A 72,089-nucleotide genomic window follows, 5' to 3' on the forward strand; every position below is an offset into this window, starting at 1 on the left:
TCGAATTTCTCAGTTTTGATTTCGAAAAAAAAATCTACAAATCGACTGTGGAAGTAGAAATCAAAACCTGAGAAACTTGAAAACACAAGAGAATGTTAAATGCAAAATCGAAATGAGCTAAGCAATTGACTGCGATTCTTATGACTGGTGCAGAAACTTGGATGTTGAAGGTGAAGGAAAAACGTGGGAGGAGACAATTCACATGATAAACATTTAGGAAATATATCTTGTGAGGGTAATTTTGGATAAAGAAAAAAAAAATTCTACCGCAGATAAAATCTAAATATTTTTGTTATATATACATATTTTTTATATATGTTTACCATATTTGTAATTTTTTAAAAAAGGATGATATGGATGCTAAGTATATGTTAAAAAAGTTACTTGATGCAATTTCCCTTCTTTTTGTGTTAAGAGGAGGAGTGTCACACGTGTGTGGAGATTTGGATTTTATATACCTTATAGTTTATATGTTATATTTTATATACCATATAGTTTAATATATATTATCTGATAAAGTAGTTTTCATATAAATATATATTAAATTGATTTATGAAAATAAATTAAATTAATTTAATTTATCTTAAAAATCATTTTGGGAGGGAGTTGTAATTCCTTACCCCTCTTTTCTCTCTAACACGTGATAGTGGGGCAAATGAGAAGGGTGGTTCTTCTTTTTTCTGGTGTGGTTTCACAAAAGTAGGGGATTTATTGAAACCATTAAATTCGAAATATGGTAAAGTGGCTCCTGGGTGGGGAATTACGCCTTTAATGGGTGTCGCGATGGGTCTATTTGCGATATTCCTATGTATTATTTTGGAGATTTATAATTCTTCCATTTTATTGGACGGAATCTCAAGCAATTATATTCTATTCATAAGAACCCCTAAATAACTTTTCAATAAAAATGAAAGTCTAAAGTTTGTAGGATTCTGCTTTTTAGCCCACTCTTTTTTGGTAGTTCGATCGTGGAATATATTTTTTTTTTCCTGTATTTTCGGATTATGAGTGTGTGACTTGTTAGAATTGATCCTATGAATACGACTGAGAAGAAGTTGGTCATCTTGATCAAGATGATTTTATCTCGTTGGATATTTAGTCTAGGCTTGTATCTAGAGCACAAAATACGTGAAATAGATTCCAAAATATTAGAACTATGATTCATAATTATCAGACCTCGTGGTAACGTTATGAGAAAATCTGAACCCCTTCATTTCCTCTCATCTCTCTCAAATCTCTCTCTTCCAAAATAGCTAAAGCCCATAAACTCCTCGATTCTAGCTTCGAGAATATTGAGGCAATAAGTGGTGGTGTCCATTGTGGGGTATTGAGTTTGTGATTTTTGGAGAAGAAGATGCACAAAGAAGATTATTCTTCAAGGGTTAGTACACTCACCCTAATTCTCTCATTTCTTTTCTGTTTGCATACTGTAAATTTATGATTATGCATACCATTTGTACTCTATAATTGTGATTCTGTGAAAATAAATTTTGGATCAATCTCCACGTTTCCGCTCAAGGACCTTTAAAGGTTCCTTCAATTGGTATCAGAACCAGTTTTGATCCCCAATTTTTATTGTTCTAGATTTTAATTTTATAGATTGGTGGGTAGCATTTTGTATATGTTCATGTGATGAATGTTTGTGAATGTGAATGGCTTACGATTTTGGATGTTTTTGGGATTGGACTGTTTAGATTTATCGCTTTCAATTTACAAATTGGTTTATAAGGGTCCATATTTTGGGCATTATTGTTTGCGATCGAGTCTGTAATTTAAAATTTTGAGTCGCTCGTGCTATTCCTGGTGTCTTTTGGAGAAAAGGAAGTTCAATTTGGAAGAAGAAGAAAGTTCATTTGTTCGTTGTTAGGTGATGCTTGCGATGTGATAACACTAGGCATGCTTTACTGTGTGATAGCAATATGCGATCATTGCTAGGCGATGCTTGCTGTGCGATGGCACTAGGCGTGAGTTGTTATGTGATAACACTATGCTATCGTTGCTATGCGATAGCACTGTGTGATCGTTGCTATGTGATAACATTATACGATCGTTGCTATGCATTGGTTGTGGGCGAATATTGTTAGGCGGTTTAGGTCGAGCGGTTCGTGACCTAGTTCACTTGTTCGAATCGACTGACTTTTTATTTTATATAGTTAGTTTTTTTATTAATTAAATTAATATTAGTGTTATATTAATTTAATTAATTGTTAAGTTGTCCAATCCCGATCCAATAATTATTATTTTTTAAGTATGTATTTGATGTATGATTTATATTTATTATTATATAGCATAATGTATGTCATATAGTAAAAATCCCACCATAGCTTATGCACTTAATTTCATGCATCATTTATATTATAAGTGTTATAATATATATAGTTGCATGCTTTAATTAATATAGCATGCTCATGCATCATATAATATAAGTGTTATACTATATGTTTACATGCATTAATAATATTGTTATGCATCATTTCTATTATAAATGTTATAATATATAGTTCTGAGTATGTATGGATGAATGTTATTAATTATTTCATTACATTATTATATAATTGTTATATATAGTTAGTAATGAAATGGAATTGCATGAAGCATGACATTACCTTAGGTAATTTATAATTGTTATAATTTACTAAGTATGTCATTCAATGCAATTGATTGGTTTAAACTTGTTTCATTTTTTTTTATAATTGTTATAATTAAATGAATTTAGAAATTAAAATCAACAATTCAAAATTATATGCAAACCTTAGATTAAAATCATCTTTTAAATTATTTTAAAATATGATTCATATAGACCTAAGATCACTTTTCCAATGAGATTAGAAATTTAATTTTAATCTTTTAATCGGTTTGATAGGATTAAATTGATTCATAATTAGAAGATTAACATTGTAATAAATGTATCTATAAGAGCCTTTTTGTTTAGGATTAGTTCTGTCTAGGCTGGAGTATTTAAATTGACGGAAATGTAACACCTCTACTTGGGAACTTACCTAGAAAAGTGAATTAGATAGGTTTGCTACAAGCATGCAATGTTTGATTAAAGTTTGTTAAAATGTTTGATAAACCTTAATCAAAATTGTTTAACTATCCAAAGCAAGTGTTATTTTTGGGCAAATTAAACAATCACTTAGTTAAAATCAATAGCCGTATTTTCCTAAGTTAATTAACTTTAGGTAAAACGCTCAGCGGGAGAAAATGGGGGTATATGATATTTCATTTTTCCTTTTCACGTTTCTCCCTAAAAATTCACACTATGAGATCTATACTCAGCCTTGGGGGATCTTGAGTGTTCCCCTACGAATGGTGTTTGTATAGATCAATATCAAGGTGAATGGAGCGAGTGTTTATACTAGGTGAGAGAGGGGGCGGGGGCATGTGATGGCATATCGCTCGGTCTCTCTCATTAGTTTGAAGTTTCATGACGACCTCGTGCCATCTTGAGTGTCCCCCTATGAATGACATTTTTGCATGACGCTTTATTCAAACTCCGGAAATGGATAGGATTACTTTAGTTTCATGCCCTAAACGGTTTTTCCCTACGGTTGGCTCATTCGGGCGAAACTTTAGAATAAAAAATGAGGGGTTACTGGTGACGTAAATTTGATAACACAATTATGTGATGCATATCTTAGGTTATGCGTTGGTTCTCATGCGTCGATGGTCATGCGTTGGAATGAAATGTATGCATTGATCTCATATGCAATGACCATGTGTTCCTGTCACAAGTTTTCTTGCGCTCTCGCCAAGTATAACGAGATCGCAAGTTTTTCGGGTGATCCAAGATCGAACTCAGGGATTTGTAGCTAAATGGTATGGGGCAATATGTATGCGACGAAGAAATAAAAGAATGATGAGGGTTATGGGCTAAGCACTACTCCTACTCCTAACTAACAGATTATGCGGTGGAAGTATGACTAAGAGGTAGAGACATGACAACTGTTAATGCATAGTAAAATGCATGGAAAAATAGATGAAAAGGCGAGGATGTCTTCACTGCAACACTAAGCTTGACCGCAAAAGCAACCCCAACCAACACAAGCTATGCGATCATGCTATACACACTTGACGTAGACGCATGCGATGTATATGCGATAGTATCGAGAAGCCTATTTCTAAGCCTCTACATGTCCGCTCACATGCTCTCATACATAAGTAAGATGACCGCATACCACCATATCCTACTTAAAGGGTGCATACACTATGTAGTAGCAAACGAAACTTATTCCTAAGTTCCCCATTCTTGCTTATGCGATCCAATCCGCTCTCCCAGTCTTAGATTTGGTTTTTAGACTACTCACTCAAGTATGCCTAAATGATGAATGATGCGCTCATAAGATAAGGTAATCGCATAAACCTAGCTGACGTAAGATTATTCCTATCTCTAGTGAACACTAGCTTACATTGCTTAATGCGACCAACTACTTACCCTCTCGGGCAGTTAGTTGCTGCTGATTCTACTCATAGACAAGCATTGCATCCGCTTATAGACAAGTGTTGCTACAGCTTCACAGTAAGCAAATAAGATTTTCTCATTACACTCGCGTAACGCATACCTTCCGGTAGTTTGCTACATGCTTCATATTCCTATGTCACATGATTGAGTATGCGATACTCTAACAGTCTTACTTAGTGATGCAATGAAAGTAAAGGATACTAAGTAAATGAAGATGGAGATGGAATCGAAGGAAATATAGAAATGCATTGATCACAAAATGTTTTAATCTCTTAAGTTAAAATGCAATACAATATAAGGATAGAAGAGATATGGAGGGGTAGATGGAAGCAATGTCTTGCTTCCATCAGATGTGTGTTAAAGCTGCCGATGGTGCCATGGATGGGCGGTGGAATAGACTCTCTCGAGCTTTAACTTCAGCGAAGGCTCCGGTCGTCACTCGGAATGGTTAAGGGGGTGAAGAAATCTCAAGCTATCTTCTCACGCTTTGGTCTGGATCATAGGGATCTGCCCTCGGGCAGAAAACCCCGGATCATTTGAAGTTCTGCTCAATGACTTCTATTTATAGAGCTTGATCATCGACAACATTTATGGACCTGCTTTGAATTTGACACTGGCGGTGCGATGGTCCTTTTCTGAATCTCTGCTGCTAACGGCGTGGTAGGTGAAATATCAACATCATCTTTCGATACTCTCGAGGTATGCGTTCATGCTTGGTTTTTGGAGTATCAACACATTCCACCACACTTGCAGTCATCTCTCTATTATGGTTATTCTTTTGTAGCCGTAATCTCTCTGCGATGACTGCATTTGCTTAACAGCCGCAACTTCTATGTGATGGACGCATGCGGTTAATTGCCGTAACATCCATGCGTTGAATGTATGCGTTCATCTTTGTGATAGAGAGATTCCCTGCATGCAGTCGTCTTTGTGATAGCCTGGCTTCCGCACATGCGATCGTTTTCTGCGGTTGCTACAAAAATAAAGAATTGAACGCATAATAACGCATAATAGTGGGTTAGCCGAGATTCTTAATTCCGATAGATGCAAACTCATTTTCTCATGAATTCTAAGTATAATCACCGCATCTTCTACTTAACAACTCTTATAATTCTAAATAAAAGGCTTATAATGACATGCATTTTTGCCCGTCATCACACCCCAAACTTAAAATCATGCTTATCCTCAAGCATGCTTTATACTCAAGAAATTCATAACTCACCCTCCGGCTTTCCTTTGCGATGACTAGCCTCTCAGAATATAATTTACTCATACCTCTAACCATGGCAGCAACACTCTCCTCCACTTCGGTTACTTCTTCAAAGAGTTCTTTTCTAAGCTTAAATCCGGCAAGCCTCTGCTAAAAAAACTTATTTCTCACAACTTTGCATTTAGCTTTTAACAATGCGTCTGCTGGGACAATTCAAAGCCTTGCGATTTATTATTAGAATGCGGAATTGAACCTGGTTATGCTCTTCGTTTTGACTTGCCCCTACGTGTGTCATGCGGATAGCCAACTTTGGTTGCATGCCATATTCAGCTCAACTCTTGTCTTGGCTTAATTTTACACTAGACAGAGGAGTTGTGCTTATGCGTTGATCTTGGCGACTTACTTTCACTTTGGCTTGCCCCCACGGGTATCATGCGAACATCCAACTACGGGTAAGTTCCCTTCACAACTTAACTTTTATCAGCATGGGTTTCCTCATTGCGCTGACAGTGGAGATTTTATTTTCGAACATTTTTTTTTGAATCACAATGTAGTGAATGCATTTTTTCGGGACCGCTGCCACCCCCAAACTTAGAGGTTAGCAGTGCTCTCGCCACAAAGCTAAAGACAAACTCAACAGGAATGTGGTAACAAATGTTTGAACCGAGGTTTGCACATAATAAAATGTAGACTGTCAAATTTCGAAGAAGCTATTAAAAGTAAGGTGAACCTTGCGATGCGTAGTGAGCGGACGTGGTGAATTATACGTACCATCATAGATGCATAAAAAAGGAAAGCAATCGGTCAAAGAGAATTTCAAAAGGATAATGCATACAAGATAACAAAAAAAAGAACCTTGAGTAGAATAACACTTGCAACCATGCTTTGGAATTCATGCGGTCAAAGCCATGCGTTAAATGATGAAGAGGATCCTTCCGTTGTAACTGCACAACGAGGAGAATTATTATCGCACCTACACGGAGCAAATGCACCACATCTAAGAAAGCAGCCGTATATCCAAAACAACAATAATTAAAATAAATTAACTAAGAAAGCAAGGTAAAGATAGAGTAGAAGACGTCCCTGGAGAAATTGAAGTGATGTCACCGCAAAAAGTCATCCATGCAGGAGATTGCTCTCAACTGCTTAGGTCAAGAAGCTCGCCCTGACAATTAGAAATTTCGACAATTTTTGGGCGCATGTTGGCCACCATGTGCTTAGAACTACTTTGAGCTCATGCGACTGATTTCCCTTCTATCTTGGGGTCAATACTGGCTTTCGGCGTATCGCCTACACTTCAATATTGTTTGCAACTTGGTCGCACAAGCTACAATACTCCTTAGGTAAAAGGGTTGCCTGCGAAAACACAAAACTCAACAAACAATTAGCTGCCAAATCCCTGACAACAGCACCAAAATCTTGGTGACGTAAATTTGGGAACGTAATTATGCGATGCTTGTCTTAGGTTATACGTTGGTTCTCATGCGTCGGTGGTCGTACGTTGGAATGGAATGTATGCATTGATCTCATATGCAATGACCATGCGTTCCTATCACAAGTTTTCTTGTACTCTCTCCAAGTATAACGAGATCGCAAGTTTCTTGGGTGATTCGAGGTCGAACTCAAGGACTTGTAGCTAAATGGTATGCAGTAATGTGTATGCGACGAAGAAATAAAAGAATGATGAGGGTTATGGGCTAACACTACTCCTACTCCTAACTAACAGATTAAGCGGTGGAAGTATGACTGAGAGGTAGAGACACGACAACTGTTAACGCGTAGTAAAATGCATGGAAAAATAGATGAAAAAGTGAGGATGTCTTCACTGTAACACTAAGATTGACCACAAGGGCAACCTTAGCCAACTCAAGCTATGCGACCATGCTATATACACTGATCATTGATGACCTCCGTTTTGTCCTAATGGAGAAGTGTCCTTCTATTCCTGCTCTAAATGGCACTTGAAATTCTCGAGAGGCATACGAGCATTGGAAATAGGCAAACGAGAAGGTCCGAGTGTATATCTTTGCAAGCCTTTCAGAAGTCTTGGCCAAGAAGCATGAGCCCATGGTCATTGCCCGTGAGATCATAGAGTCCCTGCAGGGGATGTTTGGACAACCTTCCACACAACTTAGGCACAATGCTCTTAAACACATCTTCAATGCCTTTATGCAAGAAGATGCATCTGTTAGAGAACGTGTTCTCAACATGATGGTCCGCTTCAACGTGGTGGAGATGAATGGGTCTGTCATTGATAAAGCCATTCATGTTAGCTTCATTCAAGAATCTTTACATGAAAGTTTCCTTCAATTTCATAGTAATGTTGTTATGAATAGGGTTGACTACGACCTGACCACCTTGCTCAATGAGCTATAGACCTTCCAGTCCTTGATGAAAAGCAAGGAAAAAAAGGGAGAGGCAAATGTTGCCTCATCCTCAATGAAGTTCTACAAAGGATCGTCCTCTAGAACTAAGTCTGTTCCTTCTTCTTCCGGCACTAAAGAGTGGAAGAAAAAGAAAAGTGGAAAGGGGAAAGCTAACCATCAGCTGCTGCCTAGAAAGACAAGAAGGCCAAGACTGCAAAGGGAATCTGTTTCCATTACAACCACGAGGGACATTAGAAGAGAAACTATCCCAAATACTTGACAGAAAAGAAGAAAGCCAAGCAAGGTAAATATGATTTACTTGTATTCGAGATCTGTTTAGTGGAGAATGATGATTCTGCCTAGACAATTGTTTCAGAAGCCACTAACCACGTTTGTTCTTCATTTCAGGGAATTAGTTCCTGACGCAACTGGAAGGTGGGGAGATGACAATGTGTGTTGGAACTGGGCACGTCATCTCAGCTTTGGCACTAGGAGAACTCCAGCTGACTTTACAAAATAAATATGTTTTACATGAAAATGTATATGTTGTTCTTGGTCTGAAAGGAAACTTACTTTTTGTAAAGTGTTTGTTAGAACAAAATTTTATTATATTCAATTCTCTGTAGATAAAGTGTTTATTTCAAAGAATGGTATTAATATTTGTCTGCTAAGTTGGAAAACAATCTTTATGTGCTAAGACTGTTAGCAACTAAAGCCCTTCTAACACTGAAATGTTTAAAACTGTGATAACTCAAAATAAAAGACAGAGAATTTCTCTTAAAGAAAATGCCTAACTTTGGCACCTGAGATTAGGACACATTAATCTCAATAGGATTGAGAGGTTGGTAAAGAATGGACTTCTAAGCGAGTTAGAAATTTTTTTATACTGGTATGTGAGTCATGCGTTGATGGCAAAATGACTAAAAGATCTTTTACTGCAAAAGTAAACAGGGCCAAAGAACCCTTAGGTCTAGTACATTCAGACCTCTGTGGTTCGATGAATGTAAAAGCAAGAGGAGAGTTTGAATATTTCATTTCCTTTACCAATGATTATTCGAGATATGAGTACATTTATTTAATGCAACATAAGTTTGAGTCATTTGAAAAGTTCAAAGAATTTAAGGCCGAAGTTAAAAATGTATTAAATAGAACAATTAAAACATTTCAATCTAATCGAAGTGGCGAGTTTTTGGATCTTACATTCCAGAACTATTTGATAGAGCAAGAATTCTATTCCAACTCTCTACACCTGATACATCTAAAAAAAATGGTGTATCAGAAAGGAGAAATTAAATCTTGTTGGACATGGTTCGATCCATGATGAGTTACGCTTCCTTACCTGATTCATTTTGGGTTTTGCAGTATAGACTGCAGTGTATATTTTGAATTTTGTTTTGTCCAAAAGTGTTATTAGAACACCTTTGGAGTTATGGAATGGCCATAAAGCTAGTTTACGTTATTTTAGAATCTGAGGTTTCCCAACACATGTGCTTGAGGTAAATCCTAAGAAACTAGAACCTCGTTCAAAATTGTGCCTATTTGTAGGCTACCCTAAAGGAACGAGAGGTGGTTACTGCTTCGACCCTAAGGAAAATAAAGTGTTTGTATTGATAAACACTACTTTTCTTGAAGGAGACCACACAAGGAAGCACATACCCTGCAGTAAAATTGTGTTGAATGAAATTGTCAAAGAAACTATTGAAACTTTGACAAGAGTTATTGAAGAACCTACCTGTCCGTTGTATGGGTTTAATAAAAATCCTAGCTATGGTAGCTGATAGAATTGAGGATCCATTGTCTTACAAAAAGGCAATGGAGGATGTTGACAAAGATGAGTGGGTCAAAGCTATGGATCTCAAAATGGAGTCAATGTACTTCAATTTGGTTTGGGAACTTGTAGATCAACCTGATAAGGTTAAACCTATAGGTTGTAAATGGTCTACAAGAGAAAACGAGGTGCTGATAGAAAGGTGCAAATCTTCAAAGCTAGACTAATGGCAAAGGTTTATACCCAAGTTGAAGGAGTCGGCTATGAGGAGACTCTCTCACCTGTTTCCATGTTAAAGTCTAGTCGGATCCTCCTGTCTATTGCGTCATATTATGACTATGAGATTTGGAAAATGGACATCAAGACTACCTTTCTGAATGGCAATTTTGAGGAGACCATTTATATGGTGCAGCCTGAGGGATTCATATCTCAAGGTCAAGAGCAAAAGGTTTAAAGTCTTAATTGATCCATTTATGGACTTAAGTAGGCTTCTCAATCTTGGAACATAAGGTTTGATACTACGATCAAATCTTATAGCTTTGATCAGAATGTTGGTGAGCCTTGTGTTTACAAGAAAATCATCAATAGTTTAGTAGCTTTCCTAGTGTTGTATATAGACGATATCTTACTTATTGGGAATGATGTAGGTCTACTGACTGAAGTTAAGAATGGGCTAGCGAACCAATTTCAAATGAAAGATTTTGGAGAGGCTTAGTTTGTTCTGGGAATTCAGATCTTTAGAGATCGAAAGAACAAAATGCTAACTCTGTCTCAAGCATCATACATTGACAAAATGCTTATCAAGTAATCGATGCAAAACTCCAAGAGAGGCTTATGACCTTTCAGGCATGGAGTTATATTGTCTAAGAAACAGTGTCTTAAGATACCTCAGAAGGTTGAGGAAATGGGATAGATCCCCTCTCCATCGGTTGTTGGCAGCCTAGTGCATGCAATGTTATGTACTAGACTTGACACCTACTATGTGGTGGGGATAATCAGTGTTCAGAAAACATAAATGTTTGTTTTAACTGTGGATCAATTGGACACTTCAAGAGAAAATGTCCTCAGTTAATGACCAATGCTGGGAAGACAACCTCTCACACAGTTAATCAAGATGTTAAGACCAATGAGAGAAGGTAAAGGACGACCAAAGGAATAGAAGGGAAGGGAAACAAGCGAATTAACCCAGCAATTGGGAAGAATGTACGCCTTTACTAAAAAAGAATCAGAGCCGGAGGACAAAGGGAAGAGTCCAGAAATATGAAATTATGTACATTTTTCAAATAGTTGGAATAAAACATCTTTTCTTTCCTTAATCTATAGATTGGTTGATTAACAATTTGGGGAAAAAATTTCGAGGATAAAAATTTCTCTAAGGATGTAGTAATTGTGAAACCCCGAATGTTTATCTATGTGATTAGGTTAAAGCTTGGTTATCTAAGAAGCTTGTAGGGGAATATAAGAAGAGGTGAATGTTTTAAGAATTGGAAAAAGAAATAAACCTAAAGGACTAAACATTAAAGTAAAGGTTGTGGGTAATAAAATTTGACAAGTATTGAAATATACAAACACCTAGTATTGATATGTTACAAAGGTCGATGAAAGTTTAAAATATGCTTCACAAGGCCCATGTTGGACGCATAAAGGCCCTATGTGTTGGTAAGAGGCGTGGCCATACTGAGAAAAATGTGATGATTTGCAATGTGTGAGCTCCAGGTAGCCATGCATTGACATGAGAGCACTAGCCAAGTGTTGACATGAGTGGGCTGCTTATGCAATGAAATGTCGTTGGCCGTTGACAAGGCATGCGGAAGTTAAAGGGCCTTATGAGGTTAGTGAGCATGTGGACAAGGTATGTTGGGCGTTGGCACAAGGCTATGCGTTGAGCTTAACTCATGCATGAAAGTGATGTTCTGAGGCTTGAGCACATGGTATAGGCATTGTGTGATCATGCAGCGAGGAAGTTTGACGCAACGAGTATAGGTAAGGCACTGGCGGACGCACACAAGTAGGAAGGTTGACACAAGGTGTGAGCACTCGACCGCACGCATTGAGTTGAGCGAGTGGGGGCGTAAGGCATTGAGTGTGGGGGTATTGGGGCATTGTGTGAAGAGTAAACATATGAGTGAGCACATAGCGATAAGCACAAGGTGTTGAGAAGGCATTGAAGCCATGTGATGGCTAGATTGTTTTAAGGTTGGGGGAAACCTCCTAAGCGTATACAACAAGATTGGCCTAAGTGTGAAGGTTTCCATTTGGATGTGTGATATGCGACAGCCTAGATGGAGGGGTTGAGTGCATGAGTATGCGATGAAGGCCATCATGCACCAAGTAGAATCCATCATGCATCGAGAAATGGCTATTGTGTAACGAGTAATGACCATCGTGCATCGAGTAATAACCAGACGTGAGCGAGGAAGCACTTGGTTACTTTAGAAATCTGGAGAAATCCAATGTTTGGGTTATTAAATTGTGATTTTAGGGACAAACGATGGGTGAATGCACCGACTTAAGTGTTGGACGGATTGAAACTAGAAGCTGTCAATTAGAAATTTCAGGGTGGAATGAAAAGAGTTGAGATGGACGCACGAAAAGGCATGCAAAGTGAAGCTTATGCATTAGCTAAATGAATTGAAGACATTTCAGCACATAGGTGGCAAAGGGTTGGTATGGGCAACACGAGGTGAGGTCACATTGACATGCAGTTAGGCTGGAGGTGGGAGAACTTGGGACGCCTAAAAATAGGACATGTTGAAACGATCAACTCTCACAACCCATTCGTGCCATTTGAGTGAAATTAGTGAGGAAGTCCTCAAAAGGAAGTATAGTGAGAGGTCTTGGGCTGCTATCTCAATTAAAGTGCTAAAGAAAGAAAAGCTTGCATTAGAAGTCTAGTGGCCCAGCTGACTGCATAGGCTGATCGCATAGGCTTATCGCCCAACCCTACCGCATGTCCTTGCCAACCCAAACGCTGGCGTATGCGCCTCGCCAAATGCATCCGGACAGATGCATGAATGCATCCCAACATGCATTGCACACATTTTACCACCCAGTGTTGCCCTGTGCAAGATCTGCCCTTAGTTACATGCATCCCAGCCCACCCTGTAGCCCAATGCCCACCAGTTTGCCAAAATAACCCCCAACGAGTTGTTTTCTAGAAGTTCAGTCTATTTTTAGGAGGTAAGCTGGTCTTTCTAACTTTTAAAGTTATCCGTGAATAAAATTGGGAGTATTAGAGGAATTATGGACTAATTTAAAATGAATTAAGAAGAAACAACGTAAGAAGCTGATTAAAGAATTTTTTGAGAAATCAATAAAAAGAAACTATGAGTCGTTTTTATTTTGAATGGTTGGATGTAGTATATATTTGTACTAGTTTGGTAAATTTGGCATGATTTGAAAATATATGTTTTCTTGGATTATAGTTATTATTCTTTGGTTTAGATGACTGTTTACTTTGTGAGTCTTGATTTGGATTTTTGGTCGTCTTGGTTTGATTGGAAACAGGAAATTGTACTAGGATATTATTAGCATATTTATGGATGTTAGTCTAAAATTGTCAGGATGTCTGCCTGGGATTATCCATGTAACTGAGTATGTCTAGCAGGAATAGTCGACATGTGCACATTCAACGAGTTGTTTGGGGTACTGGAAATTGTTTCCTCAAACCAGTTTATGGGATTTGTTATGAAATGTAAGGATTATGTGATTATGCCAACCTTGTCTCATTTATTAACTGTATGTATATATATGTTTGATGGTTATTTATGCAGTGATGTTGCTTTCCCAAAAATGTTTGAAAGCAAATAGTTTTTAGTTTAAACTTACCACTCATTGAGCACTTTCACTCATGTTTTTCAAATTTTTTTCTAAACCCCCCCCGGTATCAAAAAGAGTTTGATGGAATTGGATTAGGAATAGTTGATAACTTGTAGAAATACAAGTTATTTTTGCTCTTAATTTGGAACAACCAAGGTTTTTAATGATAAATTCTCCTCATTTTTAGAAGAAACACATGGATTTATTCAAACATTAGCAAACTCATACAAAAGATTTTTTATTACTAAATATCGCGACACTAATGCATTGTATTGTAGGATTTCAACGCAAAGATTAACGCTAACACATCAGACAAATGCCGTAGGAAAAGCTCTAACGTGTGGGCCATACGTCGGAGGGAGTTCAACGTAAAGAAGATTCATTGCTCCAGGCTGATTATGTCACATTACCAATTACAAGTATGGGTATCTGCAGCAGGTGGCGTCTTAAAAGCTTCCATGCAGCAAGCGGTGTCCGAAAAGCTTCCGAGAGTCAAGCGGCTAATCAGGGCATGGACTTTAATGGTGACCAGGACATGGACTTTAATGCTGCCCATCCACCAAGTGGACATGACCAATGCTTATAAATAGATGAAGTCCCTCTAGAGTTAAGAAATGTGGAATTTATCAAGATCCTTACTCTCTGTATATTGTAGTCATAATTCTAGTTCTGTAAAGGCTGTACTGTGGTGCTAGACGATCAGAAGGGTTGAGAACCACCACCACTGCCATTCAGGGAGCGGAGGAAGCTAATCTTAAGAAAGACACTTCATCTAATTCCTAGACAAGTGATTGTACACAACAAGATTGAGCCAAAGAAATACAAGAGATTGTATTCTTTGGCTTGACTCAGTTTCCTTCTTCTCATTTATCACTTTCATTCCATTTGATTAAATATTGCTTTTGTAAAGATTCTCCGTTTCTTTGTAAAATTCATATGTTTGATCTATCATACTTGCCATTATTTATTTCTTATTTATGTTGAATGCATTAATACTTTATGCACAACTTCATTCTAGAGCTTAAGCCAACCTGACAAATTGGTAAAAGCATCTTTAACTTAGATTGTTTGAAAGAATAACTAAGCTACATTAAGTAGGACACCTAGTACAGCTAGAGATAGACTTACTAGTGTCTATTGCATTTTGTGTTAGACGTATGCATCCCAGAGATAGGCTTTGTATGTTATTCGCGTTGAGAAATGTTGAATAAAGTCTGACACATAAATAAAAGATAAGCAAATCATCCCATCTCATTCACATCACATCCTAGTTGTGTACACTCTTCTTAGACCGATGCATCCACTTACCTTAAACTCCATTTTCGCATGATCCTTCATTCACCATTCAACTCTTTTGCATCTATTGCACAGGCACAACAATTTAGTGTAAATAACCCATTTCTCATATTTATTTAGAAAAACCCCTACAGTAGATACAATGCAAGGTCTGCGTTTGGTTAACTGAATCCCTGAGTTTGACCCTAGACTTACCAGGAACCTAAATTAGATTTATACTTGGGTCTATATTAGGAAAACTTGAACGTCATTAGAAGGAGTTATGTGCATTTTGCTGTAAATATCTGACGCCCCAACGCGTTACATTTACTTAAACGCACCAAAGCATAAACGTATCACGTATACTTGGAACTTATTCTTTCAATTTATTTTATACAAATTACTCCTAAAGAAAATCATGATAGCAACGAACACTTGGTGACGGAGTGATTGTGGAAGTCATTCTGTCTTGATAACTGTATCAGGAGTGTTCAGACACATGGTGGTATTGAAAGTGTACAATTGGATAAACATTAATGTATTGTTTAAAACATTTTTGACTGAAGTAGCACACTTATGTTTTGTGGTTTAAGAAAAAAATAAAATAAAATCGTAGATAGTAGAAGTTCTTAATATTTGTGGTCCTCAAACTTCCTTTCGGTTATAGGGATCAGCTCGGGAGGGGGTGTGACAAGTTGGTATCAGATAATAAGTTTATGGGAAACTGAAGATTTAGGGAAAAACTTGAGGGAGGTAGATTCCAAAGGTTTATGTAAAACCAGGAAAGAATAAGTGCACCTGGAATTATGAAAACTAGGGAAGTAAAATTGCCTTGAAACTTGGAAATCAGGGATCAAAACTCATAAAGTTTGTAAATTAATTAATTATATTTTCCTTTTTAGGAAAAAAAAAGCAGGAAGCTATAAAATAATCAAGGCAGAAGAAAAACGGCGATACTGTTGGGCTTTAATTCTGTACATGGCACTCGAGGAGTTGGAACGGATTAGACAGGCGGTTGTGCCAAAATGTTAGAAGTGTAAGGGAAAGCATTTTGGACCTTGGCTAACTACGACCAGAACTTGTTTTAATTACGGGGAAAGCGGATACGTGTGGAGACATTGTCCTTATACTAGGAAAAAAGGAAAGCAGATATAATTGGAAATAAAGTATATACCTCCACATTACCAAAATGATTAACTTCAATTAGACGAGGAATTTGAACTACAATTAAAGTAGTCAACCTACAAAAGATGGTATACTAATGACTGACAAAGATAATAACAACAAGGTTGACACAGGAAATCTTGAAGAAGCTGTTGATACTTATAAGCCGTTCTGTTTCTTTTATTTATAGTTAGGTCATACTTTAGAAAATTGCATGAGAAGCAAAATTTGAAATGTTAGGAAAAGGGAAGAAGAAGATAGGAGAAGAGTAAGATAGGGGATCTTAGAAAGAATAGTGGGGTATAATGTATTATGTAATATTATGAATAAAATAATGTGAATAGTTGAATGTAAGTCATGAGTTTAATTTGTTTTCCTAAATTTTGTATAGAGAACATGTTAAGGAATGAAAGTCAAAGAGTTCAACTCAGAGCCTATGAAACAGGTGGAAATGAGAATATAAAACCAGTTACTCTTAGGAACAAGTTATGTTGGAGGAACAGTATTTGGATGGGTTTGCACAACGATTGACATAAAATCTTGGGGCAATATAGTTAAACCCGGAAAAGAAATTTGGAATTGAACGACTTAAATCCCTAGGACTGATACTTTTGAAGGAATTACAAATCCCGCAGATGCTGAGGCGTGGATTACTCAACTTGAGAAATCTTTTAGAGTCATGGGTTATCCAGAAGACCGAAGTGTCACTCTAGCAACTTTCTTATTGCAAAGACAAGTAGAAAATTAGTGGACGGTGATTGAAAATCAAAGAAGAAGAAGAAGTAACAAACCTACATGGATAGGGTTTCGAGAAGCATTTTATGAAAAGTTCTACCTGCGCTCATTTCATGATATGAAACAAAATGAATTTCTATAACTTGTCCAAGGGAACACAATTGTAGCAAAATATGAGTAGAAATACACTGAATTGTCTCGTAATGCACTAAACATTATAGATGATGAAATATAACGCTGCAAGAGGTTTGAAGCAGAGCTACGACAGGAAATCCAGACTCCGGTAACAGCATGTGCTGCTTGGGAGGATTTTTCCAAACTTATAGAAGCAGCTAAGCGATAGAAAGAATTTACAAATGGGAAAGAGTAAGAAGTTTACAAAACGATGAGTGCAAGGCACTGAAGCCATGCGATGGCTAGGTTGTTTTAAGGGTGGGGGAAACCTCTTGAGCGCATACAACAAGAGTGGGCTAGGCATGAAGGTTGCCACTTGGATGTGTGATATGTGACAGACTAGATGGAGGGATTGAGTGCATGAGTATGCGATGAAGGCCATCGTGGACCAAGTAGAAGCTATAGTGTGTCAAGAAATGGCTATTGTGTAATGAGTAATGACCATTGCACATCGAGTAATTACCAGACGCGAGTGAGAAAGTACTTGATTTTTTTAGAAATCAGGAGAAATTCAAGGTTTGGGCTGTTAAATTGTGATTTGAGGGATAAGCGGTGGGTGAATGCACCGATTTAAGTGTTAGATGGATTGAAACTAGATGCTGCCGGCTAGAAATTTAAGGGTGGAATGAAAAGAGTTGAGGTGAGCACATGAGAGGGTATGTGAAGTGAAGCTCATGCATTGGCTAAGGGAAAGGAAGACACTTCAGGACCAAGATGACAAAGAGTTGGCGTGGGCAGCACGAGATAAGGGCACATTGACATGCAGTTAGGTTGGAGATGTCAAACTAGGGAGAACTTGGGATACCTATAAATAGGACAAGTTGGGGCGGTCAATTCTCACAACCCACTCATTCCATTTGAGTGAAATTAGTGTGGAAGTCCTAAGAAAGAAGTATAGTTAGAGGTCCCGGGCTGCCATCTTAATTGAACTATTGAAGAAAGAGGAGCTTGCCTTAGAAGTTCAGTGGCCCAGCTGACCGCATAGGCTTATCACCTACCTTTGCCGCGCGTCCTTGCCAGCCTAAGCGCTCGCATGCTTGTCTCGCCAGACACATCCGGACGGACGCATAGATGCATCCTAGCACGCATTACGTGCATCTTGCCGCTTAGTGTTGCCCTGTGCAAGGTCTGCTGCCCATCTACATACGTCTCAGTCCACTTGCGTTCCAAGACAAGCTCATCCCGCAGCCCAACGCCCATCAGCCCTCCAAAATAACCTCCAACGAGTTGGTTTGGAGAAGTTGAGCCTATTTTTAGGAGGTAAGATGGCGTTTCTAACTTTTAAAGTTAAATTGAGAGTATTGGAGGAATTATGGACTAATTAAGAATTTCTTTGAAAGAAAAGGAATCGAGAAGAAACAGGGCAAGAAGCTGATTAAAGAATTTTCTGAGAAACCAATAAGAAGAAACTGTGAGTGGTTTTTATTTTGAATTGTCGGATGTAGTATATATTTGTACTAGTTTGGTAAATTTGGCATGATCTGTAAATATATGTTTTCTTGGATTATAATTATTTTTCTTTTATTTGGATGGTTGTTTACTCTGTGAGTCTTGATTTAGATGTTTGGTCATCTTGGTTTGGTTGGAAATTGGAAATTGTACTCAGATATTATTAGCATATTTCGTAGACGTTGGATTGAAATTGTTAGGCTGTCTGAGTTGGACTATCCATGTACTCGAGTATGTCTAGCAGGAATAGTTAACATGTGCACATTTGGTGGGTTGTTTGGGTACTGGAAATTGTTTCCCCAAACTAGTTTATGGGTTTTGTTATGAAATGGAAGGATTATGTGATTATGGCAAGCTTGTCTCATTTATTAGCTGTATGTATATATATGTTTGATGGTTGTTTATGTGGTGATGTTGCTTTCCCAAACATGTTTGAAATCAAATAATTTTTAGTTTAAACTTATCACTCACTGAGCACTCTCGCTCATGTTTTCCAAATGTTTTTCTAAATTCCCCCTCCTCTCTTTCCCCCCTCCACCCCTGGTATCAAAAGGACGATGGAACTGGATGAGGACCAGTCGACGGAGTGATTACAGAAATTATTATATCTTGATAACTGTATCAGGAGTGTTCAGACACATGGTGGTATTGAAAAGTGTATAATTGGATAAACATTAATGTATTGTTTAAGACATTCTTGACTAAAGTAGCACGATTATGTTTTGTGGTTTTAGAAAAAAAATAAAATAAAATATTAGATAGTAGAAGTTCTTAATATCTGTTGTCCTCACACTCCTTTTCGGGTTTTAGGGATCGACTCGGGAGGAGGTGTGACAAAAGTGTTTGAAGGTCACCTGTAGAGTATGCGTCTACGGGACATGCCATTTTTAGATTGGGGCAAAAGAGAGAATTGTAATGGGCATGTTATGCCCTAGTTTATTGTTTGTATACTTTGTTATATTAGTTTGACTTTTATATTCTATCCCCTAGCTTTAAGTCAAGTGAGAGATTGTTGAGGTTGATGCCCTAAATCTCGTAGGGTCCTATAGTTTGTAATTGTAATGTACAAAGATCTTATTTATTTAATAAAATATATGATGTTTTATTTTAATTTTAGTTGCATTAACCACAAACCAATAAACTAAGATCCAAGGTTATCTTGTAGTTTAAAATATGTATGTAAAGACATACGGGTGGATCATGTTTAAGTGATAACCTAAATGGTCTGTAGTAGATGGATGAGGCTAAATACCTTATCTTGATGACATTACGAGTATGACCCATTTTGTAGATGTTACAATTATTGTAAAGTGCTACAAATATTTTGATCCTGATCATTCATGTGAAGACATGTGAGTGGAGATATTCTATACAAAGGAGTTTGTATAAGACCGGACCACAAAATGACTAGTCTTATTATATAACACCATTCATAATAGACTTACATTTCACCAGGATAACCATAAGTGGTATGACCTAAATCTTAAGTGAGTTGTGAACTCCTACCTATGAAGGCGGTCCTTTTATTTGTATGGGTGAGAGTGACAAGATCACTGACTCAACAAGCCTACTATTTGGGGGATTCTTCTGGTTTGGGAGCTGGGAACACAGCTACACAAGAAGGAATTCACTTATTCTACAACATCGGGGTAAATAGATAAATTGCTTCATTAAGGGCTGATTTTGAGGCTTGAATAAGGTGGCCACATCCTCTCTTGGTTGGAGAGGGACTTGATCATAGTTGGATTATGACTTATTATTCATTAGAAGGACTAGTGGAACTTAAAGAGTTAGATGTAACTACAGGGAAAAATGGTAGTTTTGGCTTAACTGTACTTAGAAGCAATTTGTGAAGGGTTATTGTACTGTCGATTGATTATATCCAATGGACATACAAATATATTTGTAGTACGAATAATACAACTATCGGTCTTTAGTGGAGTGCCTGACAGTTAACAGATGGTGAATAATTTAATTAAGGAGTTTAATTAATTATTCAGGCACCGTTAGAACTTCAAGTTACAGGTCCATGAGGTCCCCTCTGTAGCTCAACGGAAATTATTGAGAATCAATTTTTGGATTAGATTGAATTGTTCAAATTAAATGAGGGAATTACCTATATGTGATATAATTATATTAATCTATTTATATATGATATAATTACTATAATGTATTTGATACATTATTATATAAAGCTTATTTGAGAGGAAATAAATATTTGAATCAGATTCATATAATTAAATTTAAGATAAATGAGTTTTATATTGAATGCCATTGGTGAAAGAATAGAAACTATATTTTATATTATATTTGATATAATATAGAAACTATAGGTTTTGTGTTATATTTGATATTACATATAGTTTAATATATATTACATGATAAGGTAGTTATCCTATAAATATATATTAAATTGATTTATGAAAATAATTTAATTTAAAAATCATTTTGGGAGGGAGTTGTAACTCTTTCCCCCTCATTTCTCTTTATTACGTGATAGTGGGGCAAAGGGGAAGGATGGTTCTTCTTTTTCCTAGTGTGGTTTCACAAAAAAGTTATTACAGATACACAAAAACGTTCTGAGAAAATTTGAACCCCTTCACTTCCTCTCATCTCTCTCTTCCAAAATAGCCAGAGCCTACAAAACTCCTGAATTCTCACTCAAAGAATACTGAGGCAATCAAGTGGTGATGTCCATTGTGGGATATTAAGTTCGTGGTTTTTGGAGAAGAGGATACATGAAGAAGATCATTTTTCAAGGGTTAGTACTCGCACTCTAATTCTCTCATATCCTTTTTGTTTGCATGTTGTAAATTTATGATTATGCATAACATTTGAACTCTGTAATTTTGATTTTGTGAAAATAAATTTTGGACCGATCTCCACGCTTATGCTCAAGGACATTTAAAGGTTCCTTCAATATTTCTATGTCTATTGGATTTAACCAATAAACAGTGTGATAACCTTTCACAAATTACTCGTAAGTATAGTTGGGCTAAAATTATTGTTTTACCCCTATAGTTACATTTAACTTCTTAAGTACCACTGATCATTCTAATGAATAATAAGTCATAGTCTAACTATGACCAAACCTCTCTCAGGCCAAAAGATGGCGTGACATCACATTGTTCAAGCCCCAAAATTAGCTATTAAGAGAGCAATTTATCTACTAACCCCGACATAGGGAATGAGTGAATTCCATCTTCTGTAGCTATGTTCCCAGTTCCCAAATCAAATGAATCCTCAAAATGATAGGTATATCGAGTCCGCGAACTGACCATTCTCACCCATGCAAATTAATGGATCGCCTTCACAGGGAAAAATTTGCAACTCACTTAGGATTTAGGTCATGTCACCCATGGTCATCTTGGTGAAATGTTAGTCTTTACTATTAATGATGTTATATAATGATATTATTCATTTTATGATCCGGTCTTATACAAACCTTTTTTGTATAGAACACCCCACTCACATGTCTTTATATGAATGATTAGGATTAGATCATTTGTAGAAATTTACAACAATTGTAACATCTACAAAGCGAGTCGTATTTGTATTGTCACCAAGATAACGTACCCAGCCTTATCCATCTATTACAGACCATTTGGGTTATCACTTAAACATGATCCACCTGTATTTCTCCACATACAAGTTTTAAGCTACAGAAGATTACCTTGGATGTTTGTTTATTGGTTTTGTGGGTTAATGCTACTAAATGTCAAATAAAATACCTCAGATTTTATTAAATAAATAAAATGTTTGTACAATACAATTACAAACTATAGGATCCACGAGATTTAGGGCATCAACCCCGACAAGAGTAAGTAGAGCAATTGCTCTCTTAAGGACTGATTCTGGGGCTTGAACAATATGTTGCCACATCGCCCCATAGGGGTTCGGTTATAAGTGAACTGTAACTTATTGTTTATTAGAGGGATCAGTGGTACTTAAGGAGTTAAATGTAACTACAAAAGTAAAACGATAATTTTGGCCCAGCTTTACTTACGAGCAATATGTGAAGGGTCAACGCGCTGTTGATTAGTTATATCTAATGGACATAAATAATTGAAGGAGGAAGAGGTAGAGAGATTTCTTTGAGAGAGTAGAGAGGAATATGGTGGAGATCAGGGTTCTTTTCTCACAAAATGAATCTCTTTCCCTAAATGGGTTATAAGGATATATTTATATGGATAAGGGTTAACCCCTTCTCCAAATTTCCCTTTTCCACCCTTTTAAGCTAATTAATTAAATAAATCTTATTTAATTAATTGGTATATAAAATTAAATAATCATATATTAAATCCAATTTAATATATAGTTAATTAACTAACATATAAACATCATATATTTATGTTCATACACCTCTCCAACATTAACGTTAATTAATTCTTTATGTATCTAATTCACATGAATTTAATATATGAATCTCATTTAAATATTACTCTTTTTCATAATTTGGATTATAAATCACATCTATAATTAACCGTACTATATATTAGTCACATTAATATAAAACTTCTGCAAGTGATTTGAACAATTCAAATCATTCCTCATTATTATCCTTTAAGGAGCTAACAAGGGGAACATATGAACCTACAGATTAGAAACTCCAATATATAAGATTAATTAATTAAACTCTTAATTAAATTAATTAATGTTCATTAACTACCGGCCACTCCACTAAAAACTGATGGCTGCACTTTTCGCACTATAAATATATTTTACATCCATAGTATAACCAATCAACAATGAGTCGACTCTTCACAAATTGCTCATAATTACAACAGGGTCAAATTTCCGTTTTATCCCTATAGTTACATTTAACTTCTTAAGTACCACAGATTTCTCTAATGAACAAATAGTTTTAGTCCAATTATAAACTGACACCTCTTGGGCCAGTGAGAGGCTAAGACCTCATTGTTCAAGTCCTAGAATCAGCTATTAAAGGAGCAATTTATCTACTTTCTCTAAGGTCGGGAATGAGTGAATTTTATCTTGTGTAGTTGTGTTCCTGGCTCCTTATTCGAAAAAATCCTTAAAATGGTAGGTTTATTGAGTTGGCTAACATAGTCACTCTCACTCATATAGATCAAATAATTGGCCTCATAGATAGGAGTTCACAACTCACTCAAGATTAAGGTCAAGTCACCTATGGTCATCCTAGTGAAATATAAGTCTCTTCTAGTAACGGTGTTATATTAGAGACTATTCATTTCGTGATCCGGTCTTATAAAAACTCTTTGTATAGAATACCCCTAGTCACATGTCTCCATATGAATGTTCAGAATCAAATCATTTGTAATACTTTCAAAAATTGTAACAACTACAAAGCGAGCCGTATTCGTAGTGTCACCAGGGTAAGGTACCCAACCTTATCCATCTACTATAGACCATTTAGGTTATTAATTAAACATGATCCACTTTTATGTCAACTACATACATTTTTTAAGTTACATAAAATAACCTTGGATCTTAATTTATTGGATTGAATTAATGCAGTTCAAATGTTAATAAAATACCTCTTATTTTATTAAATAATGATTTGTATTTATAAACTACAAGATACATGGGATTTAGGACACCAAATCCAACAAGAGAGATGTTCTTCTCCAGACTTCCTGAGTTTTTTCTTAAGATCATCTTCTCCACTAATCTCTCTGTGTTTTTCTCTCAAGAAAATTTAAAACCCTCCCTACTCCCAAAATTAACCTACATTAAAGCCCACAACTCTTAATGGATTCTCAACCCTAAGAATATCAATGACTCGCTTGTGGTGGTGTTCGACATTTGGGATTTCATTCGTGTGTTTGTGAACTCGGAGGAAGTTGTTCGAATTCTTTGTGACTCGGGAGGAATTGTGAAGAATTTGGTCTTTAAGGGTAAGTCCTCTTAATCCCTTCTTCTTTTCTATTTCTTCCGTGGACAACATGTTGCAACATGTTGTATAATTTAATATTAGATGTTTATCATGTAAATTTCATGTTTTCTCTATACTTTCTATTTAGTTTCAAATTGAAAGAAAATTGTGTCGCGTTCATGCGCTTTCGTTTGGGATTCAATTCTTTTGAAATTTGTCTTAAAATACAAGGATGCGGAGAAAGGGTTTGAAAATATAATGGATATCGATTTAAGATGTTATTTTTGGGCTTAAATGAATGATCAAACAAGTAACTTCATGCATAAATTGATGTTTTGGGTGAAAATAGGAATTGGAGTGGCTTACGAGCCGTATCTTGCACGTCAAAAGTTTGTGACTGGTTTATTTTACGAGATATTTTATTATTAGTTAAGTATTATGGGATTTCATGAAAACTATGGTTACGTATGGTTTTAGAAGAATTGATGTATGATTTCCAGAAAATATTTACGAAATTCATGATTTTATGTTCAAGATGGATTTAGAAAATTTATCTTGTGATTCTCCAAAATGATCATTAAGATTTTCAAGTAAAATCATGTTTTAGCAAAACTTTATGTTTTAAAAGTAATTAAAAAAATTTGTTTCATGTGAACTTATGGATTTATAAATTGTCGTTCAAAAGAAAGATTATATTTTAGAATGATTTACCAACTATGTGAAATCAAGATTTTTAGAAGTAACAAGCTTTATATTTTGTGTGAAGTGGTTTTCAAACCACTGATTGATGTATCCATGGTGTAACCATGATATACACGAGGTCTTTGGAACCCACTTCGATACACACATAGGCTTTGGACCGTGTGTTGGGATTTTTGGGAGTTGCTCTGTATGCACATATGACCATGTTTGCTTTGTTATTTATCTTGAGATTACTCAGTGGATAGTATGACCAAGTTTGCTTTGCTATGCATTTGGAGCTTGCTCGATATATAGTATAACCATGTTTATCTACTATATGCGAGTTCATCTGTATATAGTATGATCACATTCGAGTACAGGCTTGGTTATGATTTCTACAAGTTCAAGTTTACGTTTGGAAGAGATTGATTATGATTTTCTCTAGATAACTTTATCAAGATGTTGAGTTGTTCATGTTTTAGATTGATTTATAGAGCTTGAATTTCTATTTAGTGTGATTATAGTTTTCTCAAGTTATTGTCCTATCAAATGTCACCAATCACGGGACATTTTTAGCTTTTCAAAATGTTTTTTCCCATCAGGTTGCACTTGAATTTCAGTAGGGGTTAGCGAATAAGAAATTGCTACCTGACTCATCAGTTTGTTGTTACATGTAGCCAAACAAGAAGTTTTAATAAGATTATAATTGTGTAAATGTTTAAGTAATATATTTAATTCAAGTTAAGCTTCAAGTACAAGGCAAGTTTGATGGTAGGCTCCACTACACATTTGGGGTCTACGATCGCCAAATCTTATTTTAGGCTCAGGTAGGTAATCTGGGGCAGGGTGTTGACACTAATGCTACACTTTTATTGAATTTAACATTAATGTTTGATATACTACTGATATATCAATAATATACTTAAAATACTTTTTTAATGTTTACTAACATATTAATGATACGCCATTATTAAATTTTAAATGATTTTGCATGATTGTTAATTAACTACTGATATACTAATATAATACTCAGTATTGCATTTTTCAAATGAATGATGATATAATATTAATACACTAATGATATACTTGAAATATATTTTGAATTAGTATTAATATAAAATTGAAATACCAATTTTATACTTTAAGTGTATGGTTTTGAATTATATATTTCATATTTGTTAATCAACAATATCGTTGATATACTTTTCTTTCTCTGTAAGTATTTTATATCAATCAACGCATATACGAAAGATGAAGTATATACATTCTATAATTGATATACCAAATGAAATGTAATATTCATACTTATCATCAAAATCGTATCCAAATTTTAAAAAATATAACAAAATAATTGATATAATTTATATTGTTATTCTATTAAAATGAAATTAAAAAAATTAAAAAAAATAATAAAACTAATGCCATAGCCAAGAAATCAAACTAATGGAATGAAAAGATCTCCCTTTCAAAACTAAACCAAAAAACAACTTTTACAATGATACAAAAATAAAGTATATCAGTTTGACCGATATGTCAATATACAATATATAAGATATACTAGTTTATATGTAATTAAAGGTAAAATTAGAATAATAAAAAAACGAAGATCAGAATAGATTTTTTTTTCCGCTATATTTACAATTTAAAAAACTATTTCTTAATTTGTAAATACCCATATATATATATACACACATACAAAAATTCTCTTAGCAGTCGTTTGGTCTACTAAGTGGAGTTAAATACATTTAGAGTTAATATATTAGAATTAGTAAATTTGTATTTAGGATTTAGAGTTTTAAGATAGAGTTTCAGACATGAAAAATATAGGTAAAAAAGAAAGAAAAATTTATCGATAAATGTAAAAAATAGAGATAAAAGATAAAAATATAAAACTTACCATATACGTAAAAAAAGTGAAAAAAAAAAATGGATCGAGTTCCTCCGTAAATATAGATTATTATTGAAGTTTAATTACTTACGCTAAATTAAAAAATTGGTAGGGATCGAATTCCTCCATAAATATAGATTATTATTGAAGTTTAATTGCTTATGCTAAATTAAAAAGTTGGTAGGCCAACTTGGTTCCCATCAATCTTTTATTAATTATCATATCAGACCTTTATGTCTAATCAGCTATTAATTTGTTGTTTCCGTAATACATGGACCAACATCGATCTAGTGTCTAAGATATGTTTAATTGGTGGGGAAAGCAAAGTACAGAGTGTCACCGGGTTAATATGTTTATTTGTAGTCATTTAAAATATTTATTATAATTTTTGAATTTCATTACTTCTAAACGATTTGATTCTTTATTATTTTTTTAAATTTTAAATTAGGTTTTTAATGCTAATTAAAATAACAAAGGACAAATTGAATATCCAATAATGTTAGGTCGTAGATGAACAAGGGAAAAATGAAAAATTAAGATGATAAGATGTAAATAAACAATTTTTGTCCATAATACTTAATAGTTGAAAGGTTTTTTTGTTATAACAGTTTTCTATTTTTAGCTTTCTGTTTCCACTTTGTTGAATTGTAGTAAGAGTGTGTTGCTATTTTTTCTCCTTTATTTTCGTGGATGTAGTTTAGCTACTATTTAAGCTTAGCAGCATTATCAATAAAAGACAGTTTGTTGTGCATTTTTTTTTGTTCTCAACATTCTGGTATTAGAGCCGAGGTGGTTTTGATTTTTCAAAGCAGTAGTCTTTGAAACTTTGCAGCAAAATGACTACGGAAGGAAATAAGAATGAAGGAAGTTTTATATAGCCGAAAATTCCACGTTTCGATGGTCATTATGATCATTGGAGCATGTTGATGGAAAACTTCCTTTGATCCAAGGAATACTGGGAGTTGGTCGAACCTGGATATGTTGAACTAGCTAGCGAATTGTTGCAAACAGAAGCCTAGCGAAAGAAAATGATGAGATGAAGCTGAAAGACTTGAAAGTAAAGAATTATCTCTTTCAAGCCATTGATCGTACAGTTTTAGAAACCATTCTCAAGAAGAACACTTCTAAAGAAATATGGAATGCAATGAAGAAAAAGTTTGAAGGCAATGCAAGGGTCAAGAGGTCTCATCTACAAGCTCTTTGTAGAGACTTTGAAATTCTTGAGATGAAGTCTGGAGTGACAGAATACTTCTCCAGAGTCATGACGTGGCAAATAAGATGCGGATTTATGGAGAAGATATGCAAGATATGAAAGTGGTCGAAAAAATTCTACACTCTTTAACAGAAAAGTTTAACTATATCGTTTGTTCTATTGAAGAGTCAAAGGATATCGATACTCTCACTATTGATGAGTTGCAAAGTTCTTTGATAGTACATGAACAAAAGTTTCAGTGACGAAGCGGAGAGGAGCAAGCCTTGAAGGTGACGAATGATGAAGGAAGAGGTCGAGGTCGAGGTCGAGGCAGCTACAGATGAAGAGGAAGAGGAAGGGGTCGAGCAAATTTCAACAAAGCAAATGTGCAGTGTTACCGATGCCAAAAACTTGGGCATTACCAATATGAGTGTCTTGAAAATAAAGAAGCAAACTATGCCGAAATTGATGAAGAAGAAGAAATGCTTCTAATGTCCTATGAGGAATTGCATGGAGTCAAAAAAGAAGATACATGGTTTCTTGATTCCGGGTGTTCTAATCATATGTGTGGTGATCGATCCATGTTTAGTGATCTCAATGAAGATTTTTGACATTCAGTGAAGTTGGGAAACAACACTAAAATGGATGTGATGGGCAAAAGAAATGTGAAGTTGTTTCTGAATGGAGTTAATCATGTTGTTATTGAGGTATACTACTTTCCAGAATTGAGTAACAATCTCTTGAGCATAGGACAATTGCAAGAAAAAGGTTTGACTATTTTGATCAAGGGAGGGGAATGCAAAATATTTCATCCAAAGAAAGGCTTAATTATTCAAACAAAAATGAGCAACAACAGGATGTTTATTTTGCTAACCCAAACTTCTTCTCAAACACAAGTTGATCAGTGCCTTCAAACAAAAGCTAAAGCTGAAAGTTTATCTCATCTTTGGTATCGACGATATGGACATTTGAGTTACAAAGGTTTGAGAACTCTACAGTGCAAAAACATGGTATATGGGCTTCCTAAATTTAGTGCCTCAAATGCTACATGCACTGATTGTATCAAAGGGAAACAATATCGAGATCCCTTTCCAAAGAGGAGCACTTAGAGAGCAACACAAAAGCTGGAACTTATTTATGCAGATATTTGTGGCCCAATCACCCCTACATCTAATAGCAACAAAAGGTACATTCTGTTTATTGATGATTATAGTAGAAAAGCATGGGTATATTTTTTGGTAGAAAAGTCAGAATCTTTTAACTCTTTCAAATACTTTAAGTCCTTGGTTGAGAAAGAAGCTGAGTTGCCTATTAAGTGTTTACGCACCGATAGAGGAGGAGAATTTAATTCAGTTGAGTTCAATGATTTTTGCAAACAAAATGGGATCAAAAGGCAATTAACGACCATCTATACTCCATAACAGAACGGTGTAGCGGAAAGGAAAAAACAGAACGATAATGAACATGGTTCGTTCAATGCTATCGGAGAAAAATATACCCAAAACCTTTTGGCCGAAAGCAATAAATTGGACCATCTATGTCTTAAATAGATGTTCTACCTTGGTGGTCAAAGATATCACACCAGAGGAGGCTTGGAGTGGGATAAAACCCTCAGTAGATCATTTTCAGATTTTTGGATGTGTAGCACATGCACATGTTCCAGATGCAAAATGAACCAAATTAGACAATAAAAGCATTTCTTGTGTGTTATTGGGAGTTAGTGAGGAGTCAAAAGGTTAAAGACTATATGATCCGGTCGGTGGAAAGATTTTTGTGAGTAGAGATGTAATTTTTGAGGAAGAAAAACAATGGGATTGGGATGCAAAACCAATAGTAGTAGTACGCTTAGATTTGGGTGATGGTGATGATGCAGATGAGGAAGAAAATGTGAGTGAAAATGAACTTGATAGTGATAGAGAAGATGGAGTTAGGGAGAAGGATCACATTTTTTATGATGGTGGACAAAATGTGAGGAATTTAAGGGAATCTCGTGAGAGGCGTCTTCCTACATGGATGGATGATTATATTAGTGGAGAAGGTCTTTCAGAGGATGAAGCTCATATGGCACTAGGGATATCAACTGATCCATTGTATTTTGAAGATGCTATACAAGATGGAAATTGGAGGCTGGCCATGGACAATGAAATCAGATCCATTGAGAAGAACAAAATGTGGACACTTGTTGAACTACCAATTGGAGCTAAAAAGATTGGAGTAAAGTGGGTCTACAAAACCAAATACAATGAGCACAGAAAAATTGATAAGTACAAGGCTCGATTGGTTGCTAAAGGCTACTCTCAACAATATGGAGTAGACTACATAGAAGTTTTTGCACCAGTGGCAAGGATGGATACAGTAAGAATGATTATTGCTCTAGCTGCACAAAAGGATTGGAATATTTTTCAACTTGATGTTAAGTCAGCTTTTCTCCATGGTGAGTTAACTGAAGATGTTTATGTAGAGCAACCAAAAGGGTATCAAAAGAAGGGTAATGAGCACTTAGTTTACAAATTGCACAAAGCTTTATATGGATTAAAACAAGCTCTACGTGCTTGGTTTAGTCGGATTGAAACACATTTCATCAATGAAGGATTTCAAAGGTGCGATAGTGAACAAACATTATTCACCAAGAGAAGTTTGGAAGGAAAAATTATCATTGTAAGTGTGTATGTTGATGATTTAATTTTACTGGTGATGATGAAACTATGATGATTGATTTTAAAAATTCCATGTTGCGTGAATTTGATATGACCGATTTGGAAAAAAATGCAATTCTTTCTTGGGATTGAGGTGTTACAACAGTCTTCTGGATTTTTTATATGTCAAAGAAAATATGCATTGGAGGTTTTGAAAAGGTTTGACATGCTGGAAAGTAATTCTGTGAACAGCCCAATTGTTCCTGGTTCCAAATTGAGTAAAGCTGGAAATGGGGTCCCTGTTGATGATACATATTACAAACAATTGGTGGGAAGTTTAATGTATCTTACTGCCACAAGACCCGATATGATGTTTGCTACTTGCCTTATAAGTAGGTACATGTAAAACCAATGGAAGATCATCTTCAAGCAGCTAAAAGAATACTTCGGTACTTAAAAGGGACTGTGAACTATGGAATTCATTACATAAAAGGAGGAAATGCTGGATTGTTGGCATATACAGATAGTGACTATGCTGGAGATTTGGAAGATCGAAAAAGTATATCTGGGTATGTATTTTTAATGAGTTCAGGTGCTGTTTCGTGGTGTTAAAAAAAACAACCTATTGTGACATTATCAACTACAGAAGCTGAGTTTGTAGCTGCTGCAATTTGTGCTTGTCAAGGAGTTTGGGTGGGGAAAATTTTGAAGGAGTTGGGCCATCCAGATGAAAGTTGCATTACCATATTGTGTGACAATAGTCAAGCTGTCAAAAAATCCTGTTATGCACGGTCGAAGCAAGCATATTGATGTGAGGTTTCATTTTCTAAGAAATCTTACAAAAGATGGTGTAGCTGAATTGGTTCATTGTGGAAGCCAAGATCAAGTGGCAGACATTATGACCAAACCCTTAAAGTTAGAAGTTTTTCAGAAGCTTCGAAGGTTGCTAGGAGTGTGAATTTTCAGAGGAAAACTAATTGCTTCTGAGCATTTAGTTTAAGGGAGGGAATGAAAGGTTTTTTTTGTTATAACAGTTTTCTATTTTTAGCTTTCTGTTTCCACTTTGCTGAATTGTAGTAAGAGTGGGTTGCTATTTTTTCTCCTTTATTTTCGTGGATGTAGTTTAGCTACTATTTAAGTTTAGCAGAATTATCAATAAAAGACAGTTTGTTGTGCAATTTTTTTTTTTTTTTTTTTTTTTTTTTTTTTTTTTTTTTTTTTTTTTTTTTTTTTTTTTTTTGTTCTCAACAATAGTTAGGTTTGTGAATATAAATGTGTTTAAAATTATTATTGAAACAAATGGTAGATTTGAGAGATATTTTTTTATAATTTAGTTATTGTTTTTTAAAAAGAGAATTTAGTTTTTATTTATGAAACTACATTACTTGCGTTCCTTATAAAAACAAGCAGTTATTATCAATGGTACAATGACTACAAACAGTGAAAGAAAAAGCCTGTTGGAATGGGTTGTCACGTGAAAAAAACAGTGAATTATTGTGGATAGTAAAACAGAATAAAGATAAAATATATTAAAAAGTGGGAAAAAAACTAAATACAAAATGGAGAACATCTGTCCGAGAAAGGATCAAACGAAAAAAAGTTCTTTTGACCCCTCAATCACAAAAGAGACACTACAAAAAATATCACGAGAAAGTTAGACCTCCCCTGTCGCAAGGACATGAACAACTTTATTGAAAGTCCTATTACGTAAGAAAAAAAAAACTTAGAACATTCATTTGAGGAGTAAGAAAAAAATATCCTCAGTAATATGAGACGTCTTTGATAAATCCACACTATTCTTGTTTAGGATATTGATAGTCTCCAAAGATTCCATCTTGACCTCCAAAAGGGGTAAGTACTACTCTAAAAATTTGTGGTAGATATTTCTGAGACCCTCTAAAATCCCCAAAGAACACCACTTTAAAATCCACCCCAATAGGAGACACTTGAGAGTCTCAGATAATCCACCCAAGGTCATCTCTACCCTTCGAATCACTCTAGGATGTATATACTAATTTTATTTCCACCTGTCAATTTTTGAATGATTTAAGGTAGCATCTCTAATCTTATTGATTTTCCAATTAAATATTAAGAACAGCCCTAATATCTATATCTAAAATTAACTTAATTTCTATTTGTTGGACTTTTTTTTGTACAAATTTTGAAACGTAACCTTAAAAGTTGTTATACAGTTAAATTTCCCTTCTTTTAAATGGAAACACTGCAAGGAACCCCTCTTGCTGTTACACCAGGCTCTGAATACGGCTTCAAAAGTTCATAAGGTCCAATCCCAGCTCCATGTCTGTTTTTTAATTTAGGATCGACATTCCTTTCATCAATAATCTCTTCCAATTTTTGCAATTTTGCTCTAAACTTATGAAATGCTTCTTTTATAACACCATCATCCGCCCATGCTTCTTTCAAATCCTCTCCCAAATACTCCTCATCTGGAGAATGACTCGACAATATCTTCAAAATGGACAAAAATATTGTTGCTTGAAAATGTGTAGGAAAGGTCTCTAAAAACACATTTTCTGGATTTTCAAGAAAGCACTTCCAAAGCTTTGAGTTAGGTTGTTCTGTAGGGATGTTGAGTCTAGTAAGGCTGGGTCGACATGGATAATAACTAGCTGCAAAAGGATATTGTCCAAAGTTAACGGCAGCGTGGTGTCCTGAAGTAACCCACATGATGGTTGTGACAATGTCAATGAGGTCTTTAGGAGTGTCGAGGATTGGCCACCATGGTTCATCTTTTTTATCTGCATGGCCTACAGTTCGAATTTCTGTCCACCATGCTTGAAGTTCATCATCTGAATTCACAACACTTGCATTTGGATAGTAATGATTTACATATTCTGTTGCCCAGTCTTTGATGGCATCCCAAAGGATTAGCCCATCATTGGCAAAAGGGTAGTCTTCAATACTCAACTTTAGACCGTGAGCTGCATTTGGATCTTCAACTGCCAATCCCCTTTCAAACAATGACACGAGCAAATAAAGAAAAATACTTAAGCGAAGGTGTATCTTAGATTACATTTATCTTTGTACATCTCATCAAATTATCTAATCATAGTTTATCACATGACAAATTTTTCTTACATATTTCTTAAGATATTTTAATTCTTTTCTAAGTGTGAGATGTACCCAAGTATTGATCAACAAATAAATAGTCAATATGGATTTCGACTTTATATGCTACATGTTTATAGTCCAAATAAATTTGGCCGTAAAGTAAATTCAATAGTCCAAAATTGACCTTGAGATATGTGAAAGATCTATTAATCACAAATTTATATTGGACAAATCGTAAGATCCATTGGCCACTAAATTTTCATTGCCTCCAAGAAATGTGGTTGAAGTACATATTTAATAGATAATATTATTTATCTTGCCATTTTTACTACTACATTTAGAATATGATCAATAAGCCATACTTAGACTTCGTTTGATAATAATTTAATCTTTTTTTTATTATTTGAAATTTATATTTGTTTTCTCTTAACTCTTTTACCATGTTTCGACATATTTAAAAAAAAAAAAAATCTAATTCTTAGTCAAAAATTTAAAAAAATTGTTAATTTAGTCCTCAAAACTTTGTTTTTTTAAAATCATGGGTAGAGACTGAATAAAATAACAAAGAAATATTGAGTCTCGAGTATTGATGATACTAAAAATATGTCAAACTAGTTGGATCCCTAGAACCGTAAATATATTTCTAAAAAAAATATATAAGTAGAAAGTCGAAACATTGGTAATAAAGGAGCTCTTAATATTTTTTTTTTTCAAAAAGTCATTTTCATCTAAACATTTTTAATGAAAACTCTTGAAAATATAAACACTCACGTGTTTTTAGCCACTATTTCTCAAAATTATTTTCAAGTTTGTTTGGTTTGTTATATATATTAAAAATGTTTTTATTAATGTCAAATTACTTTATACAATTTTGTCGGTGGTGGCCAATGATGATGGTTGGCCAGAGTTGGCTGACAAAAGCAATACCCGAAGATGGTCGATTAAGGATGATGGTAGCCACAACAACATAGTCGAAGTGAAGTAGATGACTTTTAAAGGCATTTTGGTAATTTTAAGAATTATACAAATTAGGAAAATATTAAGCATTAAACATTCGAAAATCATCTTTATAAAAGTTGACTTGAAGTGTTTATCCTAAACTAACTTATTTCATATTCTAATTTTTTCAATAGCTATTTTAAAGTGATTGGCAAAACACTTCTATGTTTTTTTTTAAAAAAATGTCTTATTTTCAATATTAAACACTTGAAAATTTATACTAAACATACCTTAAGTTTATTCCTTATATGATTTTTTTTTTATTATTTATAATATTCTTAGAAATATTATAATGTCGATTCATTGATACTTCCATAGAATTAAGGCATCAGAATCTCTATCAACTTCGACATTAAAGATAATATTACCTGTGAATTAAGTCAGCAGGCAAAGCTTCTAAGTTGAATTGCCATTGTTTGTCATAGGCCATGGAACTAATTTCCATAGAATATTTTCCTGTCGAGAAGATGTTCTCAATCAGCCCTTCTGCATTGATAAGGGATTCCCGAGCAGCTGCATTGATGGCCATGGTGTTACGAAAATGGGGATGCAAAAGTCTATAAATTGGATGCATTGCACTTAGTTGTCTATGTGTAGCGATAATGTAAGGTTCCACACAACAATGAGTTCTCAGCCTGTTAAAAATAACCAAAGAAAAAATTATCAATAATTTAATAAGAAAAATACTTAGATGTTGGCTGAAAAAATTGTCATGTGACAAATTTTTTGTTTAAAAAAAATGTTTTCTTTTTCTGTTTTTTGTTTATAAATGAATGAGAAGTATGGATTAGATGTTGCCTAAGCTACAACAAATTATTAACAATGTTAACATACCAATGGCTAACAAGTTGGTGATAACCAGAATCATGGGCAAGAACATGAGCTTTCGCAATCCTCCAAAGCCAGAGGCCATAGGCATCCCAACATGGTGTAAAAACTTGTTTCCATTGTGGCTTGTCATCAATGGGTGGTCTACTCAGCTCAATAGCTAATGGCCTTAAAGTGCTATCCGGGTTTAAGAAAAATAATGTTCTTGATCCGTATAACGTTTTCCCTTTCAACTTTCTTACTTTTGCTACATATGGTAGGAACACATCGTGATAATCTAGTATAAATAACTTCTTCCCTTTCACTGCCTGCATCCTCACAAGTACACACATTTTATATATTAATCAAAATTTTACACATAACATAAACAAACAATATTAATTACTACAATTGTCGTCAACCCAAATGTTGAATATTATACCTCATCTAGACTCATAAATCCTTTTATTTGTTGCTCAACTATTTCATCGCTGATTGCTGATTCAGGAGAACCATAAATAGAAGGCTCAAGCGTACTCTTCAATGGCCATTCCTGGGTAGAATTTCTTTGCTTAATTAGTTGAGATAATTGACTAAAATATCCAAATCCCAACTCCAAAATGATTTTTACCCCATTTTTTAAAATTCAGAATTTTGACCCTTTCTAACATCATCATCAAACAACCTTACAAAATTACCCTTAAGTTTTTCCTTTTCTTCTTCTTTACTATTTCTTTCCTTTTCTTCCCCACCCCCCCCCCCCCCCATCCACCGGGAGAGTTTATAAATAAATAAAGATCTTCTCTATCGCTTTCCATCCAATGAAACCACGTTTTTCTTTCCTTTTCTTCTTCCTCTTCTACTAGGCACAATTCCACATGTTTCTTCTTTTTCTCTCTCTTTTCCATTTTGTCGTAGAGTGAGACCCATTGAGGAGAGCAAAACTTCATAGTGAGAGAATGAGAGAGAACAATAGGGAGGAGAATGATTTGTGAGTGAGGAAAGAGCAAGAGAGTGACAGTGAGATGACATTTTTTGTGTGCGCAAGTTCGTTTTGATAATTTCACTCGAATTTGCCTTTCTCTTCTAAAATTTTGGTCATCCTACAAAAGTTCTAAAATAATGTCCCTTTAGGCTCATCATTATTATTACTATTTTGTTTTTTAATTAAATACCTGTTTGAATTTTATGGACTACGACACAATATTAGATATATAAATATGAAGTTTAATATCAAAATTAATTGACCATAATTAAAAAAAAAAAAAAAAAAAAAAAAACTCATAGATATCTTATAAACCTTGTGAGACTTCCCATATTTCCTGAAAAGATGTGTTATGGGAAAATTTAATTTAATCCGATAGTTATATAGATGGGTAAAGTGTCATACCGTGACGAGCCTTATACTATAAGGATTGAGACCTGCAAGGGTTTGTCTAGCAAATTCCTCATCTCTAAACCAAAAGAATTTGTCCCCTGAAGAAATTAACTTCCATCTCAATATTAATAACTAAATAAAAGATAATTAAACCCATAAAAAATTGATATAATCAGAGACTAATTATAACGTTGTTACCATAGGATGCTTGAGAAGGATGTAAGAGTAGGAAATGCATGGCCTTATCAGCAACAATTTCCCCAAGTCTTGGAAGAAGAGAAAGATGGTTTGTTGTAGAGAGAAGAGGGGAATTTTGGTCTGTGAATATGTTCTCCAAAGCCGGTAAGAATCCATGTAACATTGAGTAAAGTTTCTTTGTTAATAGGTTTCCATGTTTTGGTATGAAGAATGCTTCGTCTCGAGGCACATAAAACTCCATACTTTTCACTTCCAATAATGGATCTACAATATTAATTATTTTCCCAAATTAACAAAAGGTGTTTTTTTTTTACCTTGTTAAATTAATACATATGAAGAACAAAAATGAAAAAAAAAAAAAAAACCTGTTGGAGTACGAGGACGTGCAGTCATACATCGTCGAGGATAAGGATATTGTTTACCACCAAGAATTGGTCTTTTAATATGATGGCCTTTGCCAGGATCACCAAGATCATTGTAGACATCATAATCATATGTCCTATGGTGTTTCTCTCGCTTTCTGTAACCATTGCCTTGCAAATTCCTAAGCTCTTCTCGCCTATATCTCTTTAGTCCATCCGGTGTATTTGATGGCAAGTATGTCTGACATTTCATTAACCATTTCTTTTAATGTAATTTTCATATATTTAAAAGTGATTTTCAACTATTATGTATGTGAACCCACCATTATAATTTTTTATTTAAAAAAATGATTAATATTACAAGTGAGACAAATTTTACTATAAATCAAAAAAGAAAGTGAGCCAAATTTTGCAAGGCAAGTCCTTGCCAATCACCCTACTAAAAATACATTTCAACTTACTGTTGAAAAAGACAACTTATTTTTCTAAAATCAATTTCAACTTTATTGTTTGATGATGTGAAAGTCACATTTGAACCTACTAACCTACTCTAGTCACTTTCAAACCTACCCTCTTACTCTTCTTAAAGTTTCAATTTCATTCATTATCATTTATTTTCAATAAAAATCCAAAAAAAACCAAAGATTCTCAGAGATGATGTATAAGGCATCTCAACTAGGTTGACACCTCCATAGCACCCTCATCGTATACCAAATCTAAAAATGATTTTTTTTAACAATATACTAAAGAAATAGTAGATAGCACTATCATCATACTCTAAATCCAAAAATGAAGTATTCAATCAAGAGGAGAGCACAATATACCATTTTTTTTTTTGAGACTCTGACATTCTGGTTTAATAATATATAATATATATCTAAACAAGTTAGAACTATGTTTAGGTTGAGAAACTAAAATCTAAACTTCTTCAAAAAAAGTTAAAAAATTGAAAATAGTAGTAGCTATACAAATGAAAATTTAGTCGAACAAGATTGTATCTAGTTCATGTGTTTTCCTCCTCTTTATCACAAAAAATAAAAAAAAATAAATAAATAAAAATTGTCACATGATAGAGTGCAGCTCCTGTCATCTTGGGGTGTAGCTAAGTTTTTTCCAATTTAATTTAGAGAAGATTAGAGATGATAGATATGAAGTGAGAGCATGGGAAAGAAGAAGAGTATGTGTTTTAAATGGAGATGTGACCTTAGTGGTGAAGAAGATTCTTCTATCTTTGCTCTGAAGCCAAGAATTGCATGGGAAGTGAAGAGGGGCAGTACTGGGAATGCCATAGATAACAATATTCTTGAGCAACATCTCTTTGTTATGCTCATTCACAACCAAAACTGCTCCAATTGCACCAAAATCTGCTGGAATTACCAACTTTGTCTCATATATAATTACCTCATCATCTTCTCTTTTCACTTTCTCAGCACAAGCTTTTATTGTTCCCTTCTCCAATCCTGTTGCTGAATAATACAAATTTTATTCATTAAAACACGACACAATTGTGTTTATTCAACACATTAACATTAAATTTACTTTGAGTTAAGTCCACATTTTTGGTGTTATCGTAATAAGATTCCATTGATAGATCAACGATAACAGGTCATAATCAAAAACATCATTGAATTTATTTTGATTGCATTTATTTAGAATCATGGATTTATTGCATTTATTGTTACCATTATTGTTAAGGGTCAAGCAGAAATGATAACAGTAAATGTGACAAATTCATATTTTCCATATTGAAATAGTAATACTAATAGTAACGAAATTTCAAAACGCAATCGGATTGCTCATTCTCTAGATTTTAGTACGTGTACAAAAGATAAGTAAACAATATCAAACGTAATCAGATGGAGCTAATTCATTTTTCAAATTACCATTGATTTATTACATTTCACCTCGAGTAAATGTGACCAAAACTCAAAACCAACGCATTAAAGTGATAGATTTAACAAGAGCGTAGCTCAATTGGCATAGTGTTCATACTATCAACCTCGTGGTTTGAGGTTCGATTCCCCACCCCACACTTTAATTATAATAGGACAATACCTCTTAAAAAAAAAAAGTTGGTATGAAAATGTATAGAATTAAGGCAATAATTGAAGTAACGTACTTGGATCCATCTCAACGCTATGAAACTCCAAAGCAAGCCTTCGTTTGAACCCAAAATTTGGAAAGAATCCATCGATTGGTCGTTTGATTGTAACGACAACTTTGACAGAAATGGGCTTATGGATGGAAGCCATTGTGAAGGGTTTAATAGCATTAAGATTGTTGAAACGAAGGTGAGAAGTAATATTTGGTTTGAGGCCTTGTCGTAGAGATTCCAACACTTCCACATTACTACCAACAACTGGTTTTTTATACGCAAACAACGCTTGGTTGGACCTATAATGTATAGGAGAGTTTAGCATTTTATTTGTAGGGAAGATTGAGTTTCATGAAAGAAAGAGAATTGGATGAAGTTTAGCCAATGATGTTAGATATATATAAATATATTGAGAACCAAGTTTATCAATACCTAGATGAAACCTCGTCCACCCAATGGCTATATTTTTAAAAACACGCTTTTCGTTTTTAATTGTCACAACTCCATATTTTTCTCAATTCTTAGGATTTCTGTACGGAGGTTGTTCAATTTAGACTAAAAATAACATATATTAAATGCATCTGCCTACATGTTTTACTGTGGTCCAGTTTCTTTGGCTCTATTTCAAACTCTTTCACGGCTAGGTTTGAATGGGGGCATGTGTATCAAATATTTGGGTTTCAAATAAAAACTAAATAGTTACTTAACTTGATGTAAGAAAATAATTAAGGGGTAATTGTGTAATTGTTTTAAATGGTAAAACTGTTGAAAATATTTTCAAGTATAGCAAAATGTCATTTCTATCAATGATAGAGCATGATAGACTTCCATCACTGGTGGTCTATCACTGATAGATAGTGACATTTTGCTATATTTGTTCATTTATTTAAAAACAACCTAATAATTAATGTAGAAAATATTAGTTATATTATATTTTTATTGTTCATTTCTCACCTATAAAACCTCCATTTTTATGGAGAGTATTAGAAAACTTATGCTAGATGCATTTTAAAATAACTTGGATAATAATATGTTGGGTTTTAGAAAAGTAAAATATTATAAAACAAACAAAATTATTAAATGTTTGTTTGAAATTACGTGATAAAATTTAGAATGGTTTGCATTATTTGCCTTAGATTTAGGATTTTTTTATATGATTTTATGAGATTTGATGTGTTTACCAGTGGTATTTAGGTTTTATGTTCAAGAATTGAATTATACTCAAAATGAGCTAAAATGGATCGAATTATGCCTAAAGAAGTCAAAACTGAGCAATGGATCGAAGAAAGTGAAGAAAAGATGACAATTGTTAAAGTTCAAAAGGCAATGCAACGTAACATAGAGTGTTGCAATGTTGCCCCTTCACGTTAGAGACCTGAGAGCATTGTTTCAGGGAGCATTTTCATGCTTCACTCGAGTTTTGCTACGCTGGGCTAGCGTTGCAACGTTGCTATCAAGCATAGCATTATGCTGGGGAAACAAGCAGACCAATGTTGCAACGCTGCTTTCGAGCGTTGCAATGCCAGCTTTTCTAAAATAAAAAATTTATGCATTTTTGGAAAGATCTTGTGCTCTAAGTTTCCTTCCTCTATATATTTGAATGCTCTTCAACATTTGGAGGATGTGAAGAGCGTGAAAGATGAGGGAGGATGAAAAGTCTGACCTAATTTGAGATTTAAAGAGAGAGTTTATGCTAAAAAATTAGAGAATTGGAGGGATATTTTGAAGGTCATTCGAGTTCCCGAGGTGATGATCTAGGTGAGCATCGAGGATTTGAGAGATCAAAGAAGTCTTCGAGAGGATTCTTCTTTGGTTTCCTTTTCTTTCTCTAAATCTATGCTTGAATTGATGTATGAAAATATGTTTGTGCAAGTTATGAGTGGCTAAACTTGTTTGTTTTAGGGTATTGATGAAGTTGTTATGAATTTAGATTAAGTTTAGTTCTTTTCATGGATTTTGTTGAACTCATTGCTTTTTAATGATATTGTGTTTCAATCTCATTGATTGGCCATCAGTAATTGTTAGGTTGAACGTTTTATTGAGAGATTGAATGCTTGACCGGATCTATATCATTAAATCATTATTAATCTTTCATGCAAATAGTTAGGTTAATAGTGAAAGTTGTTGAAGACAATTTCTAATGCCTTGTTTTTTAATTTGATTCCAAGAAATTTAGTTATCAATGAAGTTGCATGAGAATAGATTATTTTTTAAAGGAAATAATCTTGAATTAAGTTTCTAGACTTAGGCATAATGTTTATACATGATTCCATGAATTGACTAAATAGATCTAATGAAGTAATTAACGGATTCAATACCTTAGAACACTTTTATTCTTAGATTTCTAAAACATTTTTATTGCTTTATGAAATCACAAACTCAACTCGATTTCGATTTCTTAACTAAAATTGGCACAATTCTAAGATAGTTAAACACTAATTGTTAATTAATCCATAAAGACGATACTCGGCCTCTAAAATCGTTTTATTATATTATAACTTGACCATGTATACTTACATGCAACACGAAATCACCACATCAAGTTTGTAGGACCATATGTTAGGCACAGTTTTATATTTGGAGATAAAGCATTGTATATTTAGATTGATAATTGATGTATACTCTATTCATAGTTGATATGTACCATTTTCTTTAAGATGGTGAGACATTTGAAAATAATTGAACTTTAGGCATCCCTGGAAAGAAGTTCGGCTCAAGAATCCCTAAAAAGAAGTTAGGCTTGAAATACCTAACTCAAATGAATGAAGATGATATGCCCAATCTAATTCAAATGATGTAACATTGATTTCATCTGCTTTTAAGGGTTTGTTTGTTTCATAAATATTATCATCGGATTTGAGACAAATATCTAATATTCTCGTTTGTTTTAGAGAATTTCACTTTTTAAAATTCAGATATTATTATTAAAGAAAATTTGAAATCCATCTGACATGAAGTTTCTTAATATCCTCATTACTTGCGGGATTTTTATTGAAAAATTAGAACAAATACTCTACCTTAAATATCTACTGTTGAGATATGTCTAGTTGGTTGAGTATATTGCAAATATGCCTTATCATTTTTTGGTAGGAGGGAAAAGCATTTTTAGGAAGTTGGAGATTTTTTTGTTACAAATGAATATATGTTTCATATTTTTTCACTTTTCATCGTTTTCTTATATATTTTAATTGTATCTAATGTTTTTTAGTTCTAGAATAACAATAAGATTCTAAATTTTGCAAGTATCACATAAATTTACTTTAATAATTTTTAAATCTAAAAATTATCTTCTATAATTTAGCTGCTTTTAACGAATTTTAATCATGATATAGCATTTAATGATTTTTAAATCTAAAAGTTGTTTTCTATATTTAAATTGCATTGCACAATTTTTTCAATATTTTTCATTTTAGTTTTCCAACCTTCAACAACCCTAAAACATTGATGGGAGTCACAAATTTAAATATAAAACATTTCTTCTTGAAATTGTTGTTTAAACGAGAAAAAAATTTTCATTTTCAAACCCAATTTCCAGAATTCAAAGTTTAAAACTTGATAAACTACACCCCCTCAATCAAACTATCACGAAGATGAACATATACTTTCATTCTATGATTCCAGTTGAAGATGAAGATAAAAATAAAGATAGACTCCAAACAAGATGTAGACTGAGAAGAATACGTAGACTAAAGATCATCAAAGGAAATAGTTGAAGGAGACATAAAGGCACACAAAGATGAACCAGAAGAAGACATCTCATGCTTTTTTTCAATGTATTTGTCTTAGACAATGGAAGATTTTAAAAATTCTTCATTTAATGGTTACTGGTAATTATTTATATTTAATGGTTACAAGCAATTATGCAAATGTTAGTTTTTGTTATTTTGACGTTTAGGGTTCCAACTCTCTACAATATTTTTTCTAAATGTAAATGTCTAACATTCTGGGGGTTGGAGATTAAGGTATAAACTCATATGTACATTACATGGATCCTTAGGTGTACTTAGTTATATGTGTATTTAACATTCCATGGACTAGGAGGTTAGAGTATAAATACTTCATTATATGGTATCTTTAGTGATGTACTTAGTTATAGGAGCTCACTTGAACAACCTTATGTTCTTATTTCCACTTTTATCCACCATTTCATTTAAAAATTCGGGTCTATTTATTTACTACGTGTTTTTTGATTGCTTATATACCATGTAGATAATTATATTTACAACATTTTTCTCCTAAAATATAAAGTGTACAAAAGAGATTTATGTGTAAAATAGATTTCTTTTCAATAACTAACAGTTAAGGGTTTTGTGTTTTATGAAGTTATACAAGATAGTTTCATCAAACTTTCATCCAAACTTATCATAATTTTAAGTTATTCAATACCTTCCTACATGTTCGATACATTTTATGTTAGTTAGGGTTCTTATATAGACACCAAAACACCAATTTGTGACATTATTCAGTTTTCTTACATGTACTTTTTTGTATATACGTGACTATGATATTATGGATACATTGTGAAAGTTAGAAATTTCGTATTTTTTATTTTTTTTTAACGTAGTGATTATTTTATATTTGGTTATAGTTTATTTAGTAAGTATCCTTAATTTTAGGGATTGAGTTGGTTAAATGTTATTTAAAAACCAAAATCTCGAGGGAAGGGTAAATTTATCTTATGAAAACTAACAATTTCTCCTAAAATATAGGTTTAAGTATTTTTACAATAATTCTCTGTTTCGAGTACTTTTGGAATGCAACTATCTAAAACTAGTTATTTTTGTACTCCCCATTTTTATACTTCAGAATGGGATCGGATTAATTAATAAATTAATATAAATTAATCATTACTATTAATTTTAATTAATTATTAAATATAAATAAAGTATTTAGATTTAATAAATTCCAAAAAAATACATTTACCATAAAATATTATGTTATCTCAACTATTTAATATAAATTTTTATTATAAATTACTGAAATTCTAATTAATTTTAAATGTATTCATATTACTTAAATAAAATAATTGAAATAATATTTGATTAAAAAAATCATTTGTTGATATTTAAGCATCAATATAAAAGTAAATTAAATAATTAAATTTCAATTATGACTATTGTTCTCTTATATTTGATTAAGTAATTATTTTGTTTTGATTTATATGTACAAGATTGGTACATCAACACATTCATTTGACTTTCAGACATTAGTTATCCTACATATCCAACACAGACATCAATTATCATAGATATTTAAATCTAGACATTTAATATCTATACCCATGAAACAATATCTTATAAAAATGATGAGATTGCCCTTTGTTAAAATAAATTTTTTTTTTTTTTTTTGTGTTCCCTATGCTTGGGTCGGATTTCAACTTTTGACCAAATATGCATTGGAGTTTCTTAGGCTATGATATCATATTAGATAAACATGAGCCTCTATCTCAAATAAACCAAATAGAAATTAGAAGAGTTAAATTCATATATTTTATTAAGATTTTGAATTCTCTTCATCTTTTTAATATAAGTTCCTAAAAAAGAAATAGTTAAAATCAGTTTTACAATGTTTAAAATAATCATTATGATAAACATATTGAATCATTCAAAATCAAATTTGGTGATATGAAATTGAATTTAAGGTGGTATAATAAAACATTGGAATAATAAATGACAAATTTTGAAAACGACAACCAAAATATGGTAGTAGTCCTGTATTTGAATCAAACATTATTTAAAACAATCGAGCCTTCAAATTTATACAAATGTTAAAATTGAACCCTTAAAGTTACATAGCAATAGAATTTGTATTCATCCTATAAATTTGAGAGTTCAATTTTTATAATTTGGAGATCAAATTTTTACAACTATTATAAGTTTAAGAAGGTGTTTGGGTTCAATTTTAACAATTGTATGTAAATTTGAAGGGTCAACTTTTATAATTAAAAGTTTGAAAGGATATAATTATAACTACCAACATACTTAAAAGATGGTTTTTACCATTTGGTCGACAAAAATACTAACAAGTACGTATCTTTTATATATCAAATCAGTATGACAATTTTATTATATTTCTTTCTTTCTAAAAACAAATAATTTATACTCCGATATATCAATTAAATTCTCGAACTAATAAATTGTATTAATTCAAAATCCAAAATTTGTGAATCAATATCCACCATTTATATTATTTATAATTATTTTCACTTGATTTATTTAAAATCAACTAAAAAAAGCTAAATAAATTTACTGTTCTCCAAAATGGAGGTACTTGAAAATTTTCCAGAAAAAAAAAATGGTCGTATCAATAACTTTTTAAAAATAAATTCATAAGCCTGTAACATAACTTCTTAAAAATCAAAATCTCCACAAAGTTAAACATTTCAAGCATGCGGTTTAGGTTCATGATTAGTTAACGTCAATGAAGGGCTTGTGCAAAACCAAATTTTCTAAAACATTTTTTTATAAAAAAAGAAAAGGTTGTTTTTACATAAAAAAAAATCGAGTAACTAATTTAAAAACGTAGCAAAATTCTACATAGACAGTGAGATTTTGTTATATTTAAAAATATTTTCAGTAGTTTTGCCATTTAAAACAATAACCTAAAAGAAGGTGTACCAAGTATGCAAAGAATTTCAAAAAATGTCACACCGGAGAATTTTATGATACTCTTCATAAATAAAAAAAAAAAATCTAAAGAAAATACTTCATAGTAACATTTAATAACTGCCTTATCCATTAAATTATTTTAAAAACATTATGAAAGTATGAGGTATCCAAAGTGCCACTAGAATAAGACATTGAACCAACTAATCTATATAGTATAGGCTATTTAGGTTATTTTTTTGAACATGATCCACTCGTATGTCAACTACATACTATTCAAGATTATACTACTAACATTGAATTTTTACTGTAATGAATAATACAATACTGCATATAAAATAGTTTAATAAGTTATCAATTAACAGATTATTTACAAGACTTCAGGAAACAAATCTCAACACTTCCTATATCCAAGTACACAATTTCTTTCTTTCTTTCTTTCTGTTTCTTTTTTTAAAAAAAAAAAATCTCTAACAAATGGTTTATATAAATAAAATATGCACATCCTTAAATCACTAATTGACCCAAAAGTTTAAGTGAATCTTTCTACCATCAAAACTCTAACTCTCTAAACGCCGATGTTGATGCTGGTTTGACTTTTGATGATACTGACGAGCTTGAGTTGGACTTATCTGATGAATGTTGTTCTTGCTCAATTAGGCAAGCATAAAAAGAAAAAGACAGCTCGTCTGACTTAAAACCCTAGTCCTTCGACCAAGACTCGCTCAAAACAGCTGCATTCCTTTGAAAAATCTGCTTGTTCTGACTTAAGTATACCTTCTCATTCAATCTCTAGTGAAGAAGATATTGCAGTGACTCCAAAGAGGGTTACTACTAGAATTGGTCGCTGTAAGATTCCATAAAATGTTTCTTATGTTCCAATCGATGGGGTCTCCTTCCATTGTGAGGAAAATGTTCGCAAATGGAAATATGTTGTTAGTTGAAGAATCGTTGATGTACAAAATGTCTCTGATAAAATTAAGTCTTGTTTGGCCATAATGGAGCTCATAAATCAAACTGGTTTACTAAAGACTGTTACTCAACTTGGCCCTTTCTATCTTCAACTTATACGTGAGTTTTTTTTTTTTTTTTAATCTCCTTACTTCATTTGATGATCCAAGTAATATTGAGTATAGAAAGGTGCATGTTCGAGGTGTTTTCTTTGCTATTTCTCCTACCATTATCAATGTTTTTCTTGATCGTGAAGATTCCTTTACTCTCGGTAAGCCTCACTAGTCCACCGAGGATTTTTGATGTCTGAATTGACTGAAGGAACTTGCTCTACTTGGCCTTAAGCTGGTCAATTGCCCATCGCCGCCTCAAGTGTGAAGTGTTCTATTCTCCATAAGATCGGCATTGCCAATTGGTGCCCTTTCTACTCATGCCTCTAGGGTGTCCCTTCCTTTGCTAGCTTGTTATATCAAATTAGCACTGGCTTGCAGTTTAACTTTGGTGTGTTTGTGTAGAACCAGTTGTTGCACCATGTTGAATCTTATGCCATTAAGCTCTTTATCTGTTTTCCTCGTCACTTATGTGGTATTATGTGTACCAGTGGCCCATGATTTTGTCTTCTAATGATGATCCTAGTCCTGCTACTCGCTGTATCAATTTAAGTTACAAACTCTTTCAATGGTCTCGGGTGTCTCACATTATTCACAACATTGGGCCTCCCAAGGCTGATGACAAGCACTTGCCTGTTGATCTCTGTGTTCCTGAGGGAGGTCTTCTGATTCCATTTGATCTTGGGAGCATTCTACAGGTTCTCTCCCCTGAATTCTTTAGTGGAATTATTCATTTTCTTATTAATCTTGTGCCACCATGGACAATCTGATACATCTATTGAGCCTATCTTTGCCCACAGGTGAAATTGCTTCTACCTTTCGGGGTCCTCCTTCTCCTACCTCTTAATTTCCTTTTCTGGCAATCAAGAGGGAGTTTTGTGTTGGCTGTTAGTGATGCTAAGTTTGTTTTTTTGGTTGTTGTTATTCATTTTAGGTTGTTGCTGGTTTTGTTCGAATGTGAATGTGGTTGCTTTTGATGTTGTTTGTTGCTTGTAAATAAAAGAAAATGTTTCTATGAAAGGGGGAGCTTGTTATTGTAAAAATTTTCTTTTATTGAATGTTGGCCTTTTTCTTTGTGACTTCCTTTTTGGTTGTCCAGTGTGTTATTTGTTTTCTTTTCCGTTTCGCTTGATCGTTGGTTTTTTTTTGTTTTCCTCTTACCTTTTTGGTGCTTGCTATAAATTAAAGTGATCGTTGATTGTTGCATGAGGTTTTCTAGAGATTTTTGTTTTCCTGTTTTGCACTGTATCAAGGATAAAAAAGTAAAAGAGAGAAAAGTGCTATCAATTCTTTATTCTACTGTTTTCGTGATTCTTGAGAAGGAGCATTGAATTTAGGGGAGTCTAAACATACAAGATCTAACAAACAAGAAGTCTTGAATTCAGGGAGATCCAGATGTTGGTCAAGAAGTCTAGGGAGAGCCTAGATAGAGTATTTGTCTTCAGCTTATTGTAAGGCATGATAGTGCATCTTTCAGATAAGTAGATTATTTGTAAACCTTTGAACATTATTGATACTCCTTTTTAATTAGGCTCCTAACCTCTTTGATGTAGGTAAAGTTACTCCGAATTAGGTTAACATTTTATGTGTTACTTCTCTTCCCTATCCTCTTTATATTGGTTCTTTTATTAGTAACTTCACGTCAGACATTATGCTTTTTAGTTTAACAGTCTGTTTTTCAAAGAGTTTATATTGCAGGCTTATGACTTTTAACTGTCATGATTCTATATTTAAAGGAATATCCTAATAGTACATGAAGAAAAGAAATAGAAAAATAATGAACTTTAAAAAAATGATCGAAATGACTATTTTCTGATATTGTTTATATATATATATATATTATTATATTTTTAAATGTTTTCAACAATTTTGTAATTTAAAATCATTTTTCTTTCCTATCATCATTTTTTCTCAAAAAGTTGGGTTGCTAGTAATTAAATGTGCATATTTTCTTCATTGACATTTGCCCATCGTAATCTAATTCATTGTTTAAACCACCTATTTGAAATGAATATGTTTAATTTTTTTTTTTTTTTCCAGTTTTGAAGTTTTGAGATTCTATATTTTAAACTTTTGACCTTAAACTATTTTTGTTCTATGTTAAAATGAATCTCTAAAAAAATAATAATAAATAAATAAAGTTTTAAGAAAATGACCGAAATAACCATTTTCTAATATTCTTCATAATCTCCGGTTCACAAATTTTTTTCATAATATTTTTTTGAAAATTTTCAAAAATAGAAAAATAAATTAGGAAACTATTTACACAAATAGTAAAATTTTAATATTTTTTTTATAGAAGTTGATAGAGGCTAATATTAGTATTTATCACTAATAGAAACTGATGGAAGACTACAACTGTCAGATGCATAAAAATCTATCAGTGTCTATCAATATTTTTTTTTTTGTTATTTTCGTATATAATTTGACATTTTTTCTATATCTAATTTTTTTTTTCAAAAATGGATTTATAAAAATCAAGGATGCACACTTTCTTCATTGATCCTAAACTAGCTCTTTTTCTCTCTCTCTCTCTCTTTTTTTTTTTCGAATAATTGCTTATGGCTTAAAACTCATGAATTTCAGACATATATTTAATATCATCGTTTGTTTTATAGGATTTGACATCTTTATAACCACGAATTAAATATAAATATATTATTTGGAATTAATAAATTTTAACTAATGCATTATATTCATTTGTTTTAATTTTTAAGTGATTAAACAATTAATTAATATAAAATCTATTTGAATAATGCTGAATTTAATTTATGACTATATTATTTATTCACTTACATTCAATCAACTAATTATTTAACTTTTTTTTTATATACCAAATTGGCTGATTTCAAATATTGAAAAATAAATCAAAATATTTATAAATATGGTAAAATGTTACTGTCTATTAGTGATAGACACTGATAGAGTGTCTATCAATGATAGACTATGGCATTTTATTATATTTAAAAATATTTTCAGTAAATTGGCATTTAAAACAATTCTATAAAATTGATAATTTAAACACATACTTTAACTTTCTCAGTTCAATTCTCCACCTCACGTGTTAAAAAAAAAAATCCAAACATTAATTGCATATGTTTAGTATATATATCTATAAAATAATATATGTCATCAAAGCGGACTCTTATGGTTTATGTTAAAATGAATTTCCCCACAAAATATTAAGAAAGGAAAATAAAAAGTAATAATAATATATATATATATATATATATATATGTAAAGAACTTTTAAAAAACGACAAAAATTATCATGTTCTAAAGTTTTTGTTTTTTCTTTCATTCATTCTGGTTCATGAATTTCATTTTATACCCAAAAAAAAAAAAGAAAAAAGAAAAAAGAAAAAAGAAACCTCAAGAAAATAGATCCATAACAATCAAATATTTCCTGGGACTTGTCACTTGGATTTTGGGGCAAGTTTTTTGTTTGGAAGTAGATTCTTTTTCCAAGAGAAAAAAAATTGAATACTTGCATCCACTCGATGTTTTGAGCAACTGGGCCACTTGATGTATCAACACACATGGGATTTACAGGTTAATAAATTGTGTTCTGTTACAAACTCTAGCCAAATTCGTCAATCTCTAACATAATTTAGTGAGCATATGACATCAATTACAATTTCAAATCTGGATGGTTTCATTATCACCTATATTAATTACAATTTCAGATGGTTCTATTACCAGCTATATTAATTATAATTTCAAATTTAGATGATTCCATTGCCATCTAAATTTGTTGAACTACAGAAAGAAAGAGAAATAACCTCCGACAAATTCTTTTAGGACATTCTATAAGTATAAACTCACAAATTTTGGTAAAAAATTATCAGTTCACTCTTAGGAACTTGCAGAGAATCAGAACACTAATAAATCAAAAAAAAAAAAAAAACATATACATATAATGTTGACTCAAGCTATATCCAGATTCTCCTTTACTTCAATATAAAGTTGAGCTTATTATATTATGTTTCTAAAATTAAGGTGGAGTTATTGGGCTTATAGTGAAATAAAGAAGGGTGAATCACAACATCGTCACAAGTCAGGAAAGATGTCACAGACAAAAATAATGACAACCGAGAGAGAGATAAGAGAGAACACAGAAAATTGTTAAGCCAGTTCAGTGAGAAATCCTAGGTGAAAAGAAATCCACTATTATGTAATTTAGTTCTACTGCATACACTTTAACTAAAATCACATAAAATCAGGTTACACATAAATGAATTACTAGTGTGCAAGTTAGACTCCCCCTAACTCCGATATTGCTTTCAAATGAGTCTGCAGATTTAGGCTTCCCCTAAATATGTAGTCACAACAATGAACTCACATTCTCTTCACCTACTAGATGAATAACCACTCACCTGATGTCTCAACAACTCTACAAACGAACTACTTTGTCAGAGCAAGCTTTATCGAAAATGGTTGCTTAACTTCACAAAGGTAATTCACGTACAATCCCACAATTTCTTCACCAAAAAGCTTTTCGAACAAGAAAACTCTAATCAAAGGCTAGAGACGGCTTGCCCTAGCACCCATGAAAAACCAACCAATAAAAACAACCCATTCATGAAGCCAACAAGCCATAACTATCCGTGACAGAAGAAAAAAAATCTTCCCAACAAATCAGCCATTGATAAGGAAAGAAACTTACCAAAGTTAGACACAAAATATTCAACATAATAAAAGAAAATATTATTTGTCAATCACAATAACAAACTCCCCATTTGGCATAAGATTTTCTTTTATGGAAAACAACCAAATAGCTAAACAAAAATGAGAAGACCAAACATTTCATTAGGAGTACACACATTACAACCCATGCAATAACAAGATCAACACAGTCAAAATAAAATAGGGTGCACAAAAAAAAAAAAAAAAAAAAAAAAAACACCAGCACAGCCACAACCACAAAACCAACCACAAAATTGAACCAAACCAAAACCATCAAAGCAACACAACCACTCAAACCAACCACAAAACCACACCTTCCTCTTTTGCCAAGAAGAAAATCAATCAGCCGAAGAAAGATCTACATTAGATTGCGAAAGAGACAAAATTGAGGACATGAACCAAAGCATCAATTCAGCTCTACAATTAGTCAAATCACGAATAACAATGGTTAGAGAGCAAGACTCAACAAACAAAATATAGAAGATGCGAATGCACAGCTCAGTGGGAAGCAACAGACCACCTTCAAGTACTTGAAGATCATCCAAGTGAGGAATGTCAGAAGCTATGGGAGGCTGAATGTTGTGCACAATGTCAGGGACATAAGTTCCTTGAAAGAATTTGTAGTTGAGATTAAGGAGCTTAGGAGCAGGTCCATGCACATTATTGGGACCAAAAATAGTTGCGTAATGAGATAGGAGAATAATAGAGAGAAGTCTTGGAAGATTAATCAGAAGCTTGATGGCAAAAGAATCAACATGCCTTAGAAGTTGGTTATACACAAAAACTCCAAAATTGAAAGTAGACATGGTACCAATGTGATATAAAGGACTGTCTAGAGAAGGGGAGAGACGAGAACCATGTGTAAAAAGGCACCAATTTGGAATGTCTATATGAAATAGAATAACATATTTTACACTAAGAGTAAAAGCAGATAACTGACCAGTAAGTTCTGTAATGAGCTCCTCATTGGAAGGATGAGGAACTCTTGAAGGAAGGGACTCTTCACACCTATGATATGCATTAGTAGAAGCAGGAGAAATAGATAAGCAATGACCACGAATGTTGATCTTTTAATAATCTGGGCTACTAGGATCATCAAACTTAGAGGGAGATTAACAATAAACTCTCTCTGTAATTGAAAATAAAAAGGACTAAGGTCTATAACAATCTTAAGAACGCCAGCATGTTGAAGAAAATTCATAATTTCTAGGCAAGATTTGGTCTTATATGAGAGAGTTTTCTTGTTAGCAATATGACGTTGCACCACATACTTCCAACGCTGAACATTATCCTCAACGTGAAAAGATATCCTATCAATCGAAACAGTAGAGACATTTGGAGGAATTTTTTGCTGTCCAATTTTGGTTTGAGGCTTGTTTCGGGCAATAGCAATATCATCTTCACTACTTCACTCAAAAAGTTTAACAAAAGAATTTAAAATAGTTCCAGCACTTTGTTGCCTAGAGGGAGTGCCTTTAGATCGAGTATGTGTGAATGGGCCATACTCAGTAGGAGTTAATTGATAACGGGCAGAAATGCACATTATTATAATGCTAAAGTCTTAAAAAATGTTGGATTGCGTTGATGAAAAATGTATTTTGCATCCATTAAGCATCAATTTCGTAATATTGCGGTCGTATGCGTTCAACGCATTATAACAGTTGATTTTTGTATTTTTGTGCAGAATATGCGTTAACGTAATGCAAAGATTTTGATCATAAGAATTCATTGGTCGAGCGCAACTTCACCGCAAGACTTTGCGTTGATCGTGGTCGCAAACATTCGCCCAAGAAGGATCATCGCAACTTGGTCAGCGCAAGATGGTGGGCGCATCTGGGTGAAAGGCCAATTAAGAGTGATGGGATAGAAAGTTGATGACAGTTGAATCTAAATTAAATTGACAACCAATAACGGTCACAAAGTACATTCAGCTTTATCAGTGATAATTATTCGGTGCATCAATCAGGAATTAAAGCTGTCCCATCTGTACAACGGGGAAAGAGAAGGCACCTTTCACCATGGATGCTCTATAAATACCAAGTGCATTCTTCAGAAAAGGGGTTGGCTGTTTTTACAACAAGTTGATCAGTCCGCATGTCTTTGTTTTTTGTTTTCTTTCATTTTAAGGCAGACGCGAGGGCAAAAGTTGTGCCGGTAGATCGTTCCGGTAAGCTTGGGAGAGCGTCGAAAGCTCCAAGGATAGAGAGAGGGCCGACATCTACGAAAGCGGGAACATCTTTAGATCAGAATAGAGATTTTAGTGTAAAAAGCCTCGGTCAGCAAGGGATTGCTATCAGGGTCTCTACTTTTAACTTCCATTTTCATTTTGTACTCAACTCATTTATAAGAATGGAATTTTTTTTTCTACATCTATTCACTCTCTATGATTCACAGCATGAGTAGCTAAATCAGTTGAATGAGTTGAAAAGCATTTAACTAGCACAACCGAGGAATCTTCATTCTTTGCGATTATCTTGTTTATATATGCTTCATTCATCCATTAGGGATACTCGAAAGGGTAGTCTAAGGACAGGATCTAGGCTTGGGAAGGTCAGGTCAGAATCTAGGCTCGGAAGAGTCAGATTAGAATATATAATACAAGAGATAGGTACTTAGGAATGAGCACTATTTGTTATCAACGCATCGCATGCATTCTAGAGATAGGATATGATTGTATGCGGTCACTTTGCTTTCATGTATTTTGCATCATTGCATAGAACAAGAGTAGAGACTTAGGGATGAGCTCTATGGACATTTTGCATTCAACACATACATCCTAGATTTAGGAGCATCGCATTTACATTGGAAAATGACTTGTTGTGCATGGTAGTAACATGGTCGCATAGTCTGATGCATTCCTGAGTAATGCTAGCTAAAGATCTTCTCAACCCGTTCATCGCATACTTATTGCATCTATCAACGCAACTGTCTTTTCTCAAACAACAAACCCAACACTTATTTATTTACTTGGTTACCGCAAACTTGTCATAAAAATTACCAACGCATACTGTTTTCAAGAGTCCTTGTGTTCGACCCTGGACTTACCAGGAAACTCAGAGGAATTTACACTTGGATTCCGCTGGGGAAACTTGAGTGCACAATGCAATTCCATGAACGCATATCATCCATATTTCCACTTCATAAATACGAGTACCAAGTTTTTTGCGCTGTTGCCGTGGACTTCGGCAAAATATAGTGCTAACGGTAATTTTTTTGATTTCTTTGCAAAACTCTCAATCTCTAGTGAATTACGACCCGGAGATTGAAAGGACTTTTAGAAGAAGATTAAGAGACCGCCAACAACAACAAAAAGGAACACCAAGAATGACGGAGCAACCAGATGCAAGGGCCGCTAACGCTAATAATATAATGGCCAACCCCATCCTTCTGGCGAATGACAGCAATAGACCCATCTGGGACTATGCGTCACCTAACCTATGCGATTTCTCTCCAGGAATCATAAGGCTGACGCTAGATGGATCGAGGTCTGAAATGAAGCTGGTAATGTTGCAGATGATCCAGGCTGCTGGGCAGTTTGGAGGAAGGCATGGCTAAGACCCACACGCCCACCTCCGGACCTTCATAGAAATCTACAACACTTTTGTGTTCCCAAATATCTCAACCGAGGAAGTTTGATTAACTTTGTTTCCCTTTTCTTTGTGCGATCAGGCGAAGAATTGGATATATTCTCTCGAATCGGGAGAGATAACTCTGTGGGAACATGTGGTGGAAAAATTTATGAAAAAATATTTCCCACCAACTGAGAATGCTAGGAGAAGGAAATTAATAACAAAATTTGAACAAGAAGATGACGAATCGTTTAGCGATGCTTGGGCGAGGTTCAAGCGGCTGGTAAGAGACTATCCACACAATGGCTTACCAGATTGCCTACAAATGGAAATTTTCTACCAAGGATTGAACACAATGGCTTACCAGACTACACAACTTGAAGAAGAAGAAGAAGAATAAGAAGAAGAAGAAGAAGAAGAAGAAGAAAAAGAAAAAGAAGAAGAAGAAGAAGAAAAAGAAGAAGAAAAAAAAGAAGAAGAAGAAGAAGAAGAAAATTGTAAAGAGCGTGATAAAAAAAATAGGGCGAACTAACAAACAAATTCGTTTGAAAATCGAAATGCTAATGAGAATACAAACCACTAGATTTGAAAAAATAACCGCAATTAATGACACATGGAAAGAATTAATTACCACCTAGTGACCGAGTGAATTTTTCACAATTACACCCATTCTCAAAATAATTAATTACTATAAATAAACTTTACACACCCCAAGAGCAGCTCTCAAGGATTCAAACTGAGCACCATTCAACGGTTGGGTGAAAATGCATGCAATTTGTTTATCAATGCTCACATGTTCAAGAGATATAATCTTTGATTCAGCCAGTTTTCTGATGAAGTGATGTCTAATATTTATGTGCTTAGCCCTGCTATGTTTAACAAAATTTTTGAAAATGTTGATAGCACTCAAGTTGTTGCAAAATAAGATCATGACATCCTGGACAACATTATACTTCTGCAGCATCTATTTCATCCATAGAAGTTGAGTGCAACTGCTGCGAGCAGCTATATACTTAGCTTCGACAGTAGACAATGAAACACAATTCTCTTTTTTTTTCTTTTTTTTTTTTATTGAACTAGGATATAAGGTTTCCCAGGAAAAAAAACATCCACCAAAGGTACTCTTTCTGTCTTCTGAATTACCAACCCAGTCAACATCACAATAACCAACAAGAACTCCGTTCGAATATGAGGAATATAAAAGGCCATAGTCCACAGTTCTATTGATATATTTGAGAATCCATTTAACACTAGTCAAATCACTTTTCTTAGGTTTCCTTTGATATCTAGCACAAACTTTCACTATATAGGTAATGTTAGGACGACTAGCAGTTAAATAAAAAAAGACTTTCAATCATACTTCTCTATTAACTATCATCCACATTTGCAACATCATGATCTTTGGTAATCTTGGCATGAGTGGAGCTGGAATGCACTTAGAGCTAGCCTTATTCAGTCCAAACTTCTGAAGCATGTTTCTAACATACTTTTATTGAGAGATAAATATACCATTTGGTAGCTATTTAACTTGAAGCCCGAGGAAGTAAGTCAGCTCTCCCACCATGCTCATTTCAAATTTTGATTTCATCTGATCAACAAACTGACTTACGGCAGACTAGGGGGATCCACCAAACATGATGTCATCAACATATATCTGAGCGATTAAAAAAATCTCCTCGTGACGTTTTTGTGAACAACGTTTTGTCGGATGCCTTACAGATGTACTTCTTCTGTAATAGAAACTTAGCTAATCTCTCATACTCAAGCCCTTAAAGCTTAGTTGAGACCATACAATACCTTACGAAGCTTGTAGACATGTTGAGGATAAGATAGATTAGTAAAACCCTCGGAGGACTTCCTCATTTAACATACCGTTTAGAAATGCGCTTTTAACATCCATCTAGAATAATTTAAACTTAAGCAAATAGAAGACTCCAAGAAGAAGACAAATGGCCTCAAGACGAGCTACTGGAGCAAATGTTTCATTGAAATCCACACCTTCAACCTGAGTGTACCCTTGAACAACCAGCCGAGCTTTATTGCATGTGGCAGGTCTATGTTCATTTGATTTGTTTTTGAAGATCCATTTAGTCCCAATAACATTTGCATGCTTTGGACGCAAGACCAATTCTCATACTTCATTTCGTTGAAATTTATTTAACTCTTCTCGCATAACATTCATCCAGAATTCATCTTTCGACGACTCATTAACATTATTAGGCTCAATGGGAGATGTAAAGCAAAATTCTCTATCATTTTAAGGTAATCAACCTTCTCCTTTTTGTGAGTACTGACATCAGTATCAAGGTCCCTAATTATGTTGCTTAGGGGATGATTTTTTTTTTTTGGATTCGACTGGAAATAGGAACAACTTCACTATTAGACGTAGTTGGATTAGAAGTATCATTATTTTCATAGAAATCATCACAAGGAATTATGGCGGACATAATGTCACTGTGAACAGGGGCATCATGCATCACATCACATCGATCTTCATCTCTGTCTTGAAAATCCTCTGAATTTTGCATGACATCAGTCATTACATCTATAGATTCCATCACACTCCGAGTGCGTGTTGAACACTCGATGTGCACGACTGTTAGAGGAATAGCTAAGAAAGATGCCTTCGTCAGACTTTGAATCCCATTTTTCCTCGAGTCTCTATTAGCAAGAATATAACACACACATCTAAAAACATGAAAATACTTGACATTTGGTTTGCGCCCTTTCCAAATTTTATAATTTGTGCTCATGGTGCCAGGACGAATAAAGATATGGTTGTGGATATGACACACAGTATTTAAGGCTCCAGCCCAAAAGTGCAGAGGTAAGTTCGTTATGTATAACATAGTTTTGGCCATTTCTTGAAGCATACTTTTTTCTTTCAACAACTCCATTTTGTTGAGGAGTTATAGGGGATGAAAATTCATGTTCTATACCTTCAGTACTATAGAAAATCTCAAACTATGAATTCTCAAACCTTTTTCCTAAGAGAATGTAGAATCAATCAATGAAAGCAATCAGAATCAATAAACACTCTAATTACATTTAATTTGAGTTCTAAAAATATGCAAAATTAAATTTCCAGAAGAGGGTTTCAAGAACATCATACCTTTGTTGAATTCCTCCAATTCTAAGCTGCTCCTCACGAATTCTTAGCTCCAAATCTTCAGTGAACCACCAAGAGATCTTCTCTACTATTCTCAACCTTGAATTTGAGTGGTGGAACTCAAGATTGAAGTGAATAGTGAAGGAAATTGGTAAAGGTTTAAGGTGGAGAACAAAGTTTTTGCAGAAAACTGATTTTCAACAATTCACTCTTTTTCTGAAAAATTTGAAGAGTTTTATTACATCCTTTCATGCGGGACAAAAAGGATTTGTTGATGGCCACCTCAATTTGGTCAAAGAAGTGGCCTAGGTGTTGGGATCATATTAAAACACATCCAATTTGCAAATATTTGATTTTTCTACCATGCTTAGTTTTTTGTTCTCATTTTAATTTTAATTAATTCAAAAGTTAATCATATTCAAAAATTCAGAAATCCAATTTCTGAATTTAAATGAAAATTAATTTTATTTTAATTAATTAAATAATAATTTAATATCAAATATTCAATTAATAAACATGAATCCTATTCATATAATTCATATTTAAATCAATATTTAAATATCATAAACTCTCCAATTTCGTTTAATTTCGATAAACGTTTAATTATATTGAATATAATTAAATAAACCCTAATTTGAGATTGAACAATTCAAATTCAAAACTTAATTTTCAATTTGAACACTTCAAACTGAAAATCTAAATTTAATTTGAACACTTCAAATTGATATCATTTCAAATTCACTCAATTTACTAATCCAAGGAGTTCATGCTTTACAAGATAGTAGATGAACCTTATGAACCTATAGATCATGAGCTCTAATGATTTGAGATTAAGTAGCTAAACTCTTTAGACCAAATTAATCAATATTCGTTAACTATCGAGACATACCACTATAGCTCAGCAGTTGCACTCTCCTCACTGTAGATATATTTGTGTCCACTTGATTTAACCATAATCAGTAAGTTGACCCTTCACAAGTTATTCGTAATAATGGCTAGGTCAAAGGTTGTTTTATCCCGAAATTACGTCTTGCTCCTTAAGTTATTGGTTTGTGATCTAATTGCTAGACTAGATCCCTCTCGGGCCAATGAGAGGGTGGGGCCCCTTGTTTAAGACCTGGATACAGCACTTAAGAGAACAACCTTCATCCTATCCCTAAATCGGGTAGGTGTAAATTTCGCTTGCACCCTATGTCCCCAACTATCTATCTAGTCTTATCCCTGAAATGGGAAACTTATTGAGTCGGCACTATTGAGCCAACTCTCACCTATGCAAATCTAAGAATAATCCTGTATAAAAAGGAATTCATAGTTAGCTCAGGATAAGATCAAGTTACTTAGGTCATTTAAGCGAAATAGTCAGTCTTAAATAGTAAACAACGTTATAAAGTAAGAGTAACTTATTTCTTGGTTCGATCTTATGCAAACTCATTGCATAAGACACCCCCACTCCTCATGTCAATACATGAACAAATTAGAATCACTTCGTTTGTAGCACCTTACAAAAAATTGTAACTACTAATGAGTGGGCCGCATCCAGAAGTGTTACCAGAATAAAGCACTCAACCTTATTCGTATACTATAGACCGTTTTGGTTATTTACTCGAACTTAATCCATCTTTATGTCTCCATATAAAGTTCAAGTATTCATATAATAGCCATGGATCTTAGTTTATTAGATTTAGTCTTTATAAGTGAAATTTAAAAATTCAATAACAACTTTATTGAATAAATGTTGAATAACATGTTTATTGATAATAAAAAATGTTTAACTTTACAAACTGTGAGTTTTGGGACATACAACCCGACAAACTTCCATTTGGACTAAAACTCCATTGGATATATACAAACATATACACTACTGAGTTCAATGAGAGAAAACATACAAAAGAACAAATAATAAACTAGGGCATCAGATACCCATTATTTCTCCCACTTGCCCTAGTTCTAAGTATCTCGTAGTCCTCGAACACTTTAGCCGAGAGGGCCTTCGTAAATGAATTAACTAAGTTGTCTTGTGAGGCTATTTGCCTGATGATCACCACTCCTCTATGTACAATCTCCCTGTTAAGATGGTACTTTTGATTGATGTGATTTCCACATTTATGGCTTCTAGGTTCCTTTGAGTTTGCAATCACTCTATTGTTATCACAATATCGGGTGATGAGCAGGTGCATATTTGGAACCACTTCCAAATAAGTCAGGAACTTTCTGAGCCATACTACTTCTTTAGTTGCCTCGCTTGCAACTACATACTCAGCTTCCATTGTGGAGTTAGCAATACAACTTTGCTTGATACTTCTCTATACTATTGCTCCTCCATTTAGAGTGAAAACCGACCCCGAAGTTGATTTCTTTGAATTAATATTGGTCTGAAAGTCAGAATCAATATATCTAGTAAGGATAAGATCCTTCGCTCCATACATGAGCATATAGTCCCTCGTTCTCCAAAGACACTTGAGGATATTCTTAACAGGAGTCCAATGAACATATCCTGGATTGCACTGAAATCTGCTGACAATTCCAACTGCATAGCATACGTCTTGATGAGTACACAACATAGCATACATTAAGCTCCCTACTACTAATGCATATGGAATTCATTTCATAACCTCAACCTATTGAGTTGTCTTTGGACTTTGTGCCTTAGACAGATGAACTCCATGTCTGAAAGGTAACATTCCTTTTTTGGAATTTTGTATTTTATATCTAGACAACATCTTGTCTCTATAAGATGCCTGAGATAATGCTAAAGTTCTATTTTTGCAGTTCCAAACTATTTGGATCCCAAGAACATGTTGTGCTTCTCTCAAATTTTTCATTTGGAATTGCGTAGGAAGCCATCTTTTGACATCAGCCAGAAATTCTACTTCATTTTCTTTGAGTAGAATATGATCAACATACAGAACAATAAAAGTGATAATTTTGTTAACAATTTTCTTGTAAACAAAAGGTTTGTCAACATTTTGTTAAAAGGCATAAGATTTGATCGTCGATCAAATCTTATATTCTAGGATTGAGACGCTTGTTTCAATCCATAAATGGATCTATTAAGCTTGCAAACTTTTTGCTCTTGACCTTGTTCTATAAATCCTTCTGGTTAGGACATATAGATACTCTCCTCAAGATAGCCATTTAGAAATGTTGTCTTGACATCCATTTGCCATATTTTATATCATAAAATGCAGCTATGGACAAGAGTATTGTAGTAGACTTTATCATAGCAACTGGAGAGAAGGTTTCTTTATAGTTTACCCCTTCTCTTTGGGTAAACCCTTTTGCCACAAGCCTAGCCTTGTAGTCTATACTTTACCAGCTTGGGCTTTCTTTTGTAGATTCACTTGCAACTGATGGGTTTTACCCCTTTTAGTTGATCTACAAGATCTCAAACTGAATTGAAGTACATTGTCTCCATTTCAAGGTCCATGACTTTAATCCACTGGTCCTTATCCACATCTTCCATTACTTGTTTGAAAGTTAATGGATCTTCTAAGCCATCATCTAATATGATGATTTAAGTTTCTATTAAACCCATGTACCGATCAGGCTATTCCACAACTCTCCCACTACGTTGAGGCACTCTCATCTCTTGAGAAGGATGTGAAGCACCAGTTTCATCAACAACTCTAGTTAATGGACCTGCTCGATCAACAACTCTTGTTGATGCATTTGTCGTTTCTCTAGTTATTTCATCTATTACTAGCCTACTACGAGGTTGATGATTTTAAATGTGGTCTTTCTCTTGGAAAGTTACATTTTTTGATACAAATATCTTATCTCCCTGAGGATCATAGAAGAAAACCACCTTTTGACTCTTTAGGGTAACCTACAAATAGGCATACCTTTGAATGACGTTCCAACTTCTTAGGATTTTGCACCAATACATATGTTAGGCACCTTCAGATCCTGAAGTGACATAAACTACCTTTACATCCTCTCCACAACTCGTAAGGTGTTTCTGAAACACTTTTCGAGGGAACCATGTTCAATATATACACCGCAGTCTCAATTGCATGTCTCCAAAAAGAACTTGGCAACTTGGTTTAACTCATCATTAAATGAACTATGTCTAACAGGGTCCTATTTCTCCTGTTTGCTACACCATTTTATTGAGGTGTGCCAAATGCTGTGAGTTGTGCCTGAATTTCATATTCAATTAAATAGTCTAGGAATTTTAAGTCCATATACTCACCACTACGATTTGATTGAAGTGTTTTAAGCCTTTTACTTAATTGGTTCTCAACCTCAACCTTATATTCCTTGAACTTTTCAAGCGTTTCGGACTTATGATGCATTAGGTAATTATGGTCCTACCTTGAATAATCATCAACGAAGTGGATGAATATTCATATCCTCCTATAGGTTTAACATTCATCGGATAAAAAAGGTCTGAATGTATCAACTCCAAGGCTCTTTGGCTCTAAAACATTTTCTTGAAAAATATCTTTTAATGATTTTACCCTTAAGACAAGATTTACATGGAGGTAACGAACTATCTTCTAATCAACTTAGATGATCGTTCTTCATCAATCTCTCAATCCTGTTGAGATTGATGTGACCAAGTCTCAAGTGCCAAAGATAGGCATTTGGAGAAATTTTCCATTTCTTATTTTGAGTCTTAGTTATTTTAAACATCTCTATGTTTAAAATGGCCTTTACCTTAGTCGGTTTTAACATGTACAAGTTATTTTGTAGTTTCACATAACAGAATTTGATATCATTCGAAATAATGAACACTTCATTATTTTTAAAAGAAACTTTGTAATTTTGTTCTAGTAAACACGAGACAGATATTAAATTTCTTTTCATAGAAGGAATGTAATAAACATTTTCAAGTAAAATATATTAATCTCCTATAAATAACTTCATATCTCCCACTAGTTTAGCTTAAACAACCTCCCCAGTTCCTACTTTAAAGGTTGCTTCACCTTTTGTAAATTATCTCCAGAAACCTGTTTCCTGAGAGAAAGTACAGATACGATTAGCAACAGCTGAGTCTATTATCAAGGTCTTTTTATCATTTTCCACTAAGCATGATTCGATGACAAGTAAATCGTATTTACTCTATTGTTCAATTTTTGCATTCTCATATATCTGGTTCAAAACTTTAGATAAGTTGGGAGATAGAGGACAATCCTCTGCTAAAACTTATTTTGAATCATCTTTTGCTAGTAATTTGTATGTTGAATTGTTATTACTGTTAACTAAAGCAGAAGCGAGTATTTTAGAAGAATTCGACATGTTGAAAACTTAAACAAATTCTAATTAGTAAGTTGCAATTGAATCCAAATTAAGTTTTAGCAAAAAGTAATAACGTACCCATAATCATTATTTATTTGCAACAATACTATGGTGGATCAGAATAAGTGCTATCGAGGGGCAGGCTTCTCTTTCACTAAAGCAAGACATTCTTGACTAAATACTATCTCTAGAATAACTCTTATTCCTATAGTCATTTAGTTACTGTTTTCGACCAGAAATTACTATCACTTAGTAATTCTGTAAGTGTGACCCTCCATTTTCAGACTTTAGAGGTCGGCCCCAACGATGCTACCAAATTGGAGAATCAAGGTTGGGAATGGACTTAAGAAATCCTATCCATTTCTAGAGTTTGAGTTGTATCGAATCCTACGTTACAACCCTCTGAGGGGATAGCCATCATTAAATGACTAGCAAGGGCTGCCTAAAGCTAACCAGCAGGCGTAACATAGAAATCTCACGGTCCAAACCAACAGAACAGACCACAGGACACGTTGACGTAGAACTCTCACGGTCCAAACCAACAGAAGAGACCGCAGAACACGTTGACACATATCCTTCATCCACTTACTATGAACTACTTCCCCTGTTCACCTTGATCTTGATCCATACAAACATTTTTTGAATGGAGTTCACTCCTTGGATTACACGAAGCGTCGTATGAATCTCACGATATGAATTTTCTAGGGACGTGAGAGTTGAAATCAATATATCACAAATTTGATTTTACAATGAACAACTTCCCCTTATTCACCTTGATATTAACTCATGTAAATACTTTTCGAATGGAGGTCACTCCCAAGGTGACACGAAGTGTCGCATGAACCTCATTGTGTGAACTCTTTAGGGATGTGAGAATTTAAAATTAAAACATTGTATATTTTATTTTACTGTGAACAACTTCCCCTATTCACCTAGATCTTGATTCATGCAAACACTTTCCGAATGGAGCAGTTGAGGTATAATCGACACGAAGTGAAGCATGAATCTCGATGTGAACTATTAGGGACGCGAAAGCTAAAAACAATACATCGTATATGTTATTGATCTCCCACTGAAGCCCCAACAACATATTATATACGATTTTAAATTCCCACTGAAGCGTTCAAAGAACATATCATATATGTTATGAAACTCCCACTGAAGTGTTCTACTTTTTGTTTGGGTATATTTATACTCAGGTTTATTTCGGCTAATTAAACAACCCTAAGTCTATGTGGTTTATTAAAGTATAATACTCTTATAAATGAATTTCAACCTACGATGTCTAGGTGATAAACCGTTTTATTACCTCATACTGCTCACATACGTTTATAAAATCAGTTCATCGAATGAACTTTAATGAGAGAACCTTGAGCAGAAGTGGACTGACCAAATTTTATAATGTATTTAATACAAAGTTTTCAGTAAACAAACAATTGGATATGCATTTAAATCTAAATTACAATATGCTTTAAAAGAAAATGGTTTCAAGAAATCTCACCTTTGAAGAACTTTTCTTCGCGTTTTTCCCTTGAACAATCACGAACAACTCGAAGACCTTCTTCAAGATAAGCCTCGAACAAAAACCCGGACACTACCACAATGAAACCTTGGTATTCTCAGAGTGATAACCCAGGAGTGGTAAGATCTAACTATTTGGTTAGAAGGGAAAGGTTTAATGTGGAGGAAGAAGATAGAGAACTCTCAATGAACTAAAGACAAAGTACAGAACTCTTCTATCTTTCTTTATCGTTTTACCATTTCAACGTCAAGAACAAGAAGAAAACAAATTTCTTTTTATTCTCTTTTGCCAAATAGAATAACCACCCCCACTAATGTGAGTAGAGAGAAAAGATAGGGAAGGGAGTTGTAACTCCGTTCCTTATTATCAAAATAATAATAATAATATAAATATAAATATGATAACAAACTTATCATATTATATATATATATATATATATATATAAAATTATATGTTATATCAAATATAAGTATAACCTATAGTTTTAATATTGTATCACATATAATATAAACTATATTTTCTTTTCGTTTTTATATGACATTTAATATAAATCTTATTTATATTAAATTTAACAACTATGAATCCCATTCATAGAAAATATATTTGAATCTCATTCAAATATTTATTTCCTCCCATTAAGCTATAATGTATCAAATACATTATGATAATTATATCACATATAATTGAAACAACTTAACTATATCATATATAATTAAATCCTTCTATTAATTTGAACAATTCAAATTAATCCAAAAACTAATTCTCAACTAAATTCTATTGAACTACCAAAGGGACCTCATGAACCTGTTGCTTGAAGGTCCAACGGTACATGAATAATTAATTAAACTCTTTAATTACATTATTTATAATCCGTACGTTAACTGTCGGACACTCCAAGATACCTGCACTCTTCACACTATAGATATATTCCTGTGTCCAATGGATATAACCAATCAATAGTACGATGACTCTTCACAAATTGCTCATAAGTACAGTTGGGCCAAATTACCGTTTTGTCCCTGTAGTTACATTAAACTCCTTAAGTACCACTGATCCCTCTAATGAACAATAGATCATAATCCTACTATGATTAAACCCCTCTCAGGCCAAGGGAGGGTATGACACCACATTGTTCAAGACCTGGAATCAGCCCTTAAGGGAGCAATTTATCTACTTACCCCTGCCTCAGGGAAGGAGTGAATTCCATCTTGTGTAGCTGTGTTCCCAACTCCCTAATTAGATGAATCCCCAAAATGGTAGGCTTGTTAAGTCGGGGATCTGGCCACTCTCACCCATACAAATCAATAGACTGCCTTCATAGGCAAGAGTTCACAACTCACTCAGGATTCAGATCAGGTTACCTATAGTCATCTTGGTGAAATGTAAATCTCTATTATGAACAACGTTATATAATGAGACTAAGCATTTTGTGGTCCAGTCTTATACAAACTCCTTTCTATAGAATATTCCCGCTCGCATGTCTAATACATGAATGATCAGGATCAAATCATTTGTAGCACTTTTTAACAATTGTAACACCTACAAACTGAGCCATACTTGTATGGTCACCAGGATAAGGTACCCGACCTTATCCATCTATTAAAGACCATTTAGGTTATCACTTAAACATGATCCACCCGTATGTCTCCACATACATGTTTAAGTTACAAAGATAACCTTGGATGTTAGTTTATTGGTTTGTGGTTAATAAACTAAAATATCAAATATTTTATAGACAATGAATAAAATATCAAATATTTTATTAATTACATAAAGAGTTTGTTCAACAATGTTTACAAACTATAGAACCCTACGAGATTGAGGGCATCAACCCCAACAATCTCCCACTTGACTTAAAGCTAGTGGGGTGTACAATATAATAAAAATATAAAGTACACAAATAATAAACTAGGGCATAACATGCCATAGAATATCTCCCACTTGCCCAAGTCCAGACGTGGCCTGTCCCATAGATTCATACTCTGCAGGTGACCCTCAAACACTGTAGCTGTGAAAGCCTTTATAAACGAATCAACAACGTTTTGCTCCGAAGCTATCTGCGTGACAATCACGTCCCCTCGATGCACAATCTCTCGAATGAGATGATACTTCTGCTCTATATGCTTGTCACGCTTATGAGTCATAGGCTCTTGGGAATTAGCCATAGCACCACTATTATCACAATAAAGTATGTTGGGCTTTGACATGTCTAAAATAATTTCTAGATCAGTCAAGAATTTCCTGAGCCAAACGACTTCCTTAGCAGCTTCACAAGCCACTACGTACTCAGCTTTCATGATGGAGTCAGTGATGTACCATTACTTGGTACTTCGCCATACTACTACTCCATTAAGAGTGAACACTGATCTTGATGTGGATTTCCTAGAATCTTTATCAGTTTGAAAATCAGAGTTTGTGTATCCCATAAGGATCAAATCCTTAGAACCATACATAAGCATGTAGTCCGTCGTTCTCTGTAGATATTTGAGGATGTTCTTAACGGCTGTCTAGTGATCTAATCTTAGATTAGATTGATATCTACTGGTTATCCACACTGCATAGCAGATGTCAGGTCTAGTACATAACATCGCATCCATCAAGTTGCCTACAATAGATGCATAGGGGATTTGTCTCATCTTCTCAATCTTTTGAGGTGTCTTAGGATACTGTTCCTTAGACAATGTAACTTCATGCCTGAAAGACAATAAGCCCCTCTTGGAGTTCTGCATCGAATATTTGATAAGCATCTTTTCAATGTACAACGCTTGAGACAGAGCTAACATATTGTTCTTTCAATCTCGAAAGATTTGAATATCTAGAAAAAACTGAGCCTCTCCAAAATCTTTCATTTGGAATTGGGTTGCTAGCCAGTTCTTAACTATAGTCAGTAAACCTATATCATTCTCAATGAGTAGGATACCATCTACATGTTGGGATTGATGCCCTAACTCTCGTAGGGTCCTATAGTTTATAAACACATGTATGAACAAACATTTTGTGATTTAAAATATATGATATTTTATTCACTCCAATCGATGAAATATGAGATATTTAGTTGCATTAACCACAAACCAATAAACTAAGATCCATGGTTATCCTTGTAACTTAAGCATGTATGTGGAGACATACAAGTGGATCGTACTTTAAGTGATAACCTAAATGGTCTATAGTATATGGATAAGAAGGAATACCTTATCCTGGTGATACTACGAGTTTGGCCCGCTTTATAGGTGTTACAAATATTGTAAAGTGCTACAAATGATTTGATCCTAATCATTCGTGTATTAGACATGCGAGTGGGATACTGCATATAAAGGAGTTTGTATAAGACCGAACCATGAAATGTTTAGTCTTGTTATACAATGCCGTTCATAATTGAGACTTTCATTTCACTAGTATGACCATAGGTAACATGACCTTAATCCTGAGTGAGTTGTGTACTCCTGCCTATGAGAGCGGTCCTTTGATTTGCATGGGTGAGAATGGCCAAATCGCCAACTCAACAAACCTACCATTTTGGGGATTCATTTAATTGTGGAGCTGGGAACTCAGCTACACAAAATGGAATTCACTCATTCTCAGAAGCAGGGGTTAGTAGATAAATTTCTCCCTTAAGAACTTATTCCAGGGCTTGAACAATGTGGCACCACACCTTCTCTTGGCCCGAGAAGGGTTTAGTCATAGTGGGACTATTAGAAGATGGGAAGTCTTATAGACTTACCGGGCTATATTAACTCATCCAAGAAAGGACCAGAGAAATATGAGAATTTCTTTGTACCTTGACAGGGGACAGGTCACGTCGAGCAATCGACGTTAAAAAATTTCCTTTCTTGGAGGGAGCCAAGTGAAAAATTTATTGCTTTCCTTTACTTCTTTCTAATTTAACTTCTTGTTTTTCTTTTGTAGGTTTTCTTTCCATCTGTCCTAAAGAAGAAGAAGATCAATTTGAAGCAGTCCTCCTACCACCATCCCGTGTGCAGAAACGTTATTAAAGGAGATTTTCTGTTCCTTTGACTCTCTTATTTTATTGGGCTTAGATTAGAGATACATTAGGGACAATTTATTATTTTAAGTTAGGGGTGGGGTATGTGGTGATTGTTGGGGTCTTTGAGCGCTATGCTCGGATGATATTTGTGTGCTAAATTTGCTTGCTTGCTCTCTTGCTTGGTTTGTTATGATGAAGTAGTTGATGACACACCCCTTTTTTGTGTGATTAACCTGGGGCGACTATGACACCCGTAGTTTCCATCTGAACTAAAGTACCCTGAGTAATGAGTAAGTTTTGACACCTTGTTAAGAGACATTGCTCGTAGTTGGATGACTTGCATGACACCCGTGTGAGCAAGCCAAAACGAAGGTGATGTGTCTAGATAAGGTTTCCTCTTTGTGTAAAGTAAAATATATAATAATAATAATAATAATAATAAAAAAAAAAATAAAAGTTTGTTTTCCTTAAGTGTGTTATTACAAAGTTGAGTCTAGGAAACTTGGCTCTTAAATCTTCGAGCCAGTGTAGGGAGAAAACAAATTAAGGGCCCTATAAAACCATTCTGGGTTTTGCGAGCTTAATTAGAGGGATTTTGACTCACACATGCATGAAAGGTTTAGAATCATTTTTGAAATGTGCTTCATTGATTGATTGTAATCGGATTTTATTTTTTATTGTAAATATCATCGTCATAGACTGTTGAGACTAGAGTAACAACCTTTGTGATGGAGGAAGCATAATTTCTGTGTGAATGTGTGATTCTACCTTGTTCAAGGAAGATCAAGAATTAAGTTGGGGGGTTTTCATAACACCGAAAATGTGTTATTTCCTCTTCTTAATTCTAGTTCGTTACTATGTTTAATGTGTTTATTTGATGATTTTGAAGGTATTGAGCATCTTGGAGGTAGAATAAGTCGTTATGAGCTATTTAAGGTTAATTTGAAGCAATTAGGAGCTAATTTGAGCAACCGAACTTCAAAGGGACGTGAACGAATGAAAACACCTCCGGACGGAGCGTTGCGCAATGCTATAAGGCAGTAGATATCTATTTTGGGCAAAACAGGGAGCACTGCAATGCTGAATGTAGCGTTGCAATGTTACGAATGTCATGATGGACGTGTGTGCAAGGCAGGGCAGCATTGCAACACTACTTGCAGTGTTTTGACGCTGCGACCAACTCCTATATATATGTCTCTTCGCTTTAGGTCAGAATAATACGCCCACCTTTGGCCTCCATCCGAATTTCCCCTCTCTTTTCTCTTCCACTTTGTATTTTGGGCGTTTCTTTAGTAATTTATCAGATAATGCCAGATTGTAGCTTCTCATTCTTTATGGGAAGGTAAGGTTTTGGTTTCTTATTTGGAGGAACTCGATGTAATTTCTTGAGATTTCGATTTATTGATGTATACAAACTTGTCTATGGGTTTTAATCCGATTTACATTTATCAATTACATGATTTTAATTGTTGATTGATGCCCAATAATGTTGTTGTGTGATTCTAGTGCTTCGTGTTTAACTTGTAATGTTTGACACATATTTATAAGTTAATTTCAATGGAAGCAATATGTTCATTAGGAAAAAAGGACTCCTCCTAGCAACCTAGAGAAAAACCATATTGATTGTTTAATTAGATGTAGAAGTTAAACACTCATCTTAGCATAATCCCTAGACCCTACCATATCTAAATATCATTTACGTGATTTATAAATATTATTTGTATAGGCGCGGGTTTACGGGCGACAGTAAACTTGACCCTACCACATAGCAAAAGCAAAAAGTAGTTTTGAGAGAAAAGATGTAGAAGTTGTCCCACATTGGAAGATTTAGGCTTGACAAGTGGGTATATATATAAATAATTGAAAGAGAGCTTTCAAAGTGAGGTGGTGGTGGTAGTAAAACCCTTTCACCACAAGTACATGCATCATCCACAAATGGCCCACTTTGTTTAGATTGACATGTGTTTTGGTTTCTATGACTATATTACTTGTTCTCTTATATTTGACTAAATAATTACTTAATTATCATACATATCCAAACACATACATTAATTATCCTACATATCCAAATACAAACATTAATCATTTAAAATCAATTTTGGCAATATGAAATTGAATTTAAGGTGGTAGAATTAAACATTAAAATAATAAATAACAAATTCCAAAAATCACTCTCAAATATGATGATTGTTCCAGATTTAACCTCAAGCTTTGAATTGTAAAGGTTGAGCCTTCAAACATATGTAAATGTTAAAATTGAACCCTCAAAGTTACATAATTGTAGAATTTATAACAATCATATAAATGTGAAGTTTCAATTTTTATCATTTGCAAATCCAATTTCTACAACTAATATAAAATTGAGAGGGTGTTTAAGTCCAATTTTAACGGTTATTATAAGTTTGAAGAGTCAACTTTTACAATTAAAAGTTTGAGAGAGTATAATTGTAATTACTAACATATTTAAAGGGTGTTTTTGCAATTTATGCTAATTGTTTAAATTATTACAGATTTGTAACACTCTAACTTTAAGACTAACAAAACAAATGTTAATCATTTTAAAAACCACTTCCAAATATTCTTGTAATATTATAAACAAACATCTACATGTAGTTTCATATTTTTTCCATTCATTAGTAATTTCCCTCAAGAAAAAGCTTATGGTACATTTGGTGGGCAAAAATACTGAGTATGAATCTTTATGTGGTATCAAATGAGTATGGCA

The 72,089-nt window shown here is 33.9% G+C and overlaps 1 protein-coding gene across 1 annotated transcript; it reads right to left on the reverse strand.

Annotated features, from left to right (window-relative positions):
• Positions 1-32,710: 32,710 nt before the first annotated feature.
• On the reverse strand, positions 32,711-39,959 carry LOC120087904 (linoleate 13S-lipoxygenase 2-1, chloroplastic-like). The gene is made up of 9 exons (XM_039044913.2): positions 39,612-39,959; positions 38,696-38,958; positions 37,496-37,733; positions 37,131-37,394; positions 36,945-37,030; positions 35,997-36,107; positions 35,582-35,883; positions 35,116-35,382; positions 32,711-33,647 (listed from the first exon to the last, which is right to left on the reverse strand). Exons 1-9 carry the CDS (start codon positions 39,910-39,912, stop codon positions 32,885-32,887), a joined length of 2,595 nt encoding a protein of 864 aa, XP_038900841.1. The 5' UTR covers positions 39,913-39,959; the 3' UTR covers positions 32,711-32,884.
• Between the last annotated feature and the right edge of the window lie 32,130 nt (positions 39,960-72,089).

This window comes from Benincasa hispida, chromosome 10 (genome assembly GCF_027475165.1).
Source record: "Benincasa hispida cultivar pf3 chromosome 10, pf3_genome.v1.1, whole genome shotgun sequence".
In the NCBI taxonomy this organism is placed as follows: Eukaryota; Viridiplantae; Streptophyta; class Magnoliopsida; order Cucurbitales; family Cucurbitaceae; genus Benincasa; species Benincasa hispida.

What these genes read in the sequence shown, in the direction of transcription:
- LOC120087904 (XM_039044913.2), bottom strand. Translation starts at nt 39,912, where the DNA reads ATGCTAAACTCTCCTATACATTATAGGTCCAACCAAGCGTTGTTTGCG. An exon ending in GATTTATGAGTCTAGATGAG is followed by an intron (nt 35,884 to 35,996) that starts GTATAATATTCA and finishes GTGAGGATGCAG; the next exon opens with GCAGTGAAAGGGAAGAAGTT. An exon ending in CACCAACTTGTTAGCCATTG is followed by an intron (nt 35,383 to 35,581) that starts GTATGTTAACAT and finishes TATTTTTAACAG; the next exon opens with GCTGAGAACTCATTGTTGTG.